This window comes from Malania oleifera, chromosome 4 (assembly GCF_029873635.1).
Source record: "Malania oleifera isolate guangnan ecotype guangnan chromosome 4, ASM2987363v1, whole genome shotgun sequence".
In the NCBI taxonomy this organism is placed as follows: domain Eukaryota; kingdom Viridiplantae; phylum Streptophyta; class Magnoliopsida; order Santalales; family Ximeniaceae; genus Malania; species Malania oleifera.
The window spans coordinates 11,399,321-11,471,409 of record NC_080420.1 but is presented as its reverse complement, the minus strand read 5'-3'; the positions used below and the strand labels follow the sequence as shown (position 1 = coordinate 11,471,409).

Sequence of the window (72,089 nt, the reverse complement as noted above, 5' to 3'; positions counted from 1 at the left end):
CCCCAGTGCTGACCATTTCATCAGGAGATGGTGGATTTGTGATCTACGGTGATGCATCTTAGAAAGGACTCGGGTGTGTTTTAATGCAGCAAGAAAAGGTTATTGGGTACGCTTCTCGCCAACTCAAGGAGTACAAGAAGAATTATCCTACGCCGACTTGGAGTTGGCAGCAGTAGTTTATGCATTAAAGATCTAGAGGCACTACCTGTACGATGAAAAGTGCGAGATCTTTACTGATCATAAGAGCCTTAAATACTTTTTCACCCAGAAGAAGTTGAATATGAGGTAGAGAAGATGACTTGAATTGATAAAGGACTACGACTGTACCATTAGCTACCACCTAGGAAAGGTTAATGTGGTAGCTGATGCTTTAAGTCAGAAGTCAGTGGGTGCACCAGTTTCAGCGGTGCATGAATAGAATGTCATCTGGGTAATAGTGGATTGACGGATGAAGACTGCACACTTCGTTCCAATCAGAGTCAATTATTTTATGAATAGGCTCGCAGAGCTTTAGGTGCAAGAAATTGTACGACTTCATGACATCCCTATTTTCATTGTTTGAGACAACATCCACGGTTCACCTCTCAGTTCTGGAAGAGTTTGCTGGACGCTTTGGGATCTCAACTCACTTTTAGTACCGCGTTTCGCCCATAGATGGATGGGCAGTCCGAAATGACCATTCAGATTCTAGAGTATATGCTGTGGGCGTGTGTGCTGGATTTTCGGGATAGTTGGATTTGCTATCTACCGCTCGTTGAGTTTGCGTATAATAACAATTATCAGGCCAATATCGAGATAGCACCATATGAAACTTTGTATGGTCGCTGCTGCTAATCTCCATTGTACTTGGATGAGGTAGGCGAGCGGTAGATTTTGGGACCAGAACTAGTTCAACAGACCTCTGCAAAGGTCGAGCTTATCAGGGAGAGGATTAAAATAGCATAGAGTTGGTAGAAGAGTTATGTGGATACTCGCCAATGGGAGTTAGAGTTTGATATTAGTTATATGCTATTTTTTAGGATTGCTCCGATGAAAGGGGTGATAAGATTTGGGAAGAAAGGCAAGTTGAGTCCTAGATACATTGGGCCATTTGAGATCCAATAGGCAACTTGACCAATCCTTTCCAGGATCTCAAATGGCCCAATGTATCTAGGATTCAACTTGCCTTTCTTCCCAAACCTCATCACCCCTTTCATCGGCACAATCCTCAAAAATATCATATCACTAATCTCAAAGTCTAACTCCCGTCGGCGAGTATCCGCATAACTCTTCTGCCAACTCTATGCTATTTTAATCCTCTCCTTGATAAGCTCGACCTTTGCAGAGGTCTGCTGAACTAGTTTCGGCCCTAAAATCTGCCACTCGCCTACCTCATCCAAGTACAATTGAGATCAGCGGCGGCGGCCACACAAAGCTTCATATGGTGCAATCTCGATACTGGCTTGATAATTGTTATTATACGCAAACTCAACGAGCGGTAGATAGCAAACCCAATTATCCCCAAAATCCAGCACACACGCCCACAGCATATCCTCTAGAATCTGAATAGCCATTTCAAATTACCCATCCATCGAAATGACCATTCAGATTCTAGAGGATATGTTGCGGGCGTGTGTGTTGGATTTTGGGGATAGTAGGATTCGCTATCTACCGCTCGTTAAGTTTGCATATAATAACAATTATCCAGCCAGTATCGAGATGGCACCATATGAAGCTTTGTATGGCCGCCACTGCTGATCTTAATTGTACTTGGATGAGGTAGGCGAGCGGTAGATTTTGGGGCGGGAACTACTTCAGCAGACCTCTGCAAAGGTCGAGCTTATCAGGGAGAGGATTAAAATAGCATAGAGTTGGTAGAAGAGTTATGCGGATACTCGTCGATGGGAGTTAGAGTTTGAGATTAGTGATATGATATTTTTGAGGATTGCTCTGATGAAAGAGGTGATGAGATTTGGAAAGAAAAGTAAGTTAAGTACTAGATACATTGGGCCATTTAAGATCCTAGTATGGTGTTACCCCCAGCATTGTCTAGACTTCATGATGTTTTCCACGTATCAGTTCTGAAGAAGTACGTGCCAGATCCTTCGCACGTGATAAGTTATGAGCCTTTGGAGATCAAGGATGTTTTGGCAAACGAGGAGGTACCAGTTCAGATTCTAGATTGAAAAATACAAGAACTACGTACTAAGGATATACCATTAGTGAAGGTGCTGTGGCATAATCATGCAATAGAGGAAGTTTCATGGGAATTAGAAACAGAAATACGTCAGAAGTACCCGCAGCTTTTCAGACAAGTTCAACACTAGACAGGCAGATGTCTAGTTTTGTATCCAGGTTGTGTAAGGTAGGTTTGTTTAGTATTATTAGTTTGTTTACGATTTTCGTATATGGATGCCTTTGGGAGAGTTTTGTATGATATTGTAATCTCCCGAGACATTGTGTGTAACCACGGTAATCCTCCGCCATAAGTGAGGGTATTTAATAAACTTGGGATGGGGCCACTATTTGGGTGGCTACCAACTCTTTTGTAGAGATGGATTGATATTTAAGAAAAACTTTAGAGGGTGTGACTGTTAATAGTTAGCAAATTTCGAGGACGAAATTTTTATAAGGGGGGAGATTGTAGAAACCTAAACCCAAAAAATAAAAGAAAATAAATAAGGAAGAGAGAAATAAAGGAAAATAAAGGAAAAAGAAGGAAATTGGTTTGGTAGGACCCAAACCGTCGACGATTTTATAGAGTTTGGGAAAAATCGTCACCGGTTTCTGTCAATTGGGAGGGTCAACTGCCAAACCGTCGATAGTTTTATGAGTGTAGGGAAAACCGTTGGCGGTTTTCCTATGAGTTTGCTTAAGGGCTAAGCAACATATAATTTTTCATAACTTAAAAATTTCCTCTCTCTCTTTCTTTTAGGATTTTTGAACTCTCTCTCTCTCTCTACTCTCACTCTCTTGTGGCTCTCTCTCTCTCCCATAGGCTCACCTGAATCCCGTGATCACTCTTCGATCACTTTCCTCTCTTTTCTTGGCTTGCCGTTTCATTTTTGCCGACGAGATCGAAAAGCTAGGGTTTTCTATTTTTCAAACGGAATCATATCATTTTTCAATAACAGGTAAGGAGATTAAGTTAAGTCAGGTTTTCATTAAGTTTGAACCAATTAAAATGTTACTTGATTTCAAAGGTTATTTAAAAAATCGACCATTCAAAATGTAATTTATAAATATAGGATATGATACAGTATTTTGAATAAAATGAATAGTGGAAAGCTTTGTGTTATCATATGAACTTCATATACTGTGTTTTCTTGGTTGTTTAAATGACTATGTTCAAAATACTGAAAATCGTGTGACAGTTGAATAATCGATATGGTTATCATGTAACGGAATTTGGGTATGGTTGCTAAAATACTGAACTGTTTGTGAAACATACTATAACTGCCTTTGCAAAATACTGAGACTTGATATGACGACAGGGGGCTGGTTTTATTTGATGGCCGGGTTTTATTAAATGGCAGGTTTTATACGAAACGAGTCTATACTACAGTTTTTATTACCGAAATTGCATGATATGGTTTAAGAACCCTGAGCACCAATTATATTGTGAACACGGTACCGTTGTTAGGGAATTACTATTTGGCCATATGCGCCCACACTGTATTGAGAGGTGTAGGGTGGTTTTAGCCGATTGGCCTATATAGAGGTTGTACCTTCCCTGGGGTTCGGACTAGGAAGTGGTAAGGCAATCAGACCTGCAACTAGGTTGTGGATGCCTGTAGACGTATTTAGCAGATGGTTACTTTGATTTTGTCTGGGTTGATCTCCCAGGGCTTAATCTAGCCTTCGGGTTGCACAACCCGTCCTGGGGGTTAAGCATGTCGTTAGTCCCAAGGAGTGTCTTTTACGCATATCTGTTAATTTATGTAAATGATGTTATTATTTATTGAACTGGTTTATACTGAGGAAGCAAATGCATATTTTTCAATTGTAAAGGTGTGAGTACATGTATGTGAATTAAAATGCATGAATGTTTATGGCGAAGTAAACTCTCCGCCCGAGGGTTTGTTGAGAAAGGCGAATACTCTAATAGGAATCAGTTGTAGGCATACTAGGTTGCATAACGTATTAGAGTAGAGGGGAGTTACATGTATGGGCGTGTAATCTCCCTTATTATGAAATTAAAATATTATGAATACTCATTTTGGCCACACACTAATAATAATATTATTTACTTACTGAGCGTCGTCTCACTCCAATCATTATTTTACATTTCAGATCATTTTGAAGAGTGTACTAAAAATCTAGTGCAGCAAGTATATGGGCCAGAATCGAAAGAGCAGGGTAGAATAAAAATTTAGCATAATACAATTTAGAATATTTTTGTATATTTTAGAATTTTAGAAATTTGCGTTTTAATAGTTGAGACATATATTTGTAATAAAGCTAATTAGTGCTTTGGTAATAAAAATAATATATATTTATTTGCATCCGCTGAAAAATTTATATGTAGGAACCCACTTGGGTTAAGGCCCTTACAATTGGTATTAGAGAATATGATATAGGTGCTACATACTCTAGCATATAGATTTTACCAAAGTTTAGGTATAAAACATGATTTTGATAGGATTTGATAGTTTAGAATATTTATTTTAGTTTGTTATATTATTATATGTTAATAATAGATTTATGATTTTAAAATAACATTTTATCATTGTTTAATAATGGATCCTAAAGATAGTAACATTGGAGAAAATAAGATTAACGTAAAGACTTCAAAGGACAGATAATAATATTATATTCTCTAAGAAAAATGGTAGTATTATTGAAGACACGTTAATTAATTTAAATATATTATTTATGTTTATAGAAACACGTACCCATATTGATGACTCATAATTAATTGCTAGATCAGATGCATTAATAATTTAAAATTTTCATATATATATAAATATAATAATATAATAATATCCAAGATTTATTTATTTTCGCTGTTATTATTTTTCACTAAAAATATAAGAAGTGACACATTATACCCTACTGGGTTTGAAGGTGCTACACATACAAATAGATATGAACAAACGATTTATTCTGAAATATGGATTTACCCAAAATTCCTTTGCATGTGTAAGTTGGATATGAATATCTATTTTTAACATTGCATATTCAGTTCTCATCAAAACATTCAAGCTTAATTTAGGAATATATATTTTGGTGAAATCTTTAATTTTAATTTTGTATTAGTTTATAATGAATTAAATACAATTTAAATGTTACTGTATTATATTTAAATTCAAAAAAAAATTCCTTAGCATGTGCAAGTTAAATATGAATATATATATATATACACTTTTTTTTTTCATTGCATATTCAATTCTCATGAAATATTCAAGTTTGATTTAGGAGTACAAATTTTGACAGAATCTTTAATTTTAATTCTGCATAATTTATAAAAATTAATACAACTTAAATTTTACTATATTATATAAATTTTTAAAAAAACTTTATATAGTAAAAATTTCATTAATGAAAGCGATATAAAAATTAACTAATCTTCTTCAAATAACTAATCAATGTCAAATCATCGATCGATCAAACATATCCAACATATATTTGATCTAATAATAATGATATGATAAATAAATAAATAAATATATAAGGGGTACTCTCGCAGTAAATAAAAAAAAAATAGTCTCATGGGTGGAAATCATCGGCTATAACTCACTTACCCTTGAAGCAAGGTCAAGACATGAGACCACTTGGGCATAGTGGGGACTCGATCTTGCAATCACATGAACGCACAACCGGTTCCTTACCACTAGGCCACCCACCCAAGTGGTGACTTAAGGATGAGATTAATTATATTTAAAGCATTAATAAAGATGCAAAAAGATAAACAAAATCTTGAGTCCGCAAATTTTGCAATACACGTCGCTCGCTCGATTTTCGTGGCACACGTCACTCTCTCTCGATTTTCGCAACACATATCGCTCTCCCTCAATTTTTACAAAATGTGTCACTCAAGGCACGCGTTGCTCTCTCTCGATTTTCGCGACATACATTGTTCTCCCTCGTTTTTTGCAAAACACATCGCTTGATATCCATGACACGCGTCGCTCTCTCTCGATTCTCTCGAAACACGTCGCTCTCCCTCGATTTTTGCAAAACGCGTCGCTCGATATCCATGACATGCATCGCTCTCTCTCGATTCTAGTAGCACACGTCGCTCTCTCTTGATTTCCATAACACGAGGCCATTCCCCTATAAAAAGGGTCTGCCCTCCTCGAATTCTAAGCATCACAACTTTCAACCACCTTGAACAACCACATTTCGGTTTGCAGAGATTTGCTTTTCCCAACTTTTCTCTTGCTTGTCTCATTACTCAAAAATGTTGCCAAATCACCCAACTCCCTAAGTTGCTAAGAGCGGCACTAGATCGCCAATCCAAAGATGGAAACCCAGCAAGGCACAGTTGGAGATTTTAGAGGAGGCCTTCCGCAACAGTCAAGAGGAACTTCCTTCTGTGGAGCGGGCTATCTTGCTTGCAACACGACTCCGACGATATGGTCCAATTGAGCCGAAAAATGTACGTTTTTGGTTTGAGAACCATAGGCGTAAGCGGAGATCAGTTAAAGAAGCCATTATTTCAAATACTACCCCACCAATTATCCATCTTACCTCCTCCACCACTACCACCTCGAGCAGTGCCCCTGCCATTTTCCCAACCACTTGTACCCTCATCCTATCGACAATATTCCGTCTATGAAACTTACAACTAACATCACACCAATGAGCCATACCCCTTACAATGGCAGCATCGTAGTCACCACACAAAGGGTTTGTGATTTGCAAAGAGATCCAAAACGCGTTGAGACTCATGTACGGGCCACCGATGACTCGTTATGAGCATCCCCACCAAAGGCCACAAGGGGAAGAGGGCAGCTCCTCCTCCCTTGCCAAACAAACGGGAGTTCTCTCCTTTTTTTCAACCCAAGTCGGCGACATTACAAGAGGTCAACTTCGCCAAGAAATAACCCAAGCAGTTAGCAGTGACATAGCTAGCACTTCGATAGATGTTGACGTTGAACTAAGGCTCTAAAGGCCAAATTTCATTTCATTTTGTTTTATATATATATATATATATATATATATATTTAATTTATAGGATATGTATAATATATGTATATATATAATTATCCTTTTCCACATCTTCTGAATTTCTTTTCCATTTCGACTCCTATTAGATCGACGATTCACACTTTAGTTCCCAAAATAAAATATTTCGCCAAATTGACTCTCAATCTATTTTAAGACTTAGTCAAACTGTTCATCAATTTACCCTTTCAAATAGCGCAACCAATTATATAGTACTCATTTTAAATTAGTAAATTTTGAGGACGAAATTTTTATAAGGAGAGGAGAATGTGATGACCCAAAAATATATATACGATTAAGGCATAATAATAATAATAATAATAATAATAATAATAATAATAATAATAATAATAAAATAATAAAAATGGTACAAAAATATTTTTTTGTAGGATCCTTGATTCCGTATTTGATGGTTAAAAAAGAACCTAATAATAATATAGGTATCTTATACAGGGCCCACATGAGTTCCAAAGTCGTGTGAGGTCTGCATGAGTCCCAAACCTGTGTATGACGCATAAAATCGTGTGAGAACTATTGGAGTTACGTAGGACCCACTTGGGTTTCGAAATTGTGTGGGGCCCACAAGACCATGTGGGGCTCATATAAGTTTCAAAATTCGAACTTAATTTTTTTTCAAAAAAAAAACAAAAACATATCTAAAAAATAATAACAGTGATAATAATAATGATTTTATTAAAAATTTAGAAAATAAAAAATTAATTAATTAATTAAGTAAATTAATTAAAAACTAATCAAATGGAAGTGTCGGCAAGCACTCCCATTTCTCCCATATGACCCCCATCCCCATCCCATACCTAACTCATACCTAACTCATCCATGCTCATTCTTTAATTTTAAAAAATTATAATTTCGCTCTTCTCCCCACACTTTTACAAATTTAATTTTCTTCCCCAAAATTTTCTTATAAATAAGAAACTCTCAACATTTATTTTTCACAAAAAATAAAAATCTAAAGAGAAGAATTAGTGAGTGAAAGAATTAGTGATAGAAGGAGAATTTTTGTTATAATTAAAATTTTCACTTACCCACTCTTTCTGAACTCATTTTTTGAATATATTTGTTGTGATCGTAGTATAAGGTTAAGTAAGAGGTAAGTAAATTTGATTATGTTAAACTTTTATTAAAATTCATACCCAAGTTTATTTGTAAGTAAATTCAATTATGTTATATTTTTATTTAAAATTTTATCCGAATTTATCTGTAAGTAAATTTTGATTATGTTAGATTTTTATTAAAATTTATACCCGAGTTTATTGGCAAGTAAATTTATTTATGTTAGATTTTTATTTATACCCAAGTTTATTTGTAAGTAAATTTTGATTATGCTAGTTATTTTCGTAAAATTCTCCCAAATTTATTTTTATGCATGTTTAATTATACTAGTTTTATCTTTAATACATTTGCATTTATTTTTTAGTCAAGAAATATTCTAAACCCTTCGGGTATTTTACAACATTAATTTTTATTCAAAAAAATATTTTTAACACAAAAATTGTGTGGCATAAGCTTATTTTTACGTTACATATTTCACGAAAATATGAGTAAAAATGACAATAGTTGATTTTTACGTTGCGTATTTCACGAAAATATGAGTAAAAATGAGATTTTCATGATATTATTGTAATTTTATAAATTTTATAATAAAATATTTTCAAAACCCCTTATGACACAGACGATATAGAAAATTACGAATGCTCGGTACCGCAACTTAAAGTTTAAACAAATTAAAGTGCACCCACACTGTTTACATAGTGATTTTATATGGTAGTTGATTTCTCTTGAGTGCACACCTGGGTCAGATCAGGGTTTAATAGGGAAAATTTCACTTAATGATGATGTATGTTGATTTAGTTTGGTCGGTCAGCCAGTTAAGTCTAGTCTTTGGATTGCACAATCTAATCATGGGATAAACATGACTTACAATTAACAAGCCCAAAGGTGGTTTTTGCAGTACATATATATACATATTTAATTACGTATATATAGCTATTGATGAATTGAAGAAAAAATATATGTTTATATGAACGAGAACATTTTTGTGCCTAGATAATGATTTAATAAGGAAAAGTATATATATACATGATTGAGTATTATAGTTATAGTTTTAAAAGTTAAAATATTCAGTTTAACAGTTATAATATATGATTATAAAATTTTATTACTATAGATGATAGTAAAAGTTTTATACATAAATTTTTAAATTTACATTTATTTTTAAAATAATTTTGAAGTTATAGCATTAAATGTTATTTTACGAAATTAAAATATTATGAAAGCTCATTTTGGCCGCACACTAATAATAATCTTATTTACTTACTGAACGTCGTCTCACCCCGATCATTATTTTACATTTCATATCATTTTGAAGAGTATACTAGAAATATGGCGTAGCAAGTACATGAGCGAGAATAAAAAGAGTATAGTAGAATAAAAATTTAACATAATACAATTTACAATATGTTTGTGTATTTTAGAATTTTAGAAATTTGCATTTTAATAGTTGAGACATATATTTGTAATAAAGTTAATTAGTGCGCTGGTAATAAAAATAATTTAGATTTATTTGCGTCCGCTGAAAAATTTATATGTAAGAACCCACTCGAGTTCGAGTCTTTACAGCGGGCGTGGGATTAGGTATTTTAGCAGGTCTCTCAGTAAGTCAGGTAAGGGAAATAAATTATAACGGTTATTCTTTTAGAAACTACTCGTTGAGTAAATATGTGAAAATGAGATTATGATATAGTCACTGTGATAATTATAATATAAATATCAGGTGAAAAATTGTGTGGCATGAGGAATTTTGAAATAATAAATTTATACTAAGAAAGTGTTAGAAATTGAGAAATGTGTTTTGTACTAATAAATGATGGAAGTGTTATACGATGAGTATTTTCTAATAAATGATGAACTTTGAAATAGAGGTGTATTTTACTGGGTAATGATAAATGTATTATACAAGTATGTTTTCATTGAAATACATGAAATGAGATATATACTATTATGAGAATGGAATATGTACTGAAATGATGAAAAAGAAAATGATGAGAATATTACTTATGTGATGAGATGAACGAATATACTGAAATGTGAATATGGAAATATGGAAATGATAACCCTGATGGACTGTTGTTGATAGAGAGCATGGTACTGTTGCTAGTGAGGTGATAAGTGCAACCATGCGGTCTCGTGGAGAGTGTGGCGTGATAGTCGATTAAGCTAGTGAGAAAGGTAGTTTTGCCACCTGGCGTCCGAACCAGGAGTGGGCAGGCCAATTGTACTACAAACGGACAGATAGATTCCTTATTTTGATCCAACCGAGTAGGCCAACCACAATTTAGATCCAGCCTTTGGACTGCACAACCCGTTATGGAGGGAAGCATAACGTGGTAATATCTTCAGGGCAGTCATAAGTTACAGATAGCACATGTATAAGATACTGAGGATGTAACGCCCCGACCTGGGTCTGCCATTGAGTACTACAACTCTCCTCCTCCACCTAGACCAGACAACAAGGGGGCGGGTCTTATCAGACTAATGATTGGCCCCACAAATCAACACGTGTTTTTTTCAGTGTGTTTTGTCCTCACACACTTCTTGAGAAAATTTTCCAAAAGGTTACCCATCCCAAGATTACTCCAAGTTAAGCACTCTTAACCGTGGAGTTCTTATGAGAAGACTCCTAAAAAGAAAGGTGTACTTTGTTGATATGAGTAGTAACATCTAATCTTTTTAAGTTTTTCTTCCATGGGGTATCACATTCTCCTCCACTTATAGAACGCAATGTCCTCGTTACGAACCCACATTTCCAAACCCAGGCAATGTGAATTTCAACACACTTCCAGCTGGGTAATTGCTCTGATACCATTTTGCAATGCCCCAACTTGGGTTTGTCAAGAAGCACTGCTTCTCTCCTCCTCCACCTGGACCAGACAACAAGGGGCGGGTCTTATCGGACTAATGATTTGTCCCATAGACCAACACGTGTCCTTTTTAGTGTGTTTTGTCCTCACCCACACACTTCCTGAGAAAACTTCCCAAAATGTCACCTATCCCAAGATTACTCAATGCTAAACACGCTTAACCATTAAGTTCTTATGAGAGGGCTCCCGAAAAGAAAGGTGCACCTTGTTAATATGGGTAGTAACATTTAATCATTTTAAGCCTTTCTTCCATGAGGTATCACAGAGGATACTCATGAGCTAGAATATGAAATGTATATGAGGAGTGAAAGAGTGTGAATTTAATTACATAAATAATTAGGGCGAAATAAAACTCTCCACCTAAGAGCTTACTGAATAAGGTAAATGCCCTGATAAGTATCAATTGTGGCTGTACCCAAACTAATCGGGTAAGGTTACAAACGATATCAGAGTAGAGGGGCACTACATGCATGGGTGTATAATCTCCCCTATCCTCAGGAACTTTCGCTGATAAATACTGGTTGCATGAGTAAAAGTTTGAGAAATGAAATTATAGCTTATAAAAGATTATGTTATATATCTATATGATTATGAGTTCATACCTATATATTTTCTCATATGATATAATCACTTAAATGAGTATTTTATGATATAACTAAACTCATGTGCCACACACTGTAAATAATTTATTTCGTCTTACTAAAAGTTATCTCACCCAATTATTTAACTATTTCAGGGAACCGTAACAGACTAGGAGATAAAGCTTCGTGATAGAGGGGAGTTGGTACCCTAATAGTCATGGTAGGTGTTTTGTGTAAAGACCTAAAAAATTAAAATGATTAAAATAAAAAAAAAGATAAAATAAGGAATAAATAAATAAAAGGAATGGCGTGGGAAAAAGAAAAAAAATTAAATTAAAGAAATTCATTTAAATTAAGATAAATTAAATAATTAAATAATTAATTATTAAATTAAACATTTTTACATTGGATTAAAAAAAAAACTAATTGAAATAAGAAATATATATATATATATATATATATATATATATATATATATATATATATATATATAAGAAAAGTATAAGTTAAAGTTTAATATATATATATAAAGTAAACTGAAAGAAAGAAGAAGAGGAAGTTAGAGGCACGCCCCCCCTGAACTTATTTCCTGCGCCAGCCACCTCCGTCTCCGTCTCTCTCTTTCTTTCAATTTTTCGACGAGTTTGCGGCGAATCAGGAAACGGAAGGTGCCGTTGGATTCTTGGTTCCGCTGCCGACATTTCTACTGGAGTAAATTTTTCATGAGAACGACTTAGGCACTGCTCATGGGGAAAGGTAACTTTTCTCCATTTTCTCAATTTAGCTTTAAATATGTGGTTAAATCGACGATCAAGTACCACCACGTGGTCTTAATTACGGTTGTCGTCATTTTGGCGTAAGTAAACTTTCAATTGGGGTTTTCTAGGCCCTACTCCAAAGCGAGAATGAGATTTGAGAAATTTGACAATTTGATTATATTTACGGGTATTACTATTTATTTAGGAATTATGATCATGAGAAATATTTAAATACTATTTTATTTAGGAATAATTTATTAGAATTAGGAATTTAATTTCAGGGTCTGGGTGAGCGCCGTAGGTATTTTTTGGGATCCCTGTTTGCGTAGTTCAAGAAATCAGGTAAGGGAAAAAATATATATTAAATCAAAATTTTTATGAATTTAATGGAAAAATAAATTGTGTTATATATATGTGTATATGTTTCGATATGGGTAAAATGCCAACTATTTAAATTATATTTTTTTTTCGAGTTTAGGGTTGTTTATTAGGTACGTATATGTGAAAATGAATTGATGAAAGTGGGAAATATTTTCAGGATAATTATGTAAAAAATGAAAGGTATTTTCATTATATAAACATTAAATGTTGGTTGACTTATTTTACAGAAAATGTATGAATTTTATTACTAAACTGTGTGACATGAGATTCTGTGCAAATATATGTTAAATGTATGAGATGCATGTTAAGTAAGTAATGCATTGTGAATAAAACATGATATGAACTATGTTGTTTGTGTGTGTTAATGCAATCATGTAAATAGTTGAAAAATGCTGGGTAAACAACTAAAAAATGTTGGGTAAAACTACTGAAAGATGTTGGGTAAAACAGCTGAAAGATGTAGGGTAAATGTGTAACAGCTGAAAAATGTTGGATAAAACAGTTGAAAGATGTTGGGTAAAACAACTAAAAGATGCTGGGTATGAAATGAAATGAAATGAAATGAAAATGGAAATGAATGAAATGGAAATGAAATATGAAATGTGAACAATGTAAAATGGAAAAGAGTCAGTTAAAGTGAAATGCAATACAATGTTAAGCCATGAATATGAACAGATGTGTATGATTGAATAATGATAGAAATAAGGATGTATTATGATATTAGAAGTATGTATGTATGTAGAACATGTTACGATTGGGCGAGACGTACCTTTCGCCTGAGGGCTTGCTGAGTAAGGCGAGTGCACTAATAGCTACAGATGTAGCAATAACCGCATAACGTACTAGGGCAGAGGGAACCTACTTGTATGGGCGGGTAGATTTTCCTATCCTTAGGGCCTTCGCTGATAAACTTTTGCATGAACTGTGTGAGTACGAGATTAATTTATCCCTTGAGGGCTTACTGAGTAAGGTGAGTGCCCTGGTATACTTTAGTTAGGACCTTTGGGTTGCCTAAATATCATAGCAGAGGGGTGCTACTTGTATGGGTGGGTAATCACCCATATCCTCGGGTAATTTCGCGGATTAAATCTTTTGCATGTGATTGATTAGGTTCAGAGAATTATTTAAGAAATTATGTTAATGATTTTCAAATGTTCAATATTCCGTTGTTATATAAACTCATGTTAGCCACACACTGTTTTAATATATTGTTTCTTCCCTTACTGAGATGTGTCTCACCCGAATATGAATTTATCTTTTTCAGGATTTTCTCGAGATCGAGCTTTAAGAGCTCGAGATTTTTATAGCATTATTGAGGAATAGAAAAAGAAAATGATATATTTCTATGTTAATTTTTGAATGTATAAAATTTATGTTTTATGTCTTTATGTTTTAAGTCAGTTATGAAAGAAATGTTTGTGAACATACTGAAATGTTTTGGAAATGTATGTATTTATGGAAATGCTGGTGATGGTTGGTTTTTATGGATTTATAGATAAAATAGAAAACTCTGGTATTATATTTGTGGAGATTATATTTATGTTTTTCGTTGTGTATATGTTGATTATGCATTATCAGGGATTTTATCAAGTATAATGCACCGGACCCCCGGTTTATGGGTTCGAAGCGTTAAATTTTGTGTTGGGGATCTGTTTGTGTAATTCCCTGGTGAATGTTATGGATTTTTGGGTTGTGTATTTATGTATAGAACTTTGGTTATTTGTATTTTGGATAATATGTAAATATTGACTTCCGCTGTTAGGAATGTGTGTATATGATGAACTAATTACCTGGTACTCTATTTCGGGTCGGGTTATGTTGATATGGTATCAGAGTTGGTGACGTGGCAGATGATTGATTTATTGGTTAAAGTATATTAAAAAAAAATTATGGAAAATCAGGGCGTCACAGCCTCCCCCTCTAATTACCCACACAACCCCCTCTCTCTACGCATACAAACCCAATTTCATATTTGTATTTCAAAGATTGATTAAAGAACTTTCAGCCTGGTCTAAGCTCGTGTCAAACAATGTCAAGTCATCCAACGATTCTCTTGGGTAAATTCGTCACTTTTCTTGAATCCTTGCTTGATTGTGTAAGCCATTACTTGAAGCATAGAATCCTATATTAAAGGAACCTACTTGAATCCTTAGTTTTCAATATTGTCACTTGCTAATATCAATTGTAAGAATATTAAGTTGTTAAATTAGAACTTGCATTCTTGATTTTTTAAAAGTAGTATCTTTTCGCATAAAAACTTGATTCATTAATAAAGGAACGCTTGAGACTTAACTTTTGGATAGAATCATACACTTTTTCAAAACTCTTACAACATGGGAATTGTCGCATAATTTATGATGTTTGTATTTGGTTGATTGAATTCTTAAATCAAAGTGTTTACGTGTACGTGCTTGCTTGAGGGTCGACCATAGGACTAGGCCAACCATACCTGTCTTACATCACCTGCATAAGCGGTTGACCAACTTGACCTATAACTGACTATAGCAAGTAGAAAACGATTAGTTTTTCTCTAAACTCTCTCTTTGTCTCTCTCTCTCTCTCTCTCTATATATATATATATATAGACACACACACACATATATGTATAAACACCCATTTAAGTCTAAGTAATGTGATCCAAATATTTTAAACTAATTTATTAAATGTCAAAACCCATTTTCTCTAAAAATTTTAGATCTTTTATTGTAAGAAAAATCTCAAGTATGTTCAGACCTCTTTTGTAAGTCAGATGACTTTACTTTCGTGAAACAAAGAAATTGTAAGTGGTATTTTTGCTGCTTCTAAAGTAAGGAGTGCAGTGAAACCTCAATGTGGTTATCCTTGAGAGAGTGGACATAGGTTAGATTGTCAAACCACTATGAACACGTTTGAAATCTTTATTCCCTACTATCATTTATTTAAATTGCTCTTTATTTGTGTGTTTTTCAGTTTATTTAAAAATTGCTTTAAATTTTGTAACCAAACACATGATTTTTTTTATTAAACCTAATTCACTCGTCTTTTAGTTTGCCTTTGGACCAATATTTGTAACTTGACTTGATTTATTCAAATTCAAGTTGAGTTCAAGTTATTTGAATACCTTAATGAGTCGAGTTCGAGTTTTGTAATACTACTCATGAGGTTAATCAACTTTCTAATTTTATTATTTTATATTATTTAAGCCATATATGTACTTTATACGCATATTTTTAATATATACATACATTATACATATATTATACATGCATTTAATATTAGTTTATAATTATATCAAGTTTGATCGAGTCAAATCTAGTATTAAAAACTTGCAATTAAGTTGAATTCAAGTTTAAAAAATTTGAGATCGATTAATTTTAAGTCGAATTTCGAATTTACATTTTTGAGTAGAGATGAGTATTTCATTGTGTTACTTGAGATATTATTATTTTCGCTGTCATTAATCATCTAGTATTCTTATGAAAATTAAAATTAAAATATTGAATATAGTCCTACAATCTCTGAATTTCTAATTTTAAGATTTTTTTAAACACATAGTTCACATTTTTGTTATCATAATATATTTACATCACAAGTTAGATTAATTTTTACATTAATTATAGATAACCTTCTTAAACTTACTCATGGAAGAAAATCTCTCACTACATGTTTATGAATAAAAAATCTCAAAAAAAATGTCGTCCTTGAATTTTTTTGAAATTTCAAATTTAATAAAATTTTAAAATATGCTTCACAATTTTCAGGCATCCGGTTGAAGGATTATGTCCATGAACCGCCGGTCTTTCCGGTTCGGACCAAAGAAAAGGCGGTCCAATTTTCAGGCACAGAAGTGCCGCCAGATCCACATTTCAAATCAATTCAAAATTTCACCTTCTGTTCCCCGTCTTCCCACCACACCTTCCCCGTCGCACCCACAGACGCTGCAACCAAAACCCTAACTTCCGTCAACTTTCCAATTTCCCCAAATCGTTCTACGGGAAACATTTTGGAAAAGCAAAGCCCCAGATCTTGTCTTCTGTTGCTCGTTTCTCCATAGAATCAGCGATTCTGAAATCTTCAAATGCAATCTGCGGCGCTACTTCAGGAAGAACTCCATCGAAAGTTTCTTCTCTGACTTGTTACCCTTTTCCTCGTTTCCACCATGACCTCTCGAAACCAGAACAGACCCCCTCGGAGCCCCTTTAGTGTAATAGCCCTTTCACTCTCTCTCTCTCTGCTTTGTTTATTTTTCGATTTTTTAAATCTCGTTTTACATTTCATTCGTTTTGTTCTGGATTGTAGAAGAAAGATGGTACTGATGATGCTCCGTTTGATAAGCGGAGAAGGATCGGAGGAGGGAGGGTTGCGGCGGCCGGTGGCGGCGGCCGAAGTCGTCCAGCCTTTGGCGTGGTTACTAATAGGCAGGATGCGCCGTCCGTTGGCGATCCTGGCAGTAGTGAGGGCTTGGAATGCGGCACCGTTGAGTTTACAAAGGAAGAAGTGGAGGCGTTATTGAATGAGAAAATTAAATCGAAGAGGTTTGATCTCAAGGTGATTTCATGACCATTTTCCATAAAATATTTTAGCATTGTTTGGGCAACGTTGAATTTCGAGCAAAACAGAAGTAAATAACTATTGAATTTTTCGTGTTTTACATTGTCTTGGTTTTCATGCAACGAACTTGCCCTGCATATGACCTAAGCCAAGTAGGTTAGCACCGGTTAGGTGATGATTTTTGGTTTATCACGAAATAAATAGCAAAGAATGAAAGAAGTATCATTGCATCAAGGTTTAGATTCTAAATCATTTATTAATTATTTTGCACCTTTTTTTCCCAGCTAAGTGAAAGAGCTGCAATTTAGTATGTTTATATTTTTACGTGCTTGCTAATTGTTACTCTTGATTGGGCTCTTGGTTTGGATCCCAATTGTTTATTTATTTTCAGGGGAAAGTGGAGCAAATGAATGAGCATATAAGGAAGCTTAAAATGTGCATCAAATGGTTTCAAGAACGGGATGAAAGCCACCTCCTTGAGCAGGATAAGCTTCAAAATGAATTGGAATCTACCAAGAAAAAATGCACAGATACAGGTGATTTTTTAGGCCACTGCTTAATCATGTTTCGTAGAACAGAAAAAGCTTGCAAAGTAATTGATTGGTCTGTTTCTCTAGTATTAGTGGTCTCTTCTGTTTTCTGGAATTGTCAAAGCTCATGTAATAATTATTGATTTGTATATTTTTAGAGGTGGAAATGAAAACCAAGGTAGATGAGTCTAACACAATTATTGTGGAATTGAAGAAAAATAATACCTCTTTAGAAGAGAAATTTGTGAAGGAAGAATCAGATAAGTTGGTTAGTTTCCCAGCTGCAGTTCGTTTACTAACTATGCATATATGTTCCATGTGTTTCCTGTTTAATTTCTTTGGGTGGTTTTTACGGTTAGGATGCAATTGAGTGCCATAGACGTGAAAGGGAAGCTCGTGTTGCTGTTGAAAAGTTGAAAGCCTCTCTATCAGAAGAGCTTGTAAAAGCTCAAGAAGAAAAATTGGCTGCTAATCAAAAAGTAAGGAAAAATTAGTAATTGCGATGATGCAAGTTGTCTCTCAAACTTATCATTATAGTTAATGTATCCCTCTGAATCTGCTGAGTTTTGCAGGTAATCTCACTTAATGACATGTACAAGCGGTTGCAAGAATACAATACAAGCTTACAGCAATATAATAGCAAACTTCAAACAGAGCTTGCAACGGCTAATGAATCACTCAAACGAGTAGAAAAGGAGAAACTAGCCATTGTGGAGAACCTCAGCACATTAAGGGGTCACTATAATTCATTGCAGGATCAATTAACTTCATCAAGGGTGAGGGTTTTTATTCTCTTTTCCTGATGTGTCGTTATGCTGCATTTTTATTTGCTTTCAGATGGTTTTATTTTGTTTTATTTATTTTATTTCTTTTCTCATATTATAATATGGAATTGAGGAAAATTTTGAACTAGATTTTAAATTATCAAAAAATAAGATGTAAAATTTTCTTGTTTATGTTGAATGGCAATTTTTAGGTTCTGTGGCTTGTTCTGTTGAAATGTTGCAGATTTTTATTCCAAAACGAATGTTATGGTCTTTTTGATATTTATTTTCTACTTTAAATTGATTGGTGAATGGTTGGCTCACGACCTTTATTAGTGTGGCAAACATTTCATTTATTCATCTCTTTGTCAAAATAAAATTTAGAGTTTGAATTTGTTGACATTTAAACACTTAAGGAAAAATCTAACAATTGTAAAGGTTAGAAAAGGGCCTAAAATATTCATAAAATTAAATTTGATGCTAGAAAAATGAAGGACTAAAATTAAAAAGGAAGGAGCCATTGCATTCTAGTTGTTTTTAGAGAAGCTTGGCTATTATGCCTCTTACCACCTTACTTCTTTATTTAAATAAAGGCAACCTAGTGCACAAAGCTCCCACCTATATGGGACTCCAAAAGGGGCGATCCATGATGGGTCTATAGTAGCCTTGCCTTGCATTTTGGTAGAGTTTCTTTCCATACCTTGAACCAGTGACCTCCATATCACATGATGACATTATTGTAGCGCCGAGGCTCCCCTTAACATTACCTCTTTATTTCTTGGTAATAATTTTGCGTGGCATCAATTTTCTTTCTTTTGTTAAAAGTGGGAAAATAGATGTCTAAAATATCAACAATGAGATATTGGGGGAGGGTAATTTCCCATCACCATAACACTAATTGTCTTTCTCAAAGTGAACTATGGGCATCACCAATATATTAAATTTCTATGTACCATATAATGGATTACTTAAATAGAAAATTTTTATACATTACTTTCTAAGTGGGTAGGGGAGAAGGCTAGAGAAATTGAAAAATTAGGATTTGAACTTTGGTAGAAAAAAAAAACATAATAATGGTATAAGGATCATCATAGACAAAAACATGGAAATATAGTGTTGTGGTATGTGAAGATTAGGGGATAGAATCATAAAAATTGAGATGGTCATAGGTCAAGAGATAATTAATGTCATTAATGCTTATGCTCCTAAAATAGGCTTAGCAGAAAACCTTAAAAGATAATACTAGGAAGGTATAGATCGTATTATACAAGGGGTATTATGGATTAAGAAAATATTCATAGGAACTAATTTGAATGGACACATTTGAAAGGACAATAAAAGTTATGATATGATGATATGATACATGGAGGACATGTGTACGAAGATAAAAAATGATTGGGTGATATGATAAGAAAATTTAATAATTGGGTGGGAATCATTAAAGATCTAAAAGATAATGTTGTAGAGTGTGAAAAGAGTAGGATATCGAATTATAAAAATCAAGATGGTCTTAGGTCAAGAGATAATAAATGTCATTAGAGCTTATGCTCCTTAATTTGGCTTAGTAGAAATTTAAAAGACATGCTGGGAAGATATATATAGTACTTATGCAAGGGCTATTGGGGATTGAGAAAATACTTTTAGGATTTGATTTGAAGGAACACATTGAAAAGGTCAATAAAGGTTATGACATATATGGAGGACATTGGTATGGAGATACAAATGAGTCTGTGATATGATTTTAGACTTCACCATCGCATTTTGCATATGATCTTATTACAATGGATGAATATGTGAGAAAAAGAAGCAATAGAGTTCTAGTGTTAGATATATATTCTAAAAAAATGGAAGAGAAAGGGTAACACAAATCAAAGCAAGGGAACTAGGTGGTGGAACCTAAAGGGAGTAAATATAATCAAATTTAAAGATAAAATAATCAAAGAGGGTGATTGGGCATTAATGGATAGTATAGATGCAAACACTCTTTGGAGTATGTTATTTATGGCTCTTATACTTATGTTTTGATAAGCAAAGAAGGAAGGAAGAAAAACATGAAGGGGACAGCACAGTAGGACTCGTCGACGAGGAGCCTATGCTCGTCGACGAGGGAACAGCAGAGGTTCGTCGATGAAGGTTTCGAAGCTCGTCGACAAACAATTACCAAGAGCAGAAAATTTTCAAACTTCTAGCATCGTCGACGAGAGCCCTGTATTTGTTGATGAGGGTTCGTCTTGGTCTCGTCGACGAGACCCTATATTCGTCGACGAGAGGCGCTTGGGCTGCGGCAGTTTTGAATTTTGAATTTTTGAACGTTGAGTGGTTGGGCAAACGGGGGGAAACTTCCAAGGAACTTCTATATATGTCATTTGGGCATATTTTGAGAGGATAGATGATCATTATTGAAGTGTATTGTGTGTACATTTCGATTTCCTTAGTGAAATTTGTGTGTCATTGCTTCCGTGGATTTAGGCTTTGCCGAACCACGTAAATGTTAATGTTGATCTTGTTCTGGTTGTGTGTGTTATTTACATTCACTTGTTGTTGTTTATTCTGCTGTGCATCTTTGTTATACGATCCATTTCACAACAGAGTAGGATAACTAGCTCTATTAAAAAATAGCAAAAGAAACTTTAGGTGAAAATAGAGGAAGATTGCTAGTAAACAAAATTGGTGGTGGGATCAACATGTCCAAAAAGCCGTAAAGATAAATTTTTTTTTGCATTAAACATAACAAAAATGTAACAAAGTGGAGAACTTTGAAAAGCATAAAGAGGCAGGAAAAGATGCAAGAAAAGACTATTAGTGAAGCTATATATAGAGCATATAAATTAGATACAAAAGAAGGGGACACACACACTTAAACTTGTTGGCGCTAGAGAAAGAAAGAGCAAGAACTTAGTTAATGTAGAATGTATAAAAAATAAGGATGGTATTATCTTGGTTAAGGAAGAAGACATAAAAGAAAGATGACTAAGTTACTTTAATATGCTATTTAAATCAAGTAGAAGGATGAGACTAAGAATTGACAAATGAGGAAAAGATTAAAATTTGAGTTTTATTCATAAAATTAGAGTTAATTAAGTTGATTGTAAAAAAGATGAAAAATGGTAAGGCTTTAGGACTAGATGACATTCCAATTGAAGTTTGGCAATGTCTACATGATAAAGGATTTATATGGTTAACTAATTTATAAATAGAATTATATAAACTAAGAAAATGTTAGGAAAAACGCTTTAATACCTATATAGAAAAATGATGGAGACGTTCAAAGTGTTGGGTGGTTCAGGGCCTTCTCAATCCTAAAAGCTAGCTCATGGGGTGATGCTTTCCCTCACACTTAATAATTGACCACTAGCCCCTTCCACAACCGATGTGGAATAACTCCAACAATCTCCCGTTCACACATCAGGCTCTAAATTGGTGGCACCACATACCTGGCATCTCGAGGAGATTGTTGAACCATGACTCTGATACCAGTGTTGGGTGGTCTTGGGCCTTCTCAACCCCAAAAGATAGCTCATGGGGTGAGGCTTTCCCTCACACTTAATAACTGACCACCAAGCTCCTTCCACAACCGATGTGGGATAACCCCAACACAAAGTTGTATTAACTATTATGGAGTTAAACTTATGGGTGATACAATGAAATTGTGGGAAAGGTTAATTGAACAAAGACTAAGGTTAGAAATGAGGGTCTCAAAAAATTAACTTGATTTTATGCCTAGAGATTGACTATAAAGGTTATATATCTCTTTATTGCCTAAAAAAATTTTGTGAATTTCCACCAAGAGATTTTGCTCTTCGGGATCGAACATCAATTGCAACAATTTGATAGACGGCTTATTGGGATAGATGAGCAATACCCCCCTAGAAGTGTATAGGAAGTTTTCTCCTCATGAATAGAAAAATATAAAGTAAAAAAAGGGACTTGTGCATGGCCTTTATTGACATAGATTTAGAGAATGCATGTGATGGGGTACCAAAGGAAGTTCTAGTGGGTCTTTGAAAAAAAAAGGGAGTTATGGTAGGGATAATGATGTCCTTAAGGATGTATAATGTAGAGTAATGACTAGCATTAGGAATGCATGTAGAGATTTTGGGGAATGTCCAATCACCATAGGTGTATATCAAGGATCTGCTTTAAGCCCTTGTCTCATTGCACTAGTGACGGATGAACTTACTAGAAGCATAAAAAATGAGTTTCCATGGCCTATGTTGTTTGCTTCTTGATTGATCAAACTAAGGATGGAGCGGAATTTGAGTTAGAATTATTGATTGAAGTTTAGAATCTAGAGGTTTTAGGATAAGTAGAAATATGACAGAATATATGAAATGCAATTTCAATTATGATAGGAGGAATATCAGGGGAAATATTAACCTTGATGGTCAAAAAATTAATAGCATTATTAGATTTTGATACCTTGGATTTATTATGCAAGCTGAAGGAGAAATCAAAGAAGACTATTCTTAGAGCTATAGTAGGGTAGGAAAAGTGCTTAGGGCGTGTTGTATGATTGTAGCATACCCTTAAAATTGAAAGGAAAATTTTATAGGATGGCTTTAAGACCAGCAATGTTATATAGATCATAATTTTAGGCAACTAAGAAACAACATATCCAACAAGTAAAAGTTTCTGAAATAAGAATGAGGTGGATGAATGTAATGACGTTAAAAGATAAGTTAGTATGAACATATTCATGGTTAGACATAGCACTGTAGAAGATAAGGGAGGGTGTCTTAGATAGTTCTGGGCCTTTGGGCATGTGCGATTTATGCCAAATAGTGAACTAGAAGCAGTGAACTAGTTATTGTTAGTGGCAGTGGAAGGGGTAGGAGTATACCTAAAATAACTTGGAATGACATAGTAAATAAGGATGCCTTTAAATCGTTGGAGAAAACTGCCCCAATCATGTAAAGTGGCAAAAACGATTTATGTAGCTGTCCCTATTGAGTGGGACTTAAGGCTTTGTTTGTAGTTGTTGTAGTTACTTTTTATGAAGCAGTTTTACTTGTTTATATGTGTGTGTATGTAAGTATATATATGTTTTAATGGTTTTCAGTAACTGATTGCAGTTTCTTCAAGTTACTTCCTCAATCAATTTATTGCGCTTTGACATATTTTGTAAATAGTGAAAAAATCAGTATTTTCAGTTCAAGTTTACTTAGTGAACTGGCTGCAATGGGATCCTACAAGGCATTATGTTGCTGGTATAACAATTTTATTGTGCACCTCCCAAAAAAGCCATTTCTTTGAATACTTAAAACTTACGGTGTTGAATCCCGTTAATTCACGTGCAAAATGGAGTTATTTTAAATAAGCATAGTAAGAGGGCTAGAGTTGAAGGATTTTTTTTTTTGGCATGTTTGAGTTTGATGTTCATTGAAATAGTATCATAAACAAAAACGGATGTAAATTCTAGTCACCTATCAATAGATGGGTGGAATCACAAAAAGGGAGCTACTTAGAACCATGTATCATGGTTGTGCTTTTAGTTTAATGCTATATTTCTATTTAAGGAACATATTAGGCATGGGGCTTGTGTAGGACTATGGTTTTGGAATCTTTTATATGAGGCTGCATACTTCTTCTTTATTAGTATTTAGCACTAAGTTTTAAACTTTAAACAATTGTTTTTGCAATTGTGTCTTTGTCCAAGTTTGCTGTGGGTATTAACCATGCATTTGGACCATCGGATGCCATAATTTGTCAGACTGCTTGTTATGCTCCTGGTTGTGTTTATATTTTAAAGTATCTTCATATCACAGGCTTCTCAGGATGAGGCTATAAAGCAAAAAGAAGCATTAGTAAATGAAGTTGCGTGTCTTAGAGGAGAATTGCAGCAAGTAAGAGATGATCGTGATCGCCAAGTGGAACAGTTGCAGGCCTTAACTGCTGAAGTTGTAAAGTATAAAGAAAATACTGGGAAATCTTTTGCTGAGTTGGATAACTTGACAATAAAATCAAATGCCTTGGAGGTTTGTGGAAAAATTTTTAAATTATATTTTTTCCTTTGTATTGCCAAATAAATTTTTTTTTTTCTAATTTTTTTTTTGGGAGGTGCAGGAGACATGTTCTTGTCAAAGAGAGCAACTACGTGTATTGCAACATCAACTAGATGCTGCAAATGAGAAATTAAAGGCGAGTCTGATCAATTTAGGAAGAACTGCTTATGTTTCATTACATTTTGCGTACGATGAAATTTATATGTATGCCGTTGTATTGTGTTACTACATAGTGATATTGGTGATCCATGATGCTGTCTATTTGTTTTTTAGATGGTTGATTTATCCACTTCGGAAGCAAAGGTAGAATTTGAAGCACAAAAGAGAGTTGTGCGTGAATTACAAGAACGCTTAGCAGATGCTGAGTTTCAAAATAGAGAAGGAGAAAAGTTGCGAAAGAAGTTGCACAACACCATTTTGGTAAGGGTTTTCTGCTCCTACCTTTCTGGTGGTGCAGACAGCTTTCATGGGTACTAATTTGTGTTTCACTGCAGGAATTAAAAGGGAATATTCGTGTATTCTGCAGAGTGCGACCTCTATTACCTGATGATTGTGGCGGAACAGAAGCCACTGTTTTTTCGTATCCTACATCAACTGAAGCTCTTGGCAGGGGGATTGACTTAATACAAAGTGGTATTATATTTTGTTATTTTTGAATACAATTTCTACTTATTTAACTTAGCTATTGTGTTCTACTGTCCAATTCTTGTTATGGGATATGATTACAAGAAATCATTTTATATTTAATAGAATATCTCTTAAAACATTGACAAGCCTGGCACTAAACTCCAGCATCTGGCACATGAACTACTCGAGTCCAACCAGCATAGGATTTAATAGGAGAATTTTGTCCCAAAGTTCTGTTATCAGCCACAAAATCATTTTTCACTTTTGAGATATATTGGTTTATCTTTAATTATATTGTGGATCTATATATTTTCTTATTCTACTTCCATTGTCAACCATGAACACTATATGAATTTTATTTATTTATTTTTGGTGTTTTTATTTGTGTTATTAATTTTTAAAGTAGAGCAAAAAACTCATGTCAAATTTAATTTTAAACAGGTCAGAAATATCCTTTCACATTTGACAAAGTATTTTCTCACGAAGCCTCACAACAAGATGTATTTGTGGAAATATCACAGCTGGTGCAGAGTGCCCTTGATGGTTATAAGGTGATTTAAAGCCTACCTCTTGTTATTTTATTTGCAACTTCAAATTTAGTGCCTCATATTATGGGCTTTGGGGGGGGGGGGGGTGGGGACAAGGTTATTTCAAATTGAGTGGAAATGAAACTAATGGATTCCTGGGAATAAGGTCAATCTAAGTTTGAGTTATTGAACAAACCTAATCTAGGCTTTTAGCTAGGTTAGTCATGCTTGGTATCTCAATTAATCTTGTTGTCTAAAGCCTAATTTTTTTGTAGATGCAAAGATATAGGCAAATAATATGCTACTTTATGAAAAATCAAGCAAAGTAGATTTGTATTGATTGAGAAGAAATTATATTAAATTGTTCTATCTTATTTCCTTGGGGAATTTTCATTCATTGTTTTTGATTATTTCAAAGGGATATGGTCAGTATACACTTCAATTAATTGCATCTGTTGTCGGCAGGTTTGCATATTTGCTTATGGTCAAACTGGTTCAGGTAAAACCTATACCATGATGGGTAGGCCAGAAGCCCCAGAGGAGAAAGGGTTGATACCACGCTCACTAGAGCAGATATTTCAAACTAGTCAATCTCTTGTCGCCCAAGGTTGGAAATACAAAATGCAGGTAAAGTGCTTTTATTATGATTTTTCAGTTATTTTCTATTATTTGTTTTGAATACTTTAATAGGTTATTTAACAATGTTTCGTGCTCCTCAATTTTTAGGCCTCAATGTTGGAAATATATAATGAAACTATTCGTGATTTGTTATCAACAAATCGACCAACTAGTGTTGACATGGCCCGTTCAGAAAATGGAGTTTCTGGAAAGCAATATGTTATCAAACATGATGCAAATGGAAACACACAAGTGTCTGATCTTATCATCGTTGATGTCTGCAGTATAAATGAAATTTCTTCCCTTCTTAAGCAGGCTGCACAAAGCAGGTGAATGCCTTAGAAGAAGACCCATTAATAGTTCTTAAAATTTCATAATTCTATCACTTCTAGCATAATGATAGTGACTACGATGGAAAAGATATTGATTATATGTTGTTTCATTTTCTTGATTCCAAATCTGCTTGCTATTATGACTTTGTTTGAAAATTCACATTTGTTAAAAGAAAAATATAGTTCTGTTTAACTCACTTGAACATAATGTGGTAGATAGGTTGAATGGGAAAAGTTGCATAATTTTTTGTCATTGAAAAATGCAAGAAAAAAGTTCATCTGTTTGTGTAATATGCATGCTAATGGCATTGTTTTTATGGTGAAGTTCGAATGTGTAATATCCTCGAGTATGTTTTAGAAATTCATGTTCCTTGATGAATAAGTTTGGTATTAAAGAGATTTGTCACATTTTTGTTTACTTAGGTCTGTTGGAAAGACACAAATGAATGACCAATCATCAAGAAGTCATTTTGTCTTTACATTGCGAATTTCTGGGGTAAATGAGGTAAAAGGACTTGTGTTTTGCACCATAATATTTTTGTGTATTTGCCCTACCTCCCTTTTTTGCCTCCTTTCGTTTATTTGCTGATGCGTTTTTTTGGGGTATTTGCCAGAGCACTGAACAGCAAGTACAGGGTGTCTTAAATCTCATTGATCTTGCTGGTAGTGAGCGACTTTCAAGAAGTGGGGCAACGGGTGATCGGTTGAAGGAAACTCAGGTTTTCTTTCTGGAAATCTTTTTCTTTCCAGTCTTGATTTGTTTTAGGTTTTCAAATTAGCAAAATCAATTTGCTGATTATTATTATTTTTAATTAAATCAGGCCATTAATAAAAGTTTATCTTCCTTGAGCGATGTTATTTTTGCTTTGGCAAAGAAAGAGGACCATGTTCCATTTAGGAACTCAAAACTTACTTATCTCCTCCAGGTAAAATCTTCATTGAACAGCTTGACATTTCTTTTTTATGTTTTTTGTTTCCACCTTTTTGTTGATGATTCTAGAGCTGTAAAAATTTAAAAATGCATGGATTTTCCAAAATGGAGTTTGGCTGGTCATATTTATAGAGGGGTAAAAAGGGAATAGTTTAATTGATTTTAATTATAGGTAATCCAGGCAATGGAAGAGCTAAAATTTTAGCTATGGGGTCAAAAAATGTTGAATGATTTAAACTTTCCATGTGCTTCTATTTTTTTTTTAAATAACAAAGAAAGCTCAGAAATTTGTGATGAAGAAAGTTATGCACATGCCACTTTTTATGAAATTATAACATATTTGAATTTATGTCTCCCTAAAAAAATGCATTAGTTTTCAATAGGGTTATATACTTTGAATATATGTCTCACTACTTGTTATTATGGAAGTAAAGTAGGACAGATGATAAGCGAGACCTTGAGAATATCCTTGCTGGAGAATAATTAAGAAGAGTTGGGTCAAGGAAATGTTAAGTTGGTAGTTTATTATGTGTTTAGTTAGTAGAGCATTATGTGTATTTGGGAGCTTGTTTTGGCAGTGCTACAGTGTGAATTTCTGGGAATTCTGACTTTGAATGGCTGCATGGTGATCATGGTGTGCTTGATGCCAAATGATGCCAGGGCCAGCATTGAGGTTCTGCAGCAATGGGAGAGGTTAGAAGAAATAGAGGGGAGGAGGGGAGAGGAGATACCTGGGGGGAATTCACGTTCAATCAATAATTTGAATTCAAATTCATCAGCAACTGCTTACAACATTGCTTTCACACACTATTTATAAGAAAGCCTCCAAACACATGAAATTACGCATATACCCCTAAACGTGTTTTACATTACAAACATGTGCCTAGAATACACAAATACTACAAACAAGCCATCAAATACACCTAATACTCTACTAACTAAACTAAAAACATAATAAACTACTAAACAATTTCTTGATGCAACTCTTCTTAATTACTCTCCAGCAAGGATATTCCCAAGGTCTTGCTTCTTGTCCTACATCAGGAAGTTAATAAGTAGAAAGTTATTAGCTTTGATCCCTACAATGACCCATATACTGAATTTGGTAATGCAATATAAGCAAAATTAAATAGTATAAATACTTGTTTAGAGGAGATACCTGGGGGGAATTCACGTTCAATCAATAAATTGAATTCAAATTCATCAGCAATTGCTTGCAACATTGCTTTCACACACTATTTATAAGAAAGCCTCCAAACACATGAAATTATGCATATACCCCTAAACGTGTTTTACATTACGAACATATGCCTAGAATACACAAATACTACAAACAAGCCATCAAATACACCTAATACTCTACTAACTAAACTAAAAACATAATAAACTACTAAACAATTTCTTGATGCAACTCTTCTTAATTACTCTCCAGCAAGGATATTCCCAAGGTCTTGCTTCTTGTCCTACATCAGGAAGTTAATAAGTAGAAAGTTATTAGCTTTGATCCCTACAATGACCCATATACTGAATTTGGTAATGCAATATAAGCAAAGTTAAATAGTATAAATACTTGTTTAAATTTCAAAATAAAAATAATTAATTAAATTATTAATATACCTATGATTATTAGTAAGTACTGTAATAATAAGATAACTTGTAAATTGAGGGCATTTTTGGAAAAATGATGGAAGAAAAAGGATGATTGAAAACAGCCTGCTTCCCCTAATTAGTAGTTGAGAGTGCATTTTCTTCTCTCCCCATACATATTCTTCTTGTGTAAGATGTCTGAATTTAGAAAATCAAGTAAGGCCAACATTTGATACACAATCTTCTTTTTGTAATTCTTATTTTTAGAGTCTAATGGTTCTTCACTATGAAAATTCAGTGTTTTGCTGAAAATAAAGCGAAAAAGAGAAGATAGAATCCTTTGTGGAAAAAAAAGAAGAAGATAGAATCCTTTTTGGCTTGGCATGAGGGCTCAAATGCTAAAGGGAATGGAGTTGAATTATTTTTTGCTGAAAAATTGCATGAGTAAAGATTGGTGCCTCACAGCCTCATTCGAACTATGCTACATATATGGGTTTAGTTAGTAGTTTAAAAGCTGGTTCTTATTGTGTTTTGTTTGTTTGGGTGGGCATGCTTGAGGGTGTGTTTCCAAACAAATTTGTTTACAGATGAAGTTGGTGTTGGGATTTAGTTAAACAAAATTAAGGAATGTGATCTTGGAGCTATTGCGATAATGAGAACCCTTGGGATTCTTTTCTTACCTATGCCTAATGCAATTCATTTTCAGCCTGTAAAGAAATATCCACCGCCATTCCCCTAAATAGTTCTTGCCTGCTTAATTTATTTTTGTTTGTCGACATTGAGTCATCTGATTTTGAACCCCCTCTAATTCAATGCATAAACAGCCTTGTTTAGGTGGGGACTCGAAGACGTTAATGTTTGTCAACATCTCCCCAGAACCTTCCTCGGTTGGCGAGTCACTTTGCTCTCTTCGTTTTGCTGCTAGAGTTAATGCCTGCGAGATTGGGATTCCTCGGCGACAGACAGCCGCGCGGCCTTCAGATTCTCGGTTGAGTTATGGTTGATGTTGTAATTTGTTCTACACCACATTTATAACTTGTACTACATTAATTTTTATTTGCAAGGGGTTACATGATTGATTGTAATGTGTATTAAGAATCAGTCCATTTGGTTTGTATCACTGGTGGAGACGTGGCATGTATTACTAACTTGTATTCTGTACTAAGAAAAGGGCCATTTCTTAGCTTGTTATAACAACATAAATCAACATTTTCACTAATCAACATGACAGATTTTTCTTTCAGATACCCTGGATATCATGGATGATAATTGGCATGGAGTTGGCTATATGTGCGAATGCCTAACATTTTATCTTGGCAGTGGCTGCCATTAGTTATTCTACAGGTCAAACATTAAAGATGTGTGGAAATAACTGCAATTTAGAAGCTCTTGCCTTGTGATATTTTAGGGTTTAACATGTGTTGTGTTGAAGATTTTTCAATTGTGTAGAATTTATTTGCTTCAGATAGTTCTAAAGAACTTCTATCTGGAAAAAGAGAAGATTGTTTTAAAGAACGGATATGATGCCTTTTTTCAGGGAAGGTGATAGCTGGTTGGACGTGATGAAAATGTGAGTTAGGCCAATCTTTGCATCCACGTGGTTTTCTTTTTTACTACAGGAGGCCATGGAATTAGTGAAAAAGTTATCATTAAAACATAGCCCGATGTTCTCTTTACTAAAGAGTCAGTGTGATGTCTGTCCTGTTTTGGATGATAAGAATGACAATGTTGATTGCCCAAACTAGAGTAAAAATCATAAAAAAAATGTATGTTGCAATCTTTGCGAGGCCTTTTGATAAGGTTGTGTCACAGAAAATTTGGCAGCTAACGAATGTAGCGGCTGAGGGTCGTACACCTACTCCTTATTTTACTAATAATTTCTTATTAGAAAATGATTCCAACTTTGGCTCTTTTACTACTGCTGGTGAAGTCTAGGGGTATTAGTTGTACAAGATAGCCATTCATGTTGAAAGAGTCTAAACTTCTTGTGTGGAATACCATGAAACATTCAACTTCAAGGAACTCATTTGTTCAGCGTGCAATATCCTAAATACCTTCTCAATTTGCGTCAAGAATTTTGTAAGAAGAAAAAAAAAAGAAAATGATTTTTATTGTACCTTTTCATTGTCTCAAATGCTCTTAAGATAAAAATTTAATCGAATAAAGTTTAAAATAATTTTTTTAAAAGATTAATGACATGTAAAATGGAAGTACTATGTATTGTTTTAGTACAAGTTTCTATATCCAAACATGAAAAGAAAAAAAAAAAATAAAATTCTTCGGTAAATTCTTTCCTTTTTTTCTTCTCCTTTTTTTTTTTTTTATTCTCTTAAATAATTGTATTTTATTTTATTTTTTTCTGAAAGAGCTGTCCCACCATATTAAACGCCCACTTGCTTAAAAGATAGGATTTGACATGAAAATGACAGGCCCACTGTTTCCAATGTAGCTGTTTCACTTTCCGCATACTGCAGATTGCATTCAGACATGATATATAATTAAAAAAAAAAGAAACAGCTTTTGTCCAATACTGAGGTGGTATACATTAAATTACTAGCATACTTTGTTGTCTGATGCAGAGCCCTAAGATAAGAGAAGGAGAAAGTGAAGGAGGAGACGAAAAATAGATGGAGGGCCGTGAGCAGGAGCACAAGTCTAGAGTCGTCAAGGTGGATTCCAAGGAGTCTTGGGATTTCTACATGGAGCAAGCCACCAATCAAGGATGCCCAGTATGCTTTCTTTTCTCTAACTTCACCAGATTCCTCATGCAAGTTTTTCCCTTCTCCTTTGCTTTGGCCTCAACTTAAGTTCGAGTGACACAGAGAGCCTGAAAAAAATCCTCTTCCAATTAGGCATGTGATGGACCTATGGTTGCCCCTTTTGCCCTCTTTCTCTCTCTCTCTCCACACACACACACACATACGCACGCACCCACCGGGTTCTTTGTTTTTGATTGATATTGTTGGTTTTGAAATTTCCACTGTTATTGGGAGAAGATTATCAATTGACAAGAACCAGTAATCTGTATGATATTGGTGATAATTTCTAATATATGAGCTTGATAGTCGTTCATTCCATGAATTGGTTTTCTGGGGGTGCAAATTGTAGGTTGTGGTGCACTTCACTGCTGCGTGGTGCATGCCCTCTGTGGCCATGAATCCTTTCTTTGAGGAACTGGCTTCCACTTTCCAAGATTTGTTGTTTGTCACGGTTGATGTGGATGAGGTTAAGGTATTTCCTCTAATTTTTCTAATAAGATATGCAGCTCTTTGGAGGCAAATTAATATTTTATAAACCAAAAACCCGCATGACAAAAGACCCTGAAATTTTATGTAACTGGAATACATCAGAACCATTATAACTCAACCTTTCTTTTGTTTCTGTGTGTGTATAGTATGATACCCCAAAAAAAAAAAAAAAAAAAAAAAAAAAAAAAAAATGCTTTTTTTCCAAGCAGGAAGGAGAAGACTGAAGAGTCTGAAGATTGGCATTCAAGATTTTCTTAATTGAACAATTTGTTTGCGTTTGGTTTGGTTTGGTTAGGAGGTGGCGGCTAGTCTGGAGGTGAAGGCCATGCCCACTTTTGTGCTGATGAAGGAGGGTAAGCCTGTTGAGAAGCTGGTGGGGGCTAACCCGGATGAGATAAGGAAAAGGATAGATGGTTTTGTGCAGTCAATTCGTGTATATGTAGCCTAGCCTAATCTTTAAGAGTTTGTGCTTTATGATCTTTGTGAATTGTGGTAATCCAGGATCCTCCACTGGCTATGCATAATGATGAGCTGGTGATTGTGGCCTTTGTGTGAATTGTATCTCGTACCGTGTAAATTATTGCTGTTTGATATGATTTCTATTTCTGCTTTTATTTTGTTTCTTGGGTTGATACTTGCACAGTGGGCAAGACTTTCAAATGTGCCTTGGTTTTGGATTTGAGTACTGTGCCTGAAATGTGATTAGCATGAATATCATTTGGTTGAAAGCAGGAAGTAATAGAGAAATATATGAGGACATTGGATGCTTTAGTGTTGTTCTTAGTAGAGCTGAAAATTCAAGCATATGGCTGAAGTTGGATAAATTTCTTGGCGTAGCTTGCAAAAAAAATTAAATTCATTAATTTGGATGGTTAAAAATATGGATGCAAAACATATCGGCCTGCTTCATTTAGATTTAAAAACCATGCAATGCAGAGGACCGGCTTAGTGATGTTACTCCATGGCTACTTGGGAATTTTCTCCTGTTTTGAAGGCTGTAATAATGTGCTTTAAGATCATTACTTTAGGCAAGCTGATATGTTGCATTCTATTTGTTTTCTCTGTTTCATTAGTTCAGACACTGGAGTTTTCGAGCAGAAAATTTAGGGAAAAAAAGTAAAAAAAAGTTTTGATAGTTGTTAAAATTGTCCAAAATTCAGGTGCAGCAACCATAATGCAATCATTTTAGGTGGCCCGAGCCCTGAACATTTTATTGCAAACAGGTCTTTAAAACTCAGACTTGAATTGGATGATTGGTCTGTAGTTACAAGCTGAAATTCCAGTCTGACTGGCAATTTTAGCGAAAGCAGGTTCGTTTGTTTGGAGTCTTGAATGCTATTTATGACAAATATTTGGGAACTCTTGTTCTTGCCTATACAGCTTTGTTGCTGATGTCTTTGGTAAGCCTCCAATATCAGGAATGTGGTAGATCTGATTCTTCTGGTAGTTATTCTGGAAATGATTCATGGCTAGCCCCTCTTCACAGTATGGCTGCAATAGAAATACACAAATCAACCATGTCATGTCCATGCCACATAATTTCAGTTTTTTTGGAACATAATTTGTGTTTAAATTATGTTTCTAAACCACCTTCTGCTCATGCTTCCGAAGTTGAATTTGGAAACAGATAATGGGAATGTTCTTTTGAGGAAATTCTTCTGTTTATGTTTTTTTTTTTTTTTGCGTTATTTTGTCCAAAACAATGAAATGATTTATGGACAAGGTTCAATATTATTTTTTTCACTCACCTGTTCTACTGAAAAATGCTTTAGTTCTACTTGTGGGGAGTTGGATTTAGATGTTGTATTTGGATTTGTATAGAGCTGAAAAACCACAAAAGCAAAAATTGTGAGTTCTGTCCCATTCTATAGAAATTCAAATCCAATGATATCTATCCTCTCGTTAACAACATTAAGGTTCCCAATCCATGAATCCAGTGGAGAACTGGCTTAATGACTAGTTTTGAGCTGCAATCTGCAATTTTAAGTCGATTCTACCAAGAATGGCCCCTCCCTTTTTATTTGTATATTTATTTATTTATTATTATTATTATTATTATTATTATTATTATTATTATTCCTGAAGAAGAAAGTTGCTTCTATTTCATGGAATCCTATGCCACAGGCTTGGATTAAATTTGTCATTACACAGCCAGAAGCCAAAGGGCGGGTCCAAAAGACATCACTCTGGCTTGCTTAAGTACATTATTAGCCACATAGTGAGTCAACTCCTCACATTCTCTGTTGACATACAAAAGATTACAAACATAAAAACTCTGATCCAGATTCCAATTAATTAAAACCAGCAAACCAATGATCAACAACCAAACCAAGAGTGATTCTCTTATTGCTCGTCCTATTGTTAAGATAAGACCAGTGCTACTGAGGCTTCACTTGATTCTTTATTCCAGCCTGCATCCCGCCAAATTGATTTGGTATTGCCTTTCATGGGTTTCCACTGTTGGGATTGGCTTTGGTTGCTGGAATGGGCCTACTGACCCTGGGATAAAAAACGCATCAAAGGATGTTTCAAGTGGTTGTTTTACCTCTTTGATGATGCACATTCCTTATTTTCATTTTCTTTGTTTCTCTATTTCCAAGTGCACCAACTGAAGCAAGAAAAGCTTCAATGCAGCTTAATTTTTTCCCTTGCAAACAAGACCTTTGTGCATGGCATGATTTGAATCCTTTCCAAAGGAATCATTTGAACTTTGTTAGGCGAGCACGAAATTGAACACTTGAGCCCAACTTGAATTATTGGTGTTCATATGACTTGTTTGTTGGACTTTTGTGGAACCTAGTTGTGTTTTTAATTTGGATGACAAACCGACCTCTTTTTAATTAGAGATTTCTATCTTAAGGTTTAGTCCATGGAGCGAAGGCTTGGGCCGAAAATTTTGGAGTCCATTCGGAATGGAACCCTAGGCGCAACATATAAAAAGGATTGCTTTCGGGTGCTTAGGGTTTGAGTGGTTTTACCTGCGAGATAGCGAGAGGGAGAGTATTGTATCGCCGCACTCTCTGTGTTTTCTTCCTGATAATATTGAAATCCCTGCAATTCCGTGGACGTAGGCAAAATTGCCGAACCACGTAAATATTGTCTTGTGCGTGTGATTGATTTTTCTTTGGCATTATTTTTCTCTATTTTGTTTCTCACAGGTTTCGGGAATTTGTGCTTTATTCCCAACAACTGGTATCAGAGCCTAGGGTTAGGTTCGAGTGGGAGCAATGGCAGAGGAAGCAGGAAAGGCGTCTGGAATAGAAAAGTTTGATGGCACAGACTTTGGATTCTGGAGGATGCAGATCGAGGATTATCTCTATGGGAAGAAGTTACATCTACCGCTTCTAGGAGAAAAACCTGCTACTATGAAGGACGAGGAATGGACTCTCTTTGACAGACAGGTACTGGGAGTTATAAGATTAACTCTGTCCAGGTCTATTGCACACAACGTCGTGAAGGAGAAAATTACAACAGATCTGATGAAGGCTTTGTTTGGTATGTATGAAAAACCATCAACAAATAACAAGGTACATCTGATGAAAAAATTATTTAATTTAAAGATGGCAGAAAACGCATCTGTAGCACAACATCTGAATGAGTTCAATACTATCACAAATCAATTATCGTCGGTAGAAATTGTTTTGATGATGAGATTCATGCAATGATTGTTTTGGCTTCGTTGCCAAACAGTTGGGAGGCAATGAGGATGGCAGTAAGCAACTCTATTGGAAAGGAAAAACTGAAGTATAATGATATACGGGATTTAATTTTGGCCGAGGAGATTTGTAGAAGAGATGTAGGCGAAACCTCAGGATCCGGTTCTGCCCTAAACCTTGAGACCAGAGGTAGAGGTAATGACCGAAATTCAGATTCGGGGTAGATCAAAATCCAGAAATTATAATCGAAATAAAAGTAAATCCAGACCTGGCCAAAAGGGACAATGCTGGAACTGCGGGAAAACGGGTCACTTTAGGAGACAATGCAAAAGTCTTAAGAAGAAGAGTGAGGATGATTCTGCTAATGCTGTAATAGAAGAGGTACAGGATGCACTACTTCTTGCAGTAGACAGTCCACTTGATGATTGGGTTTTGGACTCAGGAGCTTCATTTCATACGACTTCACACCATGAAATTATACAGAACTATGTAGCAAGAGATTTTGGTAAGGTGTATTTAGTTGATAGTACAGCCTTGGATGTTGTGGGTATGGGAAACGTCCGGATGTCATTGCCAAATGGGTCTGTTTGGTTACTAGAGAAGGTACGACATATTCCTGACCTGAGAAGGAATTTGATTTCTGTCGGACAGTTTGATGATGAAGGGCATGCGATGCTGTGTGCTGGTGGCACTTGGAAGGTTACAAAGGGAGCCGGAGTATTGGCTCGTGGAAAGAAATCTGGTACTCTATACATGACCTCAAGTCCAAGAGATACAATTGCAGTTGCTGAAGCAAGTACTGATACAAGCTTATGGCACCGCAGACTTGGTCACATGAGTGAGAAGGGGATGAAGATGCTGCTGTCAAAAGGGAAACTACCAGAATTGAAGTCCGTTGATTTTGACTTGTGTGAAAGCTGCATCTTAGGAAAGCAGAAAAGGGTGAATTTCTTGAAAAGTGGCAGAACACCGAAGGCTAAAAAATTGGAGTTAGTGCACACAGATTTATGGGGTCCTTCTCCTGTTGCATCCCTTGGGGGTTCAAGCTACTACGTTATTTTCATTGATGACTCAACCAGAAAGGTATGAGTTTATTTTCTGAGAAATAAATATGATGTATTTGAAACTTTTAAGAAGTGGAAGGCTATGGTTGAGACAGAGATAGGTTTGAAAGTAAAGTGTTTGAGGTCGGACAACGGAGGAGAGTACGTAGATGGAGGGTTCAGAGAGTATTGTGTTGCACATGGAATCAAAATGGAAAAGACCATTCTTGGGACACCACAGCAGAATGGTGTGGTTGAGCGCATGAACAGAACTCTCAACGAGCGTGCTAGGAGTATGAGGCTACATGCTGGACTACCAAAAACTTTCTGGGCTGATGCTGTCAGTACTGTAGCTTATCTGATAAACCGAGGACCTTCAATTCCCATGGAGTTTAGACTTCCTAAAGAGGTTTGGAACGATAAAGAGGTAAATTTTTCTTACTTAAAAGTTTTTGGTTGTGTTTCTTATGTTATGTTGATTCTGATACTCGTAGTAAACTTGATGCAAAGTCCAAAATATGCTATTTCATTGGCTATGGTGATGAGAAATTTGGCTATCGGTTTTGGGATGAACAAAACAGGAAAATCATCTGAAGTAGAAATGTGATATTTAACGAACAGGTTATGTACAAGGACAGGTTAACCGTAGTGTCAGATGTCGCAGCGATAGACCAGAACAATTATGAGTTTATTAAATTAGATGAGTTGACTGAAAATACTGTCCAAGAAAGGGGTGAAGATGATAGGGAGAATGTTCAAATTACACCTGTAGCTGCGGTCCGTAGATCTTTCAGGGCCACTAGACCTTCACAGCATTATTCACCTGCTTTAAATTATCTTCTGCTAACTGATGGTGGTGAGCCAGAGTGTTATGATGAAGCCTTGCAGGACAAAAGTTCAAGCAAGTGGGAGTTAGCCATGAAGGATGAGATGGACTCCTTGTTGGGGAATCAGACATGGGAACTAACTGAATTGCCAGTAGGGAAGAAGGCTCTGCACAACAAGTGGGTATATAGAATAAAGAACGAACATGATGGTAGCAAGCGCTACAAAGCCAGATTAGTTGTCAAAGGGTTTCAGCAAAAGGAAGGCATTGACTTTACAGAAATATTTTCTGTAGTTGTGAAGATGTCAACAATTAGACTGGTACTGGGAATGGTGGTTGCATAAAATCTACATCTTGAGCAGTTAGATGTGAAAACGGCATTCCTTCACGGTGACTTGGAGGAAGACATCTACATGATTCAGCCAGAAGGGTTCATTGTCCAGGGACAAGAGAATTTAGTCTGCAAACTGAGAAAGAGCTTGTATGGTCTAAAACAAGCTCCAAGACAGTGGTATAAGAAGTTTGATAGTTTTATGCATAAAATTGAATTCAAGAGATGTGAAGCTGATCATTGTTGTTATGTTAAGTTCTTTGACTATTCTTATATCATTTTACTGCTATATGTAGATGATATGCTTATTGCAGGGTCTAGCATTGAGGAGATTAATAATCTGAAGAAGTAATTGTCAGAACAGTTTGCAATGATGGATTTGGGAGCTGCAAAACAAATCCTTGGAATGAGAATTATTAGAGACAAGGCTAATGGTACATTGAAGCTTCCACAGTCAGAGTATGTGAAGAAAATTCTCAGCAGATTCAACATGAATGAATCTAAACCAGTGAGCACACCCTTGGGTAGTCATTTCAAACTAAGCAAGGAACAGTCACCGAAGACAGAAGAAGAAAGGGACCATATAAGCAATGTGCCTTATGCTTCAGCTATTGGTAGCTTGATGTATGCTATGGTGTGTACAAGGCCAGACATTGCACATGCAGTGGAAGTTGTGAGCAGATTCATAAGTAGGCCAGGAAAGCAGCATTGGGAGGTAGTAAAGTGGATTATGAGATATCTGAGGGGTTCATCAGATACATGTCTTTGCTTCACTAGTGCAAGTTTGAAACTGCAGGGTTATGTAGACGCTGATTTTGCTGGTGATAATGATAGTAGAAAGAGTACTACTAGATTTGTATTTACTCTGGGTGGTACAGCTATATCTTGGGCTTCAAATTTGCAAAAGATTGTTACTTTGTCTACTACAGAAGCTGAGTATGTTGCAGCAACTGAAGCTGGAAAGGAGATGATTTGACTATATGGTTTCTTAGAAGAATTGGGTAAGAAGCAGAAGATGGGCATTCTACACAGTGACAGTCAGAGTGCAATCTTTCTTGCCAAAAATTCGGCTTTACATTCAAAGTCGAAACACATACAAACAAAATACCACTTTATCCATTACCTTGTTGAAGATAAGCTGGTAATACTTGAAAAGATATGTGGATCTAAAAACCCAGCAGACATGTTGACTAAGGGTGTTACTATTGAGAAACTGAAGCTGTGTGCAGCTTCAGTTGGTCTTCTAGCTTGAGGAGAGGAGGTTGAGTTGCAAGGATGAGGGATTGTTTTTTTTAGGAGGATTGCAGTTGATATTGATGATTGAACTAGTCTCCAACTGGGAGATTTGTTGGGCTTTTGTGGAGCCTAGTTGTGTTTTTAATTTGGATGACGACCCGACCTCTATTTAATTAGAGATTTCTATCCTAAGGCTTAGTCCATGGAGCGAAGGCTTGGGCCAAAAATTTTGGAGCCCATTCGGAACGGAACCCTAGGCGCAACATATAAAAAGGATTGCTTTCGGGTGATTAGGGTTTGAGTGGTTGTACCTGCGAGATAGTGAGAGGGAGAGCATTGTATCGCCGCACTCTCTGTGTTTTTTTCCTGATAATATTGAAATCCCTGCAACTCCGTGGACGTAGGCAAAATTGTCGAACCACGTAAATATTGTCTTGTGCGTGTGATTGATTTTTCTTTGGCGTTATTTTTCTCTATTTTGTTTCTCACAGGTTGCGGGAATTTGTGCTTTATTCCCAACATTGTTAGCACCGGAAAAGCCCTCTTAAGTGGTTTGCTATGGATAAACAAAAATGCAACTCAAAAGCTTAAGTCATTATTTCATAAACCTAACCATGTATATGAACACTCATCCTCCACTTTATTTTTTTTATTGTGAGACAAACTTAAGTGAAATTCTTAAAATTCTTTGGCCAATTCTCCTGCTCTGCCTTTATGCTCTGAGCCTCACTTCAAAAGCATAGTTTTGTGCCCATTTGCATTTTCTGCCTTGTGAATGACATACCCCAAATTTAGGTTAAAAAAAAAGAAGAAAAAAGGAAAAAAACAATAGAACCGTACAAGTCACACATCTTATTTTCTCCATTTTAAAGATCACTAATACAAAACTTAATACAATAAACACACCAAGTCGTGCTTCTAACTTCATTTCAAAGCTCATTAATACGAAATTAGCACAATAATTTGACTAATTCTCTTTCATTTATACCATACACCAAGAAGTTTTACTATTTAACTGTTGAATATTAAAGAACTAATTACAAATTTCTTTTTTGTTTTTCTCTTTTTGGTTTTTAACAGGGAAGTTTAAACCCCATGTATTTCCCAGTTGTATAGTCTCTCCAAACATCCACAGCTCCAAAGCTGGTTATTAGAATCGTACTTAAAGCCATTACTGTACCAACAGAGAATATAATGAGGGAGGCTCTCCCATATTTTTCTATGGCCCTCTGCACGACCATCAATCCAAGAAGCGATGCTACGAAACAAATGATGGCAAACACAAGGGCAGCATCTGTGTGCTCCATGCCCATCAATAAGTTCTGAAATGAAGACATTGTAGATGAGAAAAAAACCAAGAGTGAACAAGTTCCTGCTGTCACCTACACCAGAGAAGGATGCAAAAAATAAAAGTTTATGCAAGATGCCATGAAAAATAGATATAGCCTTTTGTGCAAGGTGTTGAGAATTATAAAGCATCCATCTTTGAGGATTAATCTGTACAGACATTTTCTGTGAGGGATGATTTACATGAGTTCAAGTGGTATGAAATGTATTGCAGATTTTACCTCAGGTGCCATTCCAACATGAAGAAGAAGTGGACTCAGAAGCATTCCACCTCCAATTCCAAATAGTCCACCCAATATCCCAGCCAAAAGTGCCATTATTGGGAAAATAAGCTTATTTGATGATCTGCTGCTAGTTTGGGAATCTGCCATCTTCACAGAGAAGGGAGTCTTATCAAGGTTTCATCTTAAAGCTAGTTAGTCAAAAATGAACATTTCAATGTAGTAGAAGTTCAGGCTATACTAGTTGAGATTGAAACTATTAGATGGATAAGGAGTAGGGCAGTGAGGATGTGTCATTGAGCACCTGCAGGTTGGATGTTTGGTCTGGATGGATATCATTTCTGCATATGATCCATGTGGTAAAAATAATGGCAAGAGGGATTTGGAATGATGAGAGAATCCAGTAGTTCACTCCACATGGCTGCATTTGTATAATGCTCTGCAGATATATTGAATAGTAAATTATACTTGACAGTGCTGTTGAAAACATGTGAATCAGTTTTGAGTGTCATTGCTATGTAACTGAATATTTGTATTAGAAGCCAACCATGCGAAAACACAGAAAAGAAGCATCTGTTTTCATTTTAATTTTTCCCCCCTTTTAATTGTCATTTGCATTTTGAGGGTGGGAAACATAACAAGTTTTTTTCGGTTATCTTATAGAATATAAGACAAAGTCTATTTATATTATAACTACCATGCATAATCCGTTCATGGCTAGAATTCCCAACTTTAAAGCCAAGGTCATTCAGGAGCCCCTTAGATGCCAATCCACCACATGCCATTGATGGATATAGGGCAGTTTTTAAGCAATTCTAATATTTAAGCTTGCGCTACATTGGCGACAAAGATCATAGAGTATGGTATTGATTCAACTAATGTTAGTTCTCTTATGTTTTGGGAATAAAAATTTCCAGGGGGTCCTACAAGAAGCATTATCAGAACGTTCTATATCTGCCACTTGCCATCAATTATGTCTCTCATGACTATGGTCTGTTGTGTTTGGCATACTGAAAAGAAACATTTGGCACTCTTATGTTTTGATAGGACTAAAAATTGGAAGGGAGAGAGTCCATGAGGAGACTGCATAGCAATTGATCCTACCATTCCTCAAAACATTCTATATCTGCATATGCCTTCATATATGATTTCTTATTACTATGACCTTTTGGGTTTGGAATTAAAACTTAAGGTCATCAGCCTGCACACTACTGGGCATAATTAGGGCATGATGTAGAGTGGATATCTTTTGTGAAGGAACAGAAAATGTGAAGGAATTCATTTTTTTTTTTATTTGATTATGAAGGAGAATAAAAAGAAAACAATATATATATGAAACTAAGATACATATTTTTTTTCCCTTTATTTATTTATTTTTAAATTACATGCAATTAGCCTTTGATTTCTGTTAATGTTCAATCAAATCTGAATAAACTTCAATTCCTAAAAGTTTTTGAGAAAGAGAAAAAGTAAAATAGAAAATTGATTAAACAATTTTCCTTTCCTCTACCCTTGCAGTGTCATTGGTCTAAACAGAGAAGATTAGTTCTATTAAAGATCTCCAATTGCTAACTGAATTAATTATTGGAAACTTAACAGCAATGTCATTACTGTTGAAATGAATGAAAACGAGACATAACTAAACTGTAGAGGTTGATGAGGAAAAGGGCAGCCATACCTCCCCAAGTTGATTTGCTCGAAGAAAATACACAATAAAGAATGAAAGCCAGACCATAACCAATAACCCCAATTTCATCCTTGGAATCCCCACCTTGCAGTCTCCTTTTCCACTTAAAAGAGGGTCTTTGCTGCACTCTACTCCTCCACTCTCATGACAAATTCCATTCCCCACCAACCCATTTCCCAAATTCCCAACCTCCTCCGACTCTGATTTCCAACACAAAATCCCATTTCTAAACGTTTTAAGCGTGCACCAACCAAGAAACACCACAAACAGTATGGTAATCAGCCACTCCGGGAACACGAGGTTGCAGATAACTCCAATGCTCACTCCCAGTAAAATGCATGGCTCTGAAAGAAGCGCTATGTCATAGTCGATCAGAGTCTTACCACCATATCTAGGGCAAGTGGTCACAAACATGTTGCGGAGGACATTGGCCAGCGACCCCCCTGTGACCATGAAAGCTGAGAAACTTGACGCCATCTTGAGGTCCAGTCCTGCGACTATAGTCAGAATGGGTATGAACAAACCGCCGCCTCCAATTCCGCCTGCGCTGGATATGGAGGCAGCTAGGAAACACAAGACACCTGCTATCGCCACGGGCGCTGCAAATCTCAAATGAGTTTCTTGGGACTCTCTCCCCTGACTCCTCCATGGGAGAGTCGAGCTGCGGAAAAGATTAAATTTGTCAAATTTCAGGATTTGTGAGATGGGTTGTGCGGGTTTGGCTTGGGAATGGTTGCAGATGAGTAAAGCGACGCAGGGGAGGAGAATTAGAGTCGGTAAAATTCCAAAGCCTTTCATTTGCACAAGCCTCTCTTTCAATCTTTAATGTATCCAGTGTTCTTACAAGGATGAGGAGATTGATTCTACTGCTGTATATGCTCTTCTTTCTCTATTTGGCGTTTCTTATAAAGGTCGTTTTGGTGGAGGCTGATTCTTGGCATTCACGGGGAAGACGGAGAAGGGGACAGGATGCTACCTCAATCCTTTTAACTCTTCAATGGTGCTGAGACCGTGGTCACTACGTGCAGTAGCGCAGTACTTTTCGGTAGCAGAATGGAAAAAGCTAGCTAAAGCATGGGTAGTTGTCATTCTTATTATTTATTTTTTCTCTTTTTCTCTTTAATCTACCATGAAAAGGATTGGGAGCGTCGACACGATTTGAACGCTTCACCTTGTTGGCTTCTTGGGTGCGGCTGTGCGTCTCACAGCTTTCAAAATCACGTATGCTGCCATGCCAACTTTCTTCTTCCTTCCCTCATCTCTCTCTCTTTTTTTTTTTTTGCCTACCCCAGTTGCAACCAATTGCGGTAGGGCCTTTTTCTTTCAAAAAGTTGATTTAATATGAGGGGACAAACCAGTGACCTGCCTTTCTTACATGCAAAACCAAGTTGCACCACTCATTTGAACAATTAAGGTAACCCCAACAAGGTAAGAGCCACTAAGTGTGAATGATTAGAGTGGTCAGCATAGTTACAAGCTGATCTTTAATGATCACACTGGGAATATGTCTGATAAATTATTTATAAAAATTCAAACTAGTTAGAAGATATGAATGCAATCACTACATTAGTTGTGATAAATGTAGATTAATTTTATTCACTCTCAATGAAATAGTTAATGGAAGTATCGAACACATTCTATTATTATTGTCCTTCTCTTATTTGGAGGTACGTCGAATATTTTGATATGTGGAAAGAATTTCAAGTTACTTTTGACATCAAAAGTTAATAGTTGGAGTACTTATCGGTTTTGTTTCTTATGATATCCTTTAGTGACTTGAATCGAACTTAACGACCTATCTAAGCTACTTGACAAAAATTTAACAAGTAATGTATCCAGATGATTGAACACAAAGAAATAATCATGAAATGATCTTTACTTAAATTTTTTTTTAGACGACAAAGAGATTGACCATAAACTGGTTACTTATGGTTCATAATACTTGGGATAGAAATATTAATATGTAAAATCTCAAAAAATTCAAGAGAAGATATGGCAAGGGCATGAGAATTAAAATTATATGGTTAATATATAATAATATAATATGTTGATACAATTTTTTTTTAAAAAAAAAAAATTCAAATATGGTATCTTTTTCAAAATATAAAAGATATTTTAAAATTTGATATTATTACTACTTGTCCTTCACTTCATTTTTTATTTTTTATTTTGCCCTTTTAATAATAATTATCGGGTTCTACAAGTTTTGGGCACTTTAATTTGATGTGTACATGTGTTTGAGTAAAAATTTCAAAATTATAATTAAACAACTTTGCTTTTTCAAACATGTGTTGAGGATAAGATAGAGGCCTATCGATGCATGTTAGATATCAACATTTCCTCTTCTCCTATTTAGAGTGTTAGTGCGTGTTTTAGAGCGACTAGTAAAATAATCATATGCTTAAATACAAGTTTGATTTGACCAGAAATCGAATTCTAGATGTTTGAATTGACAACTCACTTAAAATTCACAGTTTTAACTATATATTATTTTTAAAAATTTATGACTAAAATATTTATGTAATTTATGGTTCATAAAGTTATCATTATATTGTTTTTATGATTTATTAGTTTGATGGTTTATTCTATTGAATTATATAATAGGAGATAATGTTAAAACCTTTAGACCTTCAATAAACTCCCTGCTTAATTTGATCATATTATGCAATGTGTGTATGCGTGTGTGTGAGAGAGAGAGAGAGAGAGAGAGAGAGAGAGAGAGAGAGAGAGAGAGAGAGAGAGAGAGAGAGATGATAGTTATTCACTTTTACATTTCGATGGTCTTGTGTATGAAAAAATAACATTACATTTTACTGAGAGAACAACTATTTTTTGTATATTGTTTATTATTTGATCTAACATGTGATAAGAAAGGAATAAACATTTACATGGTGAAATTTATGAATAGTTATTCTTTACCTATTCCTTATTATCGATTTATAAAAAATTTCACTTTGTATAACTAGGCATTATAACTAATTTATTCTTCAGATTATGTATTTTGTGAAATAAACTAGGTATTGCATATAAGGTGAAATTATGTGTGCCCGTCCCGTGCATATATATATATATATAAAAGAAGATCCATTCATATACCCGTCCATGAATCACAACGGCCGGGGAGGAGGGGGAATATATATATATATATATATATATATATATATATATATTTAGCTAAACTATCTGTTATATTAACATTAATGAATAACAAGAAGAAGATGAATAATTACATCCCACCAATATTACCAAAGAGTCAAAAATTATATGAGTAAAGTGTAATAGTGTATACAAAAAGAGTACATTGCTAAAAGATCAACATTAAACTAACAATCCAATTTGAGTAGTAATCCTATAATTGTACTTGCTCCTTTGTAGAATAAAATTTAGATGTGTAAAATTTGGAAAAAAGGACTAACCCAAACTTAGATTGATTTTGTCCAAATCCACAAATTTAAATTCAATGCTTAGAATTCACTTCAAAATACGTGCCTTAAAAAATACTTTAAAATATTGTACATGGGAGCATAAAGGATGGTTTGGAAAGTAGATATTTGAAATCTTGACTTTAAAATTTAGATGTATAAAGTTAAGGTAAAAAATGCAACACAAACTTATATTGGTTCTCATCTAGATTTACAAAATTTTAAATTCAAGACTTAAATTTGTTCCTAAATATAATTTTAAAATATTTTTTTATATGAAAGCAAACATAGTAGCACAGGGAAGTTTTCCAGAAGGTAAATAAATTTTAGGCTTAAAATTTGTATTGATTTTAGCCCTCACTTTTTAAGCAAGAAAAGAAAAATAAATAAAGGGATGGTGAGCAATGGCATCACCACTACATCGGGATCCCTTACATCCATTGCATATACTGAACATAAATCCACGCACATACTTAATTCTACTTTGGTTCTGAAGCTTAGCTACTGTTCATAACTCTTAATTTATATATATATAAAATAAGGAGATCCATACATATACTGAAGTTAAATCCACTTTATGAAAAGCAAAGCAGCAGAGTGGATCGATTAAAGAACAGTCTGTAACTTATAGATACATATAATACAAGAAGATCCATACATATACTAAACCTAAATCCACTATATGGAACAAAAAACAATAGAGTGGATTGATTAAAGAAGATTCATGCATATACTTAATGGGGGGGGTGGGGGGGGGGGGGGGGGGAGAGAGAGAGAGAGATTGGGCCAAGAAATACTCAATCCACGAGAGAAGCCATCCGCTGGGTCCTCCCCTTCCGCAGAGGACCCCTAGCCCTCGCGACGACGGCGATGAACCCTAGCTCTCATGACGACGACGACGGCGACGACGACTCGATGCCGTTCGGGGATTCGCAGAGGAGACTTAGACGGCGGTCTGTGCCGTTTTTCGGGATTTGCAGAGGAGAAGCTCTTGCGACGACGGCTTCGAGACGAAGGTGGTTTCGGGAACGTGAGGGAGCCGTTCGAGGATTGCAGAGGAGACTCAGATGACGGCTTGTGCAGTTCCGGGTTTTGCAGAGGAGTCTTGCGACGATGGTCTAGATTTCAGAACCAGGGGGAAGTTCGACACCCAAGCCTTACCTCGATTTTACGCTGAAACCCGAAAATCTCCGAAATGAGATTCCGATCCATAGAAGTTGTAGAGAATCTTTCCACGATCCTCGTGGTAGCTTCCGTTTTCCGATTTCGTCAATGATCGGCGAAGAATTTTAGAAAGAAGGAGTAGGGAGAGGTTTAGAGAGAGAGAGAGAGAGAGAGAGAGAGAGAGAGAGAGAGAGAGAGAAAGATAAAAATCTAAGTTTGCTTGGCTTGGAAGAAATGAGAATTTCCTTTTATAGCCCTTTGACCCGGGAAATTTCTAATTTTGCCAATCTTTTAATATTTAACCCATTTTTCATATTTTGGGTTCTTACAATCTCCCCTCCTTACAAAAATTGCGTCCTCGAAATTTGCCATCTCTCATTCCCAAATTCATACATACAATCAAATACATAGACACAACTTAAGAGCGAACTGACGATCATCACAGCACAGTCCCATCATACACATACACATACATACCCTCACTTATGGCGAAAAAATACCGTGGTTACATATACAACAGTCTCAGGAGTTTACAATACTCACATTCCCGACGACTAACCACCTATCCCAACCCATAGTAGGATCATGTACAAGTGCTCAAAATAACTATGGATACTTCCGGTGTATTTCCGTTTCTAGTTCCCAAGAAGCTTTCTCAACCTCGTGGTTTCGCCACAGTACCTTCACTAATGGTATCTCTCTAGTATGAAGCTTCTGAACTTTACAGTCCAGAACCTGAATAGGTATCTCCTCATACGCTAAAGTATTCCCAATTTCCAACTCATCATAACTAATAACATGTGAAGGATCCAACACGTACCTCCTCAACATGGAGACGTGAAACACATCATGGACCCTCGAAAGTGCTGGAGGTAATGCAACTTTGTAGGCTATCCGACCCACTCGCTCAAGTACCTCGAATGGTCCGATATACCTCGGGCTCAACTTGCCCTTCTTGTCGAATCTCATCACTCTTTTCATCGGAGCAATACGAAGAAATACCTTACCTCCCACTTCGAACTCTAAATCACGACGGTGAACATCTGCATAACTCTTCTGCCGACTATGAGCTGATCTAATCCTCTCCCGAATCAAACCCACCTTCTCAGACGCCTACTGCACAAGTTCAAGTCCTAACACCTGACGTTCACCAACTTCATTCCAACACAAGGGAGATCGACACCTCCGATTATACAAAGCCTCAAACGGTGTCATCGCGATACTAGACTGGAAGCTGTTGTTATAAGCGAACTCCACAAGTGGCATAAACTGTATCCAGCTACCACCAAAGTCTAACACACAAGTTCACAACATATCCTCCAATATCTGTATCATCCTCTCCGACTGTCCATCAGTCTGAGGGTGGAACGCTGTACTGAAAGTAAGCTTTGTCCCCAATGCCTCATACAAATTCGTCCAGAATTGAGAAGTAAACCTCGGATCTCGATTTGACACAATGGACACCGGTACCCCGTGCATTTGCACAATCTCATGCACATACAAATTTGCTAGCCTACTCAAAGGATAGCTAACCTTCATCGGTATGAAATGAGTAGATTTCGTCAATCTATCTACGATCACCCAGATAGCATTTTGCCCGTGAAGCGTTTGCGGCAATCCAGTCACAAAATCCATGGAAATATGCTCCCATTTCCACACCGAAATAGGCAAAGGCTGCAACGGCCTTGCCGGCCTCTGATGTTCAGCTTTCACCTGCTGACATGTCAGACATTGCTCCACGAACTGAGCAATCTGCCTCTTCATACTAGACCACCAGAAGGTCTCGCGCAAGTCCCGATACATCTTTGTATTACCAGGATGTACCGTATACATAGAATGATGCGCCTCCTCTAGAATCATCCTTCTGATTTCATCATCGTTCGGAACACACAGTTTGGTCCCAAACCTCAACACACCTCCTTTAGAGATGTTAAATTCTGTAGCCAATCCCTGCTGTACCTTTTCCATAGCCTCTGCCAACTCTGCATCACTAGCCTGCACAACTTTTATACGCTCAAATAGGGTTGGTTGGACCACCAAACCAGCAAAATAAGCCTGATGATCACCAACCACCAACTCTATACCCGAGCTCTCCAAATCCCGTATGATGTGACACTAAGTTACAACCGCAGATATAGCTGTAGGTCCTGACTTCCAACTCAACGCATTAGCTACCACATTTGCCTTCCCCGGGTGATAATTGATCGTGCAATCGTAATCCTTAATCAACTCTAACTACCGCCTCTGCCTCATATTCAACTCCTTCTGCGTGAAGAAATACCCGAGGCTCTTATGGTCAATGAAGATCTCACACTGCACCCCGTACAAATAGTGTCGCCAGATCTCTAGTGCATACACAATAGCAGCCAACTCTAGATCATGCGTAGGGTAATTCTTCTCATACTCCTTCAGTTGCCGAGAAGCATACGCCACAACCTTACCCTGCTGCATAAGCACACATCCTAAGCCCTTTAGAGACGCGTCATTATAAATCAAAAATCCACCATCCACCGAAGGAATGGTCAACATTGGAGCAGTAACCAGCCGGTGCTTCAACTCCTGAAAGCACTGCTCGCAATCATTGATCCACTCAAACTGGACTCCCTTCCTGGTCAATCGAGTCAAAGGTCCTGACAGTTTAGAGAAACCCTCTAAAAATCGAAGATAGTAGCCTGCCAGTCCTAGAAAACTTCGAACCTCCTGCACATTTTTCGGCCTTACCCAGTCGACCACAACTTCAATCTTGCTAGGATCAACTGATATTCCATCCCCAGTAACCACATGGCCTATGAACACAATCGGACTCAGCCAGAATTCACATTTCTTCAACTTAACATACAACTTCTTCTCTCGCAGAATCTGTAACACTAACCTCAAATGTTTCACGTGTTCTTCTGTAGTTCTCGAGTATACTAGAATGTCATCAATGAATACCACCACGAACCGATCTAGGTACTTATGGAAAACCCTGTTCATCAGATCCATGAACACCACCGGAGCATTTGTCAACCCAAAAGGCATGACTAAAAACTCGTAGTGGCCATATCTGGTTCGGAAAGCCGTCTTCGCTACATCCTCCACTCTAACTCTCACCCGATGATATCCTGACCGCAAATCGATCTTCGAAAAGACCCGCGTCCCCTGCAATTGGTAAAAGAGATCATCTATACAAGGTAAAGGATACCGATTCTTCACAGTTACCTTGTTAATCTCACGGTAATCAATGCACATCCGCATCGACCCATCCTTCTTCTTCAAAAATAGTACTGGAGCTCCCCAGGGCGAAACACTAGGTTGAATGAATCCCCTGTCCAGTAATTCCTGCAATTGCTCCTTCAACTCTCGAAGTTCTTCTGGAGGCATCCAATACGGAGCTTTAGAGATTGGTGCCTTACCAGGCAGCAACTCTATCGCAAACTCCACCTCACGATCCGGAGGTAAACCGGGTAAATCATCTGGGAACACATTTGGGAATTCGTTGACTACCTGAATATCCTCAAGTCTTAACTTATCCCGCGGCGGTTCCTCGACACAAGTTTAGTACCCCTGACATCCGTCCAAAAGTAGCCTCCTCACCTGTAATGCCGACAGAATCTGTGGCGTTGAACGCACACACGATCCCACGAATTCGTACTTCTGCTCTCCAGGAGGTTTGAAAACTACCACCTTCCTACGATAGTCAATTACGGCATAACTGGAGAACAACCAATCCATCCCTAGAATAACATCAAACCCTGACATGTCGTATACCATAAGATTCGCCGGTAGCAGCTTATCCTGAATTTTCACTAGGCAGTCTACCCACATCTTCCTACAGAAGGATACACTCCCAGATGGTGTAGTAACAAATAACACCTCATTCATATCTCGAGTCTCAACCCCACACCATCCCACAAAATTCATAGACACAAAGGAATGGGTTGCACCCGAATCAAACAAAACAGAAGTTTTATTCGAAAGCAATAATAAGGTACCTGTCACCACGTTACCTGCATGCTCAGCGTCTGCTGGAGTAAGAGAATATACTCTGGTCGGAGCTGTATTCGTCTGAGCGGTTCCCCGAGGTATCTGATTACTCCCTTGGTCCCCACTAACTGTAGGCACGTCTCGCCTCGGTGCTCGACGATCGCATGACATGTGGCCTGGCTGGCCACAGTTGTAGCAACTACCCCCAAATGACCGATACTCACCCTCGTGCCACCTGTGACATCTGGTACAATGACCACCAGTCTGGCTCATCTAAGAGTCCTGGCGCTCGGTATTCTGGCGTTAACCCGAGCCTTTGCTCCTCTTCTTCCACGATCCCTGACAAGATCCTATCTGAGAACCAGAAGGTATCGTCCTCTTCCTCGATTCCTGATCCACCTTGTCCTCTTGGATATCAGTCTCGATCACCGTGGCTATATCCACCAATACCGAGAACTCGCGGATCTGAAGCATGCCCACTAGTTTGCGGATATCCTTCCTCAAACCCTTCTCGAACCTCCGAGTCTTCTCATACTCGCTCGAGATCATACATGCTGCAAGGCAGGATAACTCTATGTATCGAGCCGCATACCCCTGCACTGTCAAACTCCCTTGAGTCAGCGCAGAAAACTCATTTGCCTTCGCATCACGTATGGAAGTCGGGAAGTATCTGTCAAAGAACACCTCTTTGAAAAGGCTCCACGTCATCTCCTCAGGACCGGCTTTCTGCCTTTCCAACAGACTCACCGTAGTCCACCATCGACCCGCCTCCCCAGACAGTTGGAAAGTAGCATAGAGGACTCGCTGCCTATCCATCCAGTGCAAGACTCCCAGAATCCTCTCAGTCTTCTCCATCCAATCCTCTGCTGTCGTCGGGTTTGGTCCTCCAGAGAACGTCGGAGGATGCATATGTGTGAACCTCTCAATGGTGCACCCGGCAGCAGTAGGAGAACGCTCGCGTCTCCTCACACTCCGGCCGATCTCCCGTAATACCTACCTCGTCAAACCCCGAGGCACAAAAGGAGACTCATCACTCGCAGTCTCCTTAGAGCCACTTCCCAGGTTATTATCCTTGGGCTCCATTCTGTAACACAATAGGAATCTATCAGTATCCCTATAACACATACAATTAACACAATGATCTACACTAATCGTGTTAACTACTTCCTGCCAGGTCTAGGTCTATCCTATCACACCGACACGAAAGTCATCAATGATTTGCCCTACTTTTATTAGAATCGTCATCCTAGGAAAAACAAAGAATACCGTAGAAAAATCCCGGTCTAGCAACCGAACAACCCTCAACCAACTCTACCCATATCCACATCCTATACTCTGGTATGGACTCATAACTAAGCCTAACCAAGTCTACAAGATCTAATATCCTGATTAGCTCTGATACCAAGCTGTCACGCCCCGAACCAGGAAATGGGACCCGGGGGTGAAAATTGTAATCTAGCCTGTCCTTGTATCATACAAATCATCACAGATACAGAACAAAGGATGAGGGTCTGACCCCGTGGGGTTCCCAGGCACCCTAAACACATCCAATCATAATCATATATACAGCGGAAAAAGGTCTTCTATATACATATGCAGTACCATACCAGAGTCTATACAAGAGTAGACACAATGCTCTATCAAAACATACAAACGGGTGCCCAGTACATCCTAAAATGGCAACCCACCAAAATTACAGTCCTAGCACTTACCTAACGCTAAACGCAGTACACCGGCCACTACGCTCCCCACACCAGGCGCTAGTTCCGATTACTGGAAGGACCCGTAAAAATGTACGTATAGCAGGGGTGAGACACCTCTCAGGGGCCGGTGTACTGCGTTTAGCGTTAGGTAAGTGCTAGGACTGTAATTTTGGTGGGTTGCCATTTTGGGATGTACTGGGCACCCGTTTGTATGTTTTGATAGAGCATTGTGTCTGCTCTTGTATAGACTATGGTATGGTACTGCATATGTATATAAAAGACCTTTTTCCGCTGTATATATGATTATGATTGGATGTGTTTAGGGTGCCTGGGAACCCCACGGGGTCAGACCCTCATCCTTTGTACTGTATCTGTGATGATTTGTATAATACAAGGACAGGTTAGATTACAATTTTCACCCCCGGGTTCCATTTCCTAGTTCGGGGCGTGACAACTTGGTATTAGAGCTAACCAGGATACTAGATCTTGTAGACTTGGTTAGGCTTAGTTATGAGTCCATACCAGAGTATAGGATGTGGATATGGGTAGAGTTGGTTGAGGGTTGTTCGGTTGCTAGATCGGGATTTTTCTACGGTATTCTTTGTTTTTCCTAGGATGACGATTCTAATAAAAGTAGGGCAAATCATTGATGACTTTCGTGTCGGTGTGATAGGATAGACCTAGACCTGGCAGGAAGTAGGGGTGAGACACCTCTCAGGGGATTGGATGTGGTTCATGGAAGAGAGGTGGCTACTATAGAGATCGGAGGTAGGAGAGTGGGAATCGCGATTTTCAGGGTGTGTAGCCACCTCTAGTTTGCCCGACTTGTGGGAAGAGGCACCTAAGGGAGTGTCGTGCCGGGCGAGGTCTTTGCTATTGATGTGGGGGGCCAAGGCATGTGATAAGGGATTGCCAGGCTCAGATTGGTGCTGCTCCTACTCCTAAACCTGCTCGACGAGGCTACTAGGCGCCACGTGGAGGCCAGCAGAGGAAAATGACCCTAGCCAGGGTTTTTGCTTTAACGCTGGGTGATGTTGAGACAACCGACGACGTGGTGACAGGTGCGATTAATATGTTTTCATTTAAAGTTATTGCACGTTTTGATTCTGGTGCCACACACTCGTTTTTGTCCTTGGGGTGTGTTAAATTATGTGGGGTTGAAACACAATCACTAGATATTGAGTTATTAGTGGCTACACCGACCGGGTTAGCGGTGGGATGTAGTAGGATGCTCCATGGTTGTCCAATTGATATTGAGGGGAGAATTTTATCTGTTGATTTGGTGGTGCTGGATATGCACGGGTTTGAAATCATCTTTGGCATGGATTGACTAGCAGCTAATTCTGTTATTATAGACTGTCGTATAAAGGAAGTGATATTCAGACCTCCAGGGAAACCAGAATTCAGATTTACAGGGTCACGAGTGCAATCTTTCCCTCAGATGGTCTCAGCTGTTCAGGCGAGGAGACTGTTTCAGAGTGGTTGTTAGGGATTCGTGGCTTTTGTGAAAGAAATGTCAGAAAATGAATTGAAGCTTATCAATATGCCTGTGGTGAAGGAATTTACAGATGTGTTCCTAAATAAATTACCGGGTTTGCCGCCTGATTGTAAGGTAGATTTCCCTATTGATCAACTTCCAAGTACTACGCCGATCTCTAAAGCACCGTACTGAATGACGCCAGTAGAGTTGGCAAAACTGAAAGATCAGTTGCAGGATTTGCTTGATAAGGGCTTCATACGACCTAGTGTTTCTCCGTAAGGAGCTCTAGTGCTGTTTGTGAAGAAGAAGGACGGGTCTATGAGGATGTGTATAGATTACAGAGAGATTAATAAAGTGACTATCAAGAACAAGTATCCTCTACCCTGTATCAATGATTTGTTTGACCAGCTCTAGGGTACACGGGTATATTCCAAGATTGATCTTAGGTCAGGCTACCATCAGGTAAAGGTGAGAACAGAAGATGTATCGAAGACGGCCTTCAGGACCAGATATGGACATTACGAGTTCCTTATTATGCCATTTGGTATGACGAATGCTCCTACCATATTTATGGATTTGATGAATAGGATTTTTCATCCCTATTTAGACTAGTTTGTAGTTGTTTTTATTAATGATGTACTGGTCTATTCGAAGAGCTATGAGGAGCACGAGATACATTTGAGGCAGGTCTTGTAAATGCTCAGGGAAAAGAAGCTGTATGCAAAGTTCAGTAAATGCGACTTCTGGCTCGAGAAAATTGTGTTTTTGGGGCATGTTATCTCAGGAGACGGAATTTCTGTAGATCCTAGTAAAATTGAGGCGGTAGTGAATTGTGCTAGACTGAGGAACGTATAGGAGATCAGGAGTTTCTTAGGGTTAGCCAGATATTACTGTCATTTTGTCGAGGGGTTCTCAGCTTTATCAGGGCCTCTGACACGACTGACTAGGAAGAATACCAGATTTGAATGGGACGACAGCTGTGAGCAGAGTTTTCAGGAACTAAAGGAGAGGCTAGTCACAACGCCAATACTGATCATCCCGTCTGGGGGTGAGGGGTATACTATCTATAGTGATGCGTCCTTGAAGGGACTTGGTTGTGTATTGATGCAGCATGGTAAGGTGGTGACATATGCGTCCAGATAGTTGAAATAATATGAAAAGAACTACCCTACCTATGATCGTGAGTTGGCTGCAGTGGTACATGCATTGAAAAATTGGAGGCATTATCTGTACAGAAGGAGGAAGTCGATGAACGCTTCGCGTTCGTCGACGACATTGCACTTTGGAAGGAATAACTGAGGAAAATTATCAGGGCTTTGTCGATGAACACAGCGGATTCGTTGACGAGGGTATAAGAGGGCCTTGTGGATGAAGCCAACATTCATCGACGAGAAGATACCGAGAGAGGGTTTTGGGGGAGTTTGAAATTCGTTGACGAAGGTGCAGGTTCATCGATAAACTTTCTTCAGGACTCGTCGACGAGGTGACGTGTCTCGTCGACGAATCTAACCCTATAAGTAATAGAAATCCAGATTTAAACATAAAAATTAGGAAATATCTCACACTCTCTTTCTCTCCCTATGGTTTCTCTTTCTTCTCTCTTGGATTTTGGGTCGGATTTTTGCTGGTTCGATGATTTGAAGCCATCACGACACTCCTGGGGAAGTTCTCTCCAAATCTACCGGAGCGGATCGTGGGTGAAAGCTAGTTGGAATTCATCCCTGAGTTGAGGTAAATATTTTTATACCGAATTTGGTCTTACTGTAGTTATAGGAAATGATATGCACGTAAAAATACCGAAGTTTAGTATTAAGAGATTTCATTTTCAGGGTATTGATTAGGAAATCCTATGGGTGTGAGTCCAGGAATACATAGGGGCTTTTTAGTTTCCAGGTGAGGGAATAAACTAAAGCAGTTATCTTTCCACGCAAATTACCATTATTTCTTAGCAAATTTATTTTTAGAAAAACATGTATTATATATGAATATTATTGAGTAAATGTATATTGGGAAAATACTGCTGTATACAAGAATTACGATTTTAGATGGAACGTATGATTTAATTCAGCATTGTGTGGCATGAGTATTATTTTTCATGAAAAGTATTATGTTACGACAATTTTACGAATAAGCATGTTTTCAGAAATTACATAATAATGCAGTATATGATGATTTTGAAATACATAATAATTGATTTATTTTCAGAATGATATGTATGCAATGTTCTGCACAAGGCCGTATTTATGAAATGTTCGGGATGAGGCTGTGTTTATGAAATATTCAGCACGAGATCGTACTTATAAAATATTTAGCACAAGGTCGTATTTATGAAATGTTCGGCACGAGACCATATTTATGCAATGTTTGGCACGAGACCATATTTATGAAATGTTCGGCACGAGACTGTATTTATGAAATGTTTGGCACGAGGCCGTATTTATGAAATTATGAAAAATGCTATAATATCATGTATTATATATTATCAGAACCTGAATGTTAGTTTAGTTCAATTTCAGGAGCTCGGTACTGTAACTATATAGATCAAATATTTATGTTCAAACTTGTGCTAACCACCCCATGAGGAGGTGGGAGATGGATAGTCGATGTGGCTTTCAGTGTAGAGTTGTAGACATCCACTTGGCAGTCTGGACCAGGGTGCGTGGGCCCATCGTACTTACAGACATTTTTGACTCGGCAGTGGTTGGCCAGCCATTGTCAAGTCCCGCCTTCGGGTTGCACAACCGGTCATGGGGGGTAATACATGACATCAGCTAACTATTCATCTTGAGTATGTTTTCAGTATTATCAGATATAACAGACGATTTATGAATGATATGAGTTACTAGAAAAATATGAAAGTATATGATGATTTAGTATGTTATGACGAATGTTTACAAATATATAAAATGTATTGTATATGTATAACTGCATTATATATATATATATATATATATATATTCATGTTGCCACACAGCTGTATTTAGTTTATTTTCCCGTACTGAGATGTGTTTCACTCCCGAACTTAATTAATTTTTCAGGAGACCCTAAGAGACCGGTGGGTCGTGGCCGCCGTTGAGTGAGTTGAGCTTCCTTGCTGGAAGAGTAAGCTTTGATCTAGGATTAGGAGATTTTTGTTGTAAGATCCTAGGTCTATTTTGATGTTTTGGAGATTGTAATCAAATACTGTATTTTGGGAATGTAGTAGACCTTGGTATTATGTAATTAATGGTTTGATGGATGTAAATTATTTTTACTGTTGCTTAGGTTTTCACTATTTATGTTAGGCTATCCCCACTACACACGGGTTCGAGTTGATGTTATTATTATTTATGTTTATTATGTGATAAGTTAAGCAGGTCGTTACAAAACACCGACTGATCACTGCTTTTATTTTAACTATCCCATCTGGGGATGGTGGTTTTATGATTTACAGCGACGCATCTCTAAGGGGTTTGGGATGTGTGCTGATGCAACAGGGGAAAGTAATTGCTTATACTTCTTGGCAACTCAAGAGTACAAGAAGAATTACCCCACACATGATCTGGAGTTGGCAGTAGTTGTATATGCGTTGAAGATCTGGAGACGCTACTTGTATGGTGAACAGTGTGCGATCTTCACGCACTACAGGAGCCTGAAATACTTTTTCACGCATAAGGAGTTGAATATGAGGCCAAGAAGGTGGCTGAAACTGATCAAGGACTATGATTGCACCATTAGCTATCATCCGGGGCAAGCTAATGTGGTAGCTGATGCGTTGAGTCGGAAGTTAGAGTACGCGTCAGTATCTGCAGTGGTAAGTTAGTATCATATCAGACGAGATCTAGAGGGGCTTGGCACGGAGTTGGTGGATGGTAATCATTAGGATTTCATTGCTAGTTTGGTGATCTAGCCGAAGTTATTTGAGAGGATTAAAGCCGCGCAGGCTAATGATGAGGAGTTAGTGGAGGTTGTAGAGAAAGTGTAGCAGGGATTGGTTGCAAATTTTAACTTCTCTAAGAGAGGTGTTTTGAGGTTTGGAAACAGACTATATGTTCCAAACGACGAGGGGATAAGGAGGACGATTCTGGAGGAGGCATATTGTTCCTTGTATAAGGTACATCCGGGTAGCACGAAGATGTATCAAGATCTGCGCGAATCTTTCTGGTGGAGTGGCATGAAAAGGGAGATTGCTCAATTTGTGGAACAATGTCTGACGTGTCAGCAAATAATGTTTGAACATCAGAGGTCGGCAGGGCCATTGCAGCCATTGAGCATGCTAGAGTGGAAATGAGAGCATATCTCCATGGATTTTGTCACCAGGTTACCACCAGCACTACATGGGCAGAACGCAATCTGGGTGATCTTGGACAGGTTGACTAAATATGCTCACTTTGTATCGATGAAGGTTAGCTATTCCTTGAGTAGGCTAGCATATCTGTACGTGCAGGAGATAGTTAGAATGCATAGGCTATCAGTATTCATTGTTTTAGATCGAGACCCGAGATTCACTTCTCGATTCTAGAAGAGTTTATAGGATGTACTGGGGACAAAGCTTACTTTCAGTATAACGTTCCACCCTCAGACTAACGGACATTCAAAGAGGACGATACAGATCTTGGAAGATATGTCATGGGCGTGTGTGTTAGACTTTGGCGATAATTGGATATGGTTCCTATCATTAGTGGAATTTGCCTATAACAATAGCTTCCAAGCTAGTATTGGTATGTCACTGTTCGAGGCATTGTATGGTTGGAGATGTCAGTGTCTTCTGTACTAGGATAAGGTTGATGAAAGACAAGTATTGAGACCCGAGCTTGTACAACAGGCTTCTGAGAAGGTCAGATTAATGAGGGATAGAATTAAATCGGCTCAGAGTTGTCAGAAAAGTTACATAGATGTGCGCCGTCGTGAGTTGGAATTCGAGATGGGGGGTAAGATATTTCTAAGGATCGCTTCGATGAAGGTATGATGAGATTCGGGAAGAAGGGCAAGCTGAGCCCGAGGTATATTGGACCATTCAAGGTACTTGAACGAGTGGGTCTTGTAGCCTACAAGATTGCACTACCTCCAGCGCTCTCTAGGAGCCACGATGTTTTCCACGTATCTATGTTGAGGAGGTACGTGCTGGATCCGTCCCATATGATTATTTATGAATTCTTAGAGATTAGGGATGCTTTGGCGTATAAGGAGGTACCCATTCAGATTCTAGACCAGAAAGTTTAGAATTTGCGTACCAAGGAGATACCGTTAGTGAAAGTATTGTGGCGGAATCACATGGTTGAGGAGGCTTCTTTGGAATTGGAGACAAAAATACACCGAAAATATCCACATTTGTTTTGAGGAGTAATGTTAACAAGTACGGTTTAGGTAAGTATGTGATGTATCTATTGTTTAGAGTGTTAATGTGTGGTTAGTCTCTAGGAGGGTTTTGTGATAAATGTGAACTCTCAAGACCTTGTGTATGTAACCACGATATTCCTCCTCCATAAGTGAGGGTATGTTATATATTTAGGATGGGGCTGCTATGTGAGTGGCCGTTGGCTCTTCCTAGAGTTGGGTATGCATTTTATTTATATTGTTGAGTTATCGAGTGAGAGATTGCAAATTTTGAGAACGAAATTTTTGTAAGGAGGGGAGGTTGTAAGAACCCGACTGAAGATGTCCAGATTAAATAAATAAGTAAAGGGTAAAAAGGTAAAATTAGTAGGCTTCATCAATGAAGCCATTGTCCTCGTCGACGAAGGCCCTCATACTGTTCGTCGCTGAAATTCAGAGCCTCATCGACGAAGGCCCTCATACTGTTCGTCGTCGAAATTCAGAGTCTCATCGACGAAGAGATACCGAGCGAATTGTAAAATATCAAAATAGGGTTCATCGCCGAGGGTAACGGTTCATCGACAAAATGCTTAGATGATTCATTGATGAAGGAGCCATCTCGTTGATGAATTGGACCAGGTCAAGGGTCTATAAATAGGATATTTTGTTGCTTCATTGCTAAGAAAACTCAAAATCTCTCTCTCTCTAAGATACATGCTATCTGTTACCCGAATCGACGATCCGACGTTACTACGTGGATCAGGGGAGGAATCTCTACAGTTATAGCGGATTGGATCTTCGTTTCAAGGATTTTTGGGTTTTGATCCAAAATCGAGAAGGGTCCAATTTCATTTTTGGTTCGGTAGATTTGTAGTAGGTAGGATTATATTGAAGTTGTGTTCTTCGATTTTTAGGTTTTGAGAATTCAGTTCGTTGTTTAGAAGTCGTATAGTTTGTGTTTTGGTTTCTAGGGAAAGGTAATGGGTTTCTGTTGTTATTTTCATAATTTGAATCTATAAAACTATGCTTTACGATTCTACGAATGTTTTGGTTACTTATTTGGGAAAATATATTGGGTGAAATTACGGGATTTTTGGGTTTACAATTTTTGGGAAAATTAGGGGTTTCGAGTATCATCTCCGTTTCTATTGGAAAACTATATATTTGGTTAAACTGTAATATAGAGATGACTGTACCTTTGATTATTTTAAATTATTATCTTTTAGAATACGTGATACAAGATTGTTTGTTTACCCAAACAAGTGTGGAATGAGCTAATATATATTGAATAATATGTTTTGTGAAAAAGCGTGCCGATTAACTACCGTAGGTTGTGTGTAATTGAAATGAGATATAGGAACATAAGTTCCAAATTGTTCTAGGTTTTGTGAAATGCTGAGTAGGGATAAAACTGAAGGCCTAGGACAATCGAAGCGTGTCGGTTAACAATCGAAGGCTGAGATATGAGGCGTGCCAAAATAATACCGTAGGCGGCCGAGTTGGTTAACTACCGTAGGCTCAAATATCCAGATTGAGGTCGAGGGTGTGCAATACCGCCTATGATTCCAGTTGGTCACCGAAGGGTATGAGTTTGTACCATGTTTGCACCGGTTGTACGCTGTGGGGCTTAAGCTACGCCAGGTTACCGGGGGTGCCATGTCGTGCTGCCGACTTCGGCCGAAGAGTGTGACGACACTAGAACGAGGTGTTTTGGTGAGATGTATAGTGGAACTGTATTGTGAAAATACTGGAATTGTGAAATGTTTATGTTTTATTGTTGAAATAACATTCATGTGCCACACATTGATATAACCCGTTGCTTCCTTATTGAGAGGTGTCTCACCCTTATCATACAAATATTTTTCAGGTTCTTCGAGTAGCCGACACTAGCGTCCTTCATTTCAAGAGCGTGGTATTTGGTTAGGTGTAGAGAAGTACTTGTGTAAGTACTGATCCTTAGCCAGGTTATCATTTTGGGTTATGTAGACACCGATGGTATGTATGTATTTTGGGGAATTAGATCCTGTTTTGTATAGACTCTGGTATAGTTTTATGAATGTATTAGGTTGAATTTTCTGCTGTGTATATACTATGTATGTGATAATGGATAGGGTATACGTGAACCCTATGGGGTCGGACCTTGATATTGTGTAGTATCATGGATCTTGTATGATACAGGGACAGGTTAGGTTACTAAATCACAACTTAGGGCCCATTCTGGGGTTTGGGGCGTGATAGGATCAGACGGTTGAGGGCTTTACCCGCACATATTTCTTATTGTGGCGTGATCTGATCCGTTTAATGGGTGACGATTTGACGACTCATGGGGAAGGCTCACGGGATTCTATGTGCATTAATGATGATGGTGACGCGTTTGCCAGGTGTCACCCAGTGACTGGTGAGATGTGCAGGCACTCATAATGGCTCCTTCAAACGGGAAGATATGAGCCATTGCTGATCTGTGAGGATCGGACGGCTGCCTTGAGTATTGATGTAGTGAGATCTGGGTCGTTGACGAGAAATGAAATGGATGCTTGCATGGGAGCCACGTGTTTTCTTCGATCGAACGATTGATGGAATGCCTCGTGTTTGAATCTGGTGGCTCTGGGGGTCTTAGATACTTAAACCCAATTTTTTCCTTCTATTCATTTTTCCACTTTTCATTTTCTCGAACCCCCTTTCTCTCCCTCTTGTTTCCTCTCCCTCTTCTCTGTCTCCTAGGGTTTCTCTTGCCTGTCAACTGGCCACTGAACACACAAGTATGTTCAAAGTTGATAGAGTTCGCCTGGATGATGATGAATAATCAGTGGACCGAAGGTGTATTCAGGAAGATCCAGAAATCTAAAAAAGTAAGTCCCCGTTTGTTAGCTATACTGTAATCCCAAGAGAGGGGGGGGGGGTGAATTAGTATTTTAAAATTTAATCCTCTAAGTCAATCCACTAGCAGCAGTATTACAAAAGGTTAAGGTCAATTTAGTACGTATAAAATAAATCAGCATATATATTCACCTGAAATTAAACTACACAAGTAATTTAATTAAGCATGCACGATAAAGCAGTAAATAGAGACGACACCAGAATTTTATCGAGGTTCGGAAAAATGCCTACGTCCTCGCCTTGGCTCACAAGCACGAGGATTACACTATAGGCTCACTTAATAGGTGGAGCGGCACCTAAATACAACCAGATCAATTAGCACCGGGCTGACCTTAATCTTTACAACCAATCCTTTTAGGATAGATTACCCCCCTCAGGCCACGCCTGAAATACAACAATATTTCAATACAAGATGCGTAAAAATAAAATGCTTCTCAATCAAGCAGATTTGTACCAGTAATAATCATAACACACCAATCATGTAAGAACAATAAGCTCAATGGTGTATATGTGCAATCAACACTCAGAATAGTGATTATCTCAAATCAAGCATAAGAGTGTATCTACAAGCAAGTCTTTGAAACTAAGTAATGATAAAATCTCAATTTCAGTTTAGGGTTTCAAAGATTCAAACCAATGGAAATTTAGAATATCTCAAAAAATAGTTTTCTCAATATCAAGCACAAGGAGATATTCAAATTTGAGCTTGTAGAAAATATTTTCGCACACAAAAATTCAAGCCCTAATGAGTCTTGCAATAATAATGCAAAGACCCACAAAGTTATGAGATTTTTTCCTAACCAAAGATTTATTATATTAAATTAAGGGGAAAAAATCTTTGCTTAACCCTCAAATAAAAAATTAAATACACAAAAACATGTGAGGGTTTCTAACAATAATACTCAATGAATAAAACACTCACAATATTAGATTTCTCAAAGGAATGAAAGTATTTGAGTGTATGGGCTTAATATGAGAAAATAGGATTTGAAAATTTTCAGAGAGTATTTTGCTAATCAGTTTGCTAATTGTCTACTAGTAATGAGCCCCTATATATAGAGAAGGGCTAAATTTTGACCGTTGGGGGACATAGGGGTGATTATTAAAATTGTTTTAAAACTGTTTAAAAAAATTAACCCCATTTAACATTTCTTAACCGCGGTAAAAATTAAAACAACCCAAGAGTTTCGGGTGCCTGATCCATGGTTTGGTCATTTGAACGGACACAATGAAAAAGGTTGATTTTTGAAGTTTGGTCGCTTGAGTATGGATTCGGTTTGTTGAACCAAGGCGATTTCCATTCTATCTGAGGTTTAGTCGCTAGGTCTTGAGTTCGGTTTATCGAGCTCACGTGTTTGGTAGCCCGAGACATTTTTGAACGTGAAGTTCAGGCTGCTGAGTTGGTGGGAAAAGTCAGAATTATGATTCGGTTGGCCGAGGACGGAACGTTCCTTTTGGTTCGGTCGCCCGAGACCAAGTCAACATTCTGACTGGTCAAGGGTTTGGTCGCCCGAAGCCTCACAGATTTTACCCTATAAGTCTAGTTTTATTTCAATTAATTTTCCTGATAATATATGTGTTTTTGGGGACATCTTATGTGTATGTGCAAAGACCTAAGGTCTTTCTAAGGTCTTTTGAGCTTATTGCATCTACATGCATGATATGTAGTGATTATGTCAGACCTTTTCCCTATTACAGACTCGAATGAGCATAAAATAAATTACAACAAGAATAAGTCTTCTGGGTCTTTAGACTTTAAGTCTTCTCAGCCATCAAGTGATCTTGCAAATATGAACCTGTAAACAAATTTGATAGACATTAAATACTTGAGTATTTGTCATAATCAAATTTGGGTATGACCTATATAAGGTTAACATTCTCCCCCTTTTTGATGATGAAAAATACACCATGCAAAAGTGGGTTACAACCTTGAAAGGATCCCCTTGACAATATGCTCGATGAGAATTTTGAAAGATTTATAAGTTCAAATATTTTCGTAAGTACCCAATTTTGCCCTCTTCTCTATCTTTTGGCAACAGAAAAAAGGGTTATAGGAAACATAAAACACATAGGCATAGACATTGAGTATGAATCATTTGAATACAAGAAATGTTTGGGAAAGATTTTAGAAATTTCGGCAACATGCCGTTTGAAAATAAAGCATTTTCCCAAAAAAAAAAACTTGGATAGAAATGACCTGATTGAGTTTTAAATTAACAGTTTATCCACAACAACTTAACTCAAACAGTCTAGTATGATCAAAACATAAAACATAAATATAACTATCTGTTGGCATAACTAGACTTTTCAATCTTGTTTTGATGATAACAAAATGAAGGATATTTTAACATGTGGTGTTGAGTAATGTGTTTTTAGGTAATAGGACTCTAAAAGTTGATAAACTAAAAGCTTAATGCTAATCTAGTGGAAGCTCCTTAGAATATCAAAGGCAATGGATGACAAATGAAGAAGTTAAGGGCAAGCAAACCTAATATCAAAAGTGAACCTCAAGAGGCTGAAGAAGGCTGAAGGACCTACTAATTTAAGGAGATCACAATTAGAAGGACTGTTGTAAGTCTTTCTAAACCAAATGCCATTTAGATATGTGAAGCTTTCATAAATCAAAAGAAATTAAGAAACACCTTGTTAAAAGAGCTTAAAATATATATTTAAAATCAAAACAAAAAAGATCTTAAAGGAAGGAAAGTTTTCAAAAATAAAAGAAGCCAGACGCCTGACAGACGACTGGCAAAATTTGAGTGTTTTAAACCGAAGACAGTGTCTTGACAGACGACTGCCAGTGTATTGGGTTTAAAATTGAACCATGACAGACGATTGCCTATATTCTGGCAGATGACTGCCAACATTTTGAGTTTCAGATTTAACCATGGCAGATGACTACCATGTCATGGCAGACGACTGCCACGCGGAGTAGATTTTAGATCTTAAACGGGAAGTTTTTTTTTTTCAAATTTTGAATTTTAAAATTAAGTCAACAATTTTTTTTTCTAAATATTACCTAACTTGATGGGAATATTGATCTTTGAAAAAACATATAAATACCTCCTTGGGTAATGAAAAATTTTAAATTTTAAAACTAAGTCAATAATTCTTTTTTAAATATTACCTAACTTGATGGGGATATTGATATTTGAAAAAACATATAAATACCTCCTTGGGTAATGAAAAATTTTGAATTTTAAAATTAAGTCAACAATTTTTTTTTTTTCAAATATTACCTAACTTGATAGGGACATTGATTACGTGCCGAAATTGAGAAATTGGACGTTTTAGCCCGGTCTTTATGACTTATATTTTTAATTAAATATCTAAATTTATTCAATATTTTAATAAAGTGCCAAAATCATTATTCTTGAACTTTATTGCATTACATACGAAGTTTTGGTAATTTTTTGTTGCAGGAAAAATCTCGAAAACCAAAATCGACACCTGTTTGTATTTCATACATAACTTTTCCGTTCGAACTCCGATCGAGACGATTCAAATTTTTGGAGAAAGAGGAAAGGGTTATCTACAACTTTTATGTTTTGAGTTTTGCGAGAAATGGGCTCCAGAAGAGTCAGATTTGTGATGAATAAAGAATAAAAAAAATGAAAAAATATAACAATTCGGGTTGGGTCAAGTTGGTCTTATGGGTCTAGGGCAAGCCAATTTTTTCCCATATAAATACTTTCTTGTTCTTCCTTTTGCCCTGTTGGGTGCTGCCCCAGCCGGTTCTTCTCTTCTCTCCTTCATCTTCTTCTTCTTCTTTCTATTATGCTCCCTTTCTTCTTTTCCTGCCTCTTCCTTGTCTCCTTCTCTTCTTCTCCTCTATCCTCTTCTTGCTCTGTCTCTCCTTTCCCTTAGCTCTCCCCCTCTCCTCTCCCTTTTTCTCTGTCTCTTCCTATGTTCTCTTGCAGCAATAGCACCACACAGCACCACCGAAGAACAGAGCACAGCACCACGCCTTCTCTGCAACCATTGCACGCAGCAGCATAGCCTTCCATCAGCTCAACTGCCTGCTGCCAGCAACCACACACAGCAGCCCCCACAACAACTTCAACACCGCCGCAGCTCCCCTCTATTCCGGAAACTTAGCCCCCATCAAAGGTCTTTCAGCTGCTGCATCCGAACAATTTTCCTTTGCTGCAACTCCCTCTGCTCCAGCACACAGCCGTGCTCCATCATCTACAACAGCCACGACTAGCTTCTCTCTCTCTCTCTCTCTCTCTCTCTCTCTCTCTCTCTCTCTCTCTTATTTTTCGTTCCTTTTATTTGTTTAGTTTTCTTTTCTTTCCAGTTTTTTTTAGCATTAAATAATTGTTAAACTTTGTTTTGTGAATTTTAATTAAAGCATCAATTTTTAATTCCCTCTATTGGTTGTTATTATTTAATTTAAATTGCATTCATCCTTGTCTTATTTTAGTAACATTAAAGTTTGTGTTTTTATCGTGTTCCATTATTGTTTGCGTATTTTAAATTCTTGTTGAGTTCGTGTTTGCATTCAAATTATGGTCCTTGCTTCAATTTCATAGTTTTGTTAAAGGTTCGGTTTTTATTGCGCGCATGATTGTTTAATTGAGTTTCCATTACGCATCTTTGATTCCATGTTCTAGGTTGTCATATTTCATTAACACGTGTTTCAGTGTTTCCATGAGTAGATTAGAGTTTCCGTTTTTGCTCTCAATTTTAGTGCATGCTAGGTTTAGAGTTTTAATTCGCGTGTTATTTAATTTGTCAAAAGTAAAATTGAAACAACCTTGAAAATCCCAAATTTGAATTGAGTTCAGTACATTTTTATTTTTGATTGGACGAACATAAAATTTGAGATTAAAACGCATTCCCTGAGGAGACGATCTAGCCCTTTGGCTAAATATTACACGACGTAACTCCTATACTTGGGATAGCTTTTGAGCTGCTCATTTTTCGAGTGAGTCAAGTTTTTGACGCCGTTGCCGAGGAATGTCGGTCTTAGTCTCAAATTTGTATTTTTCCTGTCATTTTTATTAGTTTTATAAAAAAAAAAAGCAGAAAACAAAATATAGAAAAAATTGAGTTTTGAAAAATGGCTGCACCTGCACCGCGCACGATAATGGACTTTTTGCAGCTTGAATATGCCATTGCATCCTCTTCCACTATTTTGCCTTATGATGAACTTAATTTCATGATGCAGCGCGGGAGGACGTCATTGCTACCGGAATTCTACGGGTCGGAATCTGAGTGCCCATATCAGCACTTAGCAAAGTTTGAGTTAACCTACAACATGCTTTTCTCTCATGCTAAAACTGATGAATCTATTCGACTGAATTTATTTCTTGCTACTTTGCAGGATAGGGCACTAATCTGGTTTCATTCCTTGAGACCTCACTCTATCACTAATTGGATTGATATGGAGCGTGAATTTCTGCATGCGTTTTGTCCCTCACAGAAAACTCAATTTTGGCAGGAACAGATTCTTAATTTTGTGCAGCAGGATGACGAGACATTTTCGGCTTGCTGGGAGCGATTCAAGGATCTACTAAGCACTTGTCCACATCACGGGTTTGACTCATGGAGGTTAGCTGATTATTTTTATACTACTCATACCCCTGATTGCAAGTATTTTGTCCAGACCATGTGCAATGGAGAACTCTTCAGCAAGGACCCATATAAGGTATTATCGTTCTTCGATTACCTAGTTGACAATGTCTCACAGTGCAATACACGATACGATCAGGCACCTATGACTGTACACCCTATCAGCACAATTAGTGGTGGTGATGTATATGAACCACCAAAATACCCAGATATTCCTCCCCCTCATTATCAGCCACAACAGATCCCTTAGAGCTGTATGCCGTCAGAATTTTTGGAGGATAGCATAACACAGATGGCGAACATGTTCCAGTAGTTCATGCAAACTCAAGTCGATCATAATAATGAATTGCGGGACACCATTAATGCGATAAGCACGCAGTTGGACATCTTAGAAAATGAAGAATTGCCCATGGAACCTCAGCTTAGTCCTCAAGAGTACCAACAGCCACACTAACAAATACACGATGTTTCTCTTGAGACAGTAGAGACCACCACTACTTCAAGAAGCGAGAAAGAATTTCCTCAACCTGAGATGCTCATCGTCAGACAACCAGTTATCTTAGCACTAGAAGTCATGGCTGAACTAGAAGAGGTCAAAGAAAAATCAAAGGAAACGAGGCCACAAGCGGAGCAGTTAGTTGATGAGGAGACTGATACTCATACAGAGTACCAACTTGTGGTACCTCATACTCCGAACTCAGAAATCGTGAAATCGTCACTCCTGCCTGAATCAGATGTTAAGGAGTCTAATGTGGAGGCAGACTCCTGCAGTGGTATGATGATATGTACACACGATAAAGAGGGTGATCAGACTAGTGAGAGCCTAATTTTCAAGGAATCAGGTAAAATTTTTAATGTTAATGCTTCTGAAGAACTATAGGTAATTGCTCCAATAACTTCCCATCACACGTTAGTTCGTAAAGAAGCACATTTCCTGGACACGATGTTGAATAAAGACTCTTTCTTGTTCACACATGAGGGTCGACCTGTACACGTATTGTTTGGTATATTGATGAACATTAATTCATTTGAGGTTGATTTTCGTGCAGGTATGACGACTGATCGATTGTGGCGGCTCAATTTTGGAGAACCGCCGATGCAATTTATAGACTTGCGGCCACCAGACGAAATTCCTCCTGAACCTTCGCCAGACAATTGTGATGTTTTTCTTTTCCTTTTATTTTATCTTATTTTATTTTTAGTTAGTTTTCAGGTCTATCTCGTAGTTTGGTTTTTCTTTTCCATTACTTCGCCACTCAGGTACGCTTTACTTTTCCTGTGCACAGTCCTTTCTATTTTCCCTATGCTTTCACATTGAGGACAATGTTCCATTTTAGTTTGGGGGGGGGGGGATGAGCATTCGCATGTGACATTGTGCACGTACACGTATCGGGTTTTATGTTTCAAAAAAAAAAAAAAAAAACAAAAAAAAATCAAAAAGAAAGAGAGAAAGAAAGAGGAGCACTGAGGAATTACATTGCACTATGCCATGTGTAACAATGACTCATACCTTTGACGTATTTGCGTATAATTTAAGAATGACACACTTGAGTCAACATGCCTAGTTTCTCTTTATATGATCTTATAACTCCATGAAGAACTGATTGGTAGTACACTCGTGTTAATTTGGCTATATAATTTCCTGTATCTACATGCATCTCACGAGGCTAAATAAATACATTCACGTGATTCATTGCACTTAGGATTTCCTGTGAGCACTGAGAGAACACTCGTGGAGACTATGACACCTTGTGAGATATCCTTGAGCTATTTATCGTCCTTTTGAGCGTTAATATCAAATCAGAGTTCATATAACTCAATTCTCTTTTTCTAGATGATTCCTTTGTACACTAGTCTTTGTTTTTGATTTGCTAGCATAGAGGTAACATTTAGTGGGGAGATAGAAACCTAAGTCTTGTAGCCTACTCAAAATGTGAAGGCTGAACCACCCCTAGAGATAGACTTAATTTATGAACTCCTATTCGAGCTCAATTCCCATTGATGGTATGAAGATTACGAAAGAAGTGTTATGATTGTCCTAATTGATCAAGAAAAGACAGAAAATGAAGACTGAGCAAAATAAAGAATAAGCAATATACATGCGCATGAAATGAAATGTCAGTGCCGGTCCACGTATATATCACAAAAAGTCAAGGACACGACACATATTTTCCACGTATGAAGATTCTTTAACCGGTTAATGCCTTAGATGTATTCATGACAAGTTTGTGAATAAATTGATCTAGGGTGGTCTCGGTTGGATATGGCGAGTAGGTGAGAAGATGTTAGGGTGAAGGACCCGACACCTCATAGATAGGCTAGATCCTTTTCAGACTAGTCCACTCCATATACTTAGCGTTGTTCCTTTTAATATGTGGGATGTTTGATCGCGACACTCCTCCTCACATATGATGAGTGAATCCATTTTCTTTGAGTGTTCTTGAGGGTATACCAGTTAGGCCGAGTCAAAGCGACCGTTCTGTAGGTGTTCACTGGCGTCCTAGGTGTACTGAGTCACACACATCACACACACCTCGAGAGTTTACCTGTTTATACTCGAACTTATATGATTGAATTAACTCTGAATGTGCCTCTGATTAACTTCATGTGAGTATACTGCTCTTAAATGACATATAAACGATGAAACTTGCATAAGTGACGTGCTTTGGAGTTGTGTGTACTAAATATGAACAAGCTTGTGTGAAATTCAGTAGTATTCTCGTATGTGAAATGGTATGCTTGTGTTGCATGTGCATTGATTTCATGATCATCAGAGTATGTAGTTGTAGACACCGCTCTGAAATTCATTCACGTCATTTGTTAGAGACTAGCAAAACGTTAGTTGGGGGGGGGGTGTGATTACGCGTCAAAACTACGTAATTGGGCATCTTAACCCGGGTTTTACGATTTGTATTTTTAATTGAATGTCTAAAATTATCCAATATTTTAATAAAGTGTCAAAATCATCATTCTTGAACTTTATTGCACTATTTATGAAGTTTTGGTAATTTTTTGTTGCAGGAAAAATCTCAGAAACCAAAACCGAAACCTGTTCGTATTTCATGCATAACTTTTCCGTCCGAACTCCGATCGAGACGATTCAAATTTATGGAGAAAGAGGAAAGGATTATCTACAACTTTTGTGTTTTGAGTTTTGTAAGAAACGAGCTCCAGAAGAGTAAGATTTGTGATGAACAGAGAACGAAAAAAAATGAAAAAATATAATAATTCAAGTCCTTTCAAACGAGCCGGGTCAGATTCATCTTGGCTGGATCCGGGTCTAGGTCAACCTAGCTCCCCCTTAAATCTCCTTCTCCTTCTCCCCTGTTCGGCAGGCAGCCCTGGGAGGGCTCTCCTCACTTGTTCTTCGTCTTCTTCTTCTTCTTCCTCTTGTTCCTTCTCTTTCCATTAGCTTTTCTCTATTCTCTCTCTCGCAGATTCTTTCCCTTGTTTTTTTTTTCTTCTTCTTCTCCTTATCCTTCTTCTTCTTCTTCTCTACTTCTTCCTCTCTTGTTACTTGCTCTTGGAATTTTCTTTGCCAACAGGTTCTCCAACAATAGCAGACTTTATGGCTTTTCTGCCTCGCCAACACAGCCTAGTCGAGGCTCCCATCCTCTCCACCAGCCACTCGAAACCAGCAAGGCTGCTCCAGAATTTCCCTGCTGCCACAGCACCACTCTAACAGCAGTCCCTGAGCACAACAGCAGCAACCCGAGCCATCCTCTCTAGCAGCAGCTTCAACAGCTCCTTCT

General features: G+C 37.2%; 4 protein-coding genes across 7 annotated transcripts in view; 3 read left to right on the top strand and 1 right to left on the bottom strand.

The window, feature by feature from the left end:
* Positions 1-2,165, top strand: part of LOC131153681 (uncharacterized) — a 3,898-nt gene extending 1,733 nt beyond the window's left edge. Inside the window, exon 2 of the mRNA XM_058106131.1 lies at positions 2,033-2,165. Coding sequence (XP_057962114.1) covers positions 2,033-2,165 — 133 coding nt within the window. The remainder of the gene's footprint in view (positions 1-2,032) is intronic.
* A 14,522-nt stretch (positions 2,166-16,687) lies between these two features.
* LOC131154358 (kinesin-like protein KIN-14C) lies at positions 16,688-30,503 on the top strand. The gene is made up of 17 exons (XM_058107072.1): positions 16,688-16,993; positions 17,089-17,337; positions 17,732-17,876; positions 18,029-18,138; positions 18,230-18,349; positions 18,443-18,646; positions 24,400-24,609; positions 24,698-24,772; positions 24,910-25,056; positions 25,131-25,269; positions 25,705-25,814; positions 26,256-26,417; positions 26,517-26,737; positions 27,164-27,245; positions 27,355-27,459; positions 27,562-27,666; positions 30,083-30,503. Exons 1-17 carry the CDS (start codon positions 16,949-16,951, stop codon positions 30,260-30,262), a joined length of 2,409 nt encoding a protein of 802 aa, XP_057963055.1. The 5' UTR covers positions 16,688-16,948; the 3' UTR covers positions 30,263-30,503.
* Positions 30,504-31,685: 1,182 nt separating this feature from the next.
* Positions 31,686-33,120, top strand: LOC131152620 (thioredoxin-like protein CXXS1). The gene is made up of 3 exons (XM_058104374.1): positions 31,686-31,987; positions 32,367-32,489; positions 32,802-33,120. The coding sequence occupies exons 1-3, from the start codon at positions 31,886-31,888 to the stop codon at positions 32,952-32,954; spliced, it is 378 nt and encodes a 125-aa protein (XP_057960357.1). The 5' UTR covers positions 31,686-31,885; the 3' UTR covers positions 32,955-33,120.
* Positions 33,121-40,429: 7,309 nt separating this feature from the next.
* Positions 40,430-43,922, bottom strand: LOC131152619 (sulfite exporter TauE/SafE family protein 5-like). Of its 4 annotated transcripts, none has more exons than XM_058104371.1 (4): positions 42,845-43,922; positions 41,471-41,605; positions 41,167-41,316; positions 40,430-40,920 (listed from the first exon to the last, which is right to left on the bottom strand). In XM_058104371.1, exons 1-4 carry the CDS (start codon positions 43,649-43,651, stop codon positions 40,672-40,674), a joined length of 1,341 nt encoding a protein of 446 aa, XP_057960354.1. In that variant the 5' UTR covers positions 43,652-43,922; the 3' UTR covers positions 40,430-40,671. The 4 variants fall into 4 exon arrangements, with proteins under 4 accessions (XP_057960354.1, XP_057960353.1, XP_057960355.1 ...); XM_058104370.1 differs by having other exon boundaries at positions 40,430-40,980; positions 42,845-43,918; XM_058104372.1 differs by lacking the exon at positions 41,471-41,605 and having other exon boundaries at positions 40,430-40,980; positions 42,845-43,877.
* Positions 43,923-72,089: the final 28,167 nt, after the last annotated feature.

What these genes read in the sequence shown, in the direction of transcription:
- LOC131154358 (XM_058107072.1), top strand. Translation starts at nt 16,949, where the DNA reads ATGACCTCTCGAAACCAGAACAGACCCCCTCGGAGCCCCTTTAGT. An exon ending in ATCAATTAACTTCATCAAGG is followed by an intron (nt 18,647 to 24,399) that starts GTGAGGGTTTTT and finishes TTCATATCACAG; the next exon opens with GCTTCTCAGGATGAGGCTAT. An exon ending in CTGCAAATGAGAAATTAAAG is followed by an intron (nt 24,773 to 24,909) that starts GCGAGTCTGATC and finishes TTTGTTTTTTAG; the next exon opens with ATGGTTGATTTATCCACTTC.
- LOC131152619 (XM_058104370.1), bottom strand. Translation starts at nt 43,651, where the DNA reads ATGAAAGGCTTTGGAATTTTACCGACTCTAATTCTCCTCCCCTGCGTC. An exon ending in GAGCAAATCAACTTGGGGAG is followed by an intron (nt 41,606 to 42,844) that starts GTATGGCTGCCC and finishes ATATATCTGCAG; the next exon opens with AGCATTATACAAATGCAGCC. An exon ending in ACCAAACATCCAACCTGCAG is followed by an intron (nt 41,317 to 41,470) that starts GTGCTCAATGAC and finishes TTCTCTGTGAAG; the next exon opens with ATGGCAGATTCCCAAACTAG.
- LOC131152620 (XM_058104374.1), top strand. Translation starts at nt 31,886, where the DNA reads ATGGAGGGCCGTGAGCAGGAGCACAAGTCTAGAGTCGTCAAGGTGGAT. An exon ending in CCACCAATCAAGGATGCCCA is followed by an intron (nt 31,988 to 32,366) that starts GTATGCTTTCTT and finishes TGCAAATTGTAG; the next exon opens with GTTGTGGTGCACTTCACTGC. An exon ending in TTGATGTGGATGAGGTTAAG is followed by an intron (nt 32,490 to 32,801) that starts GTATTTCCTCTA and finishes TGGTTTGGTTAG; the next exon opens with GAGGTGGCGGCTAGTCTGGA.